The sequence below is a fragment of the Phacochoerus africanus genome, chromosome 1 (assembly GCF_016906955.1).
Source record: "Phacochoerus africanus isolate WHEZ1 chromosome 1, ROS_Pafr_v1, whole genome shotgun sequence".
Classification (NCBI taxonomy): domain Eukaryota; kingdom Metazoa; phylum Chordata; class Mammalia; order Artiodactyla; family Suidae; genus Phacochoerus; species Phacochoerus africanus.
This window is the reverse complement of record NC_062544.1, coordinates 279,453,601-279,525,689: the sequence shown is the minus strand read 5'-3', so window position 1 is coordinate 279,525,689 and position 72,089 is coordinate 279,453,601. Positions and strand designations below refer to the sequence as shown.

General features: G+C 40.7%; 1 long non-coding RNA gene across 1 annotated transcript; it reads left to right on the top strand.

Moving 5' to 3' along the window:
* The first annotated feature begins 20,518 nt into the window (after positions 1-20,518).
* Positions 20,519-69,120, top strand: LOC125113692 (uncharacterized). Its single transcript, XR_007131559.1, has 3 exons — positions 20,519-20,861; positions 26,111-26,182; positions 68,787-69,120. It is a non-coding gene; the product is annotated as an uncharacterized LOC125113692 (long non-coding RNA).
* Positions 69,121-72,089: the final 2,969 nt, after the last annotated feature.

The following is a 72,089-nucleotide window of genomic DNA, read 5'->3' as shown; positions in this document are numbered from 1 at the left end:
TTATTTATTTATCTTTTTATGGCCATACCTGTAGCATATGCAAGTTCCCAGGTCAGGGGTCAAATCAGAGCTGCATCAGTGGCCTATGCTGCGGCCACAGGCAACAACTGGATTCTTAACCCATTGAGTGAGGCCGGGACTGAACCTGCATCCTCACAGAGGCAATGGTGGGTCCTTAACCCACTGAGCCACAACAGGAACTTCAATTATTTATTTATTCCCTGCAACGTGGCTCTTCCCAATGAAGCTCTGGGAGAAGGAAGGAAAGAGGGCGGAGCATGAAGAGAAACTGGGAAGTGGTCTCTTTAAAAGTCAACTGCTGGCTGCTCCTTGGCATCTGTGTCCATAGGACATTTATTACCCGGGCCCGAGGCAGTGGCCCTCTCTGCTTGGGTGTGACTTTCTATGCCACGACAAAGTCCCCATCTGCTTCCTGCTCTTCCTCCCCAGATTTCTCCAAATTCTGCCCTTGCTTGGGCTGATTCCTTTGCTCTCTTCAAAGGAGAAGGGAGGGGAGCTCCCTGTGGCACCGGTAGTACTGTGGTTCTCGCCCCTTTTTGATATCAGCGTCTTGTTCAATATGTCTTAGATGCAGAAATCTCTGATGTCTAAGTTGTCTCCTAAGGGAATCAATATAGGTATAATCTAGCATTCTATTTACAAGGAGGGTTTATTACATCTGCTGTTTCCACCATGTCCTGTATTTGAAAGCCTCTGGTCAATGTTCAGCATGGAGACCTGGCCTGGGGTAGACCCAACATTTCTAATGAGGTCAGGGTCTGTAGCCTGAACTTGGCACAAGCCAGGAAGCAGTGCAGGCTCCCTCTGCATTCCAGGTTGTATAAAGACAGATTGCAAATAAAGAAAAAGTGTGTTTGTAGTTGGTAATTTGGAATTTGGAATGCCAAGACACTACCCAGACAAGGCAGCCACAATATCCATGGATCTGAAAGGGCTTGACTCCACTCAATGAGAAAATGCAAATTAAAGACCTGGGTTCATACTTCCACCCACAGAGCAAGAAGCCAAGTGGTCCCACCCCCCAAGGAGAAAGGCTCCAAGTTCACTGTGACCTAAGCTGAGAGGCTGACTGAGCCCAGGTCAGACCTCAGGTAGCCTTGGTATTAAAGTCTGTTCTCTTCTGTCTGTTCCTCCTGCTGCAGCGCCCCCTTGTGCTTTGAGCTGGAAACACTCCTCCTAGCCCAGCATCAAGAAGTTTCTCTACCTAGCAAAAGCCCCTGGCCAGCCTCTTCCCCTGGAACACCTATGTCTCCCTCACATTATAACATTCTTTTTTTGGGGAGGGAGGTGGACTCACCTGTGGCATATGGAAGTTCCCAGGCGAGGGGTTGAATTGAAGCTGCAGCTGGCTACACTATCGGGAGACATGTTTCTACAATATTTTCTTAGCCTCTTTGCTTCTATTTTCTATGCTGAAAACTCCATCTTGTCCTGATTTCCTTTACCCCATATTCCTGCTTGAAAAACAGTCGCAGTGTTGGCAAATGACTTAAGCTTAAGAACACAGGCATAGTTATTCATATGGTCAGCTGAATGAGGACATAATGCATTGGTCTAGGCATGCCGGACCTACGCAGATTGGCATGCCGTTTGCACAGCATGATATGTCCTGTTAAAATAAGAGAAAGAGGAACCTCATGGCCCCAAGTGGTTTATGAGTGGTCCTTAGCAGAATACGCATCAGCAAGGACAAGGAAGTGCAAACTAGTCACCCTGGGTTGCCACAGATAGGCATGCTGGTTTGCAGAAGCACAGTGATGATTCTCTAGATGCTATGCATAGACGGCTAAAGCCAAGCTTCTTCAAATGCTAATGATTGTTTAATGCCTAAAGGTCAGAATAAAAGCTCAGCCATCTACCAGCTATGTGACTTTTAAAATAATAATAATAATAATAATAATAATAATAATAATAATAAACTATATCCTGCACGTACAACCCCCTTCTCACTTGATGTAATCCTAAAGAGCACAATAAAAGCAGTGTGGTTTTTTGAGGTGGGGGTCTGGGTCCCTGAGACCTTGAGTCCCCCAGTTCCCACCTTTAATTGAGATAAATGTCTCTGTGTCTTGTTTTATGTTAACTTTTTTTGTGAAATTATATATATATATTTTTTTACAGAATAAAATACATATATTTAAACACAATTACATTCACATGGATTATTATATCATGGATCTTAAGAAAGACATATATGACTCCCTCTGGAGAAGTGGAATGGAAAATATGCTGAGACAAATAGGAAATTTATTCTATACTTTATCCCATTTTGTATGGCTTTCATCTTTACTATTTAGTATTATCTATTACATTTCAATTTTTCTTTAAAAATTAGCATTATATTTAAAATTGTGTCTATTATGCAACTAAAATTTATAAAGAAGAAAGCCTTCTATACCATTAAATATTTTATATAGCATAATAAAAAGAATAACTTAACTGGTAAGAATAACAAAAATAATACACCCTCTGAAAATAAATAAAATATAAAATGCATACATTGGTTAAAAAACAGTGTAACTATATAAATATGTCCTCACAATTTGTTACATCTTAGTGATTCTTCAATATAGGCATTAAACTATTCTAGGTGATGTGATAAACAAGACATTATAGACTTTACCTTGTAACATGGAGAGAAATGGTTATTAATAATACAATTGTAGAACTGTATTATTTAATTGTACAGTGGCATTATTTAATTATAATTATCATAAATTCTTTGATGGAGAGGAAATCAGAATCAGATCTAAGAAGACTTCAGCATTCCAAGAATGATGTCAGATGACCCCTTCATGGTGGATTATGCACTTATTTACTATGAGATATATTTCTTCTCCAGAGATTCCTTGTTTGTGTATGAATTGTAGATTTTTGGTTTGCAGTTATTCTGAAGTTTTGATATGAGTCTATATGCATATGAGATTGTTTTAAGTTGTTGTTCTCTTAATTGCAAGTTCATCTCCAGTGTCCTGCATTTGTACTCACCTCTTCTCATGATTTCTGATTTTGGTGGTATAATTGTGCATGGATGATTTCGTATCTTTACTGTACCTTTACTGGTAAGCCTTGTCATTTGTGGTATTTTTGTTTCTGATTGTGGCCTTTTCTTTTCTGCCTAGAGAAGTTCCTTTAGTATTCATTGTAAAGCTGGTTTAGTGTTGCTGAAGTCTCTCAGCTTTTGCTTATCTGCAAAGGTTTTGATTTCTCTTTCAAATTTGAATGAGAGCCTTGCTGGGTAGAGTAATCTTGGTTGGAGGTTTTTTCCTTTCATCATGTTAAGTATATCATGCCACTCCCTTCTGGCCTGCAGAGTTTCTGCTGAAAAATCTGCCAATAACCTTATTGGGGTTCCCTTGTATGTTACTTGTTTCTTTTCCCTAGCTGATTTCAAGATTTTCTCTTTGTCTTTAACTTTGGTCAGTTTGATTAATATGTGTCTTGGTGTATTCCTCCTTGGGTTCATTTTATATGGTACTTGTTGTGCTTCCTGGACTTGAGTGAGTGGTTCCTTTCCCATGTTAGGGAAGTTTTCAGCTATTATCTCTTGGAACATTTTTTTCTGTCCCCTTCTCTCTCTCTTCTCTTTCTGGCACCCCTATAATACACATGTTGGTGAGTTTCATGTTGTCCCAGAGTTCTCTGAGACTCTCATCATTTCTTTTCAATATTTTTTCTCTTTTCTGTTCTGCATCCATAATTTCCACTAATCTGTCCTCCACCTCATTTATTTGTTCTTCTGCCTCCTGTATTCTGCTGTTAGCTGCTTCTAGTGAGTTTTTTATTTCAGTTATTGTATTTTGTATCTCTTCTTAAGTTTTATATCTTGTATCTCTTTGCTCAGTGTTTCCTGTAAGTTATCCATCTTTGCCTCCAGTTTATTTCCAATGTCTTGCATCATCTTCAGCATCAACAGTCTAAAGTCTTTTTCCTGGAGGCTAAGAATTTCCTCATCACTTAGCTGATTTTCTGGGGTTTTTCCTTTCTCCCTCATCTGAGTTATAGTTCTCTGTCTTTTCATTTTTATAGGTTTTTGGTGTGGTGGCATTTTTATAGATACTAGAGTTGTAGCCTCTCGTACTTCTGGTGTCTGCCCCCCTTGTGGCTGAAGTCAGTATGGGGGCTTGCTGTAGGCTTCCTGATGGGAGGGGCTGATGCCTGCCCCCTGGTAGGTGGAGCCGATTCTATTCCCTCTGGTGGGTGGGGCTTAGTCTCTGGATGGAATTAGAGGCAGCTGTGTGCCTGAGGGGTCTTTAGGTAGCCTGTTTACTGAGGGGCAGGGCTGTGATCCCACCTGGATTGTTGTTTGCCCTGGGGCTTCTCAGCACTGACTGATGGGTGGGGCCAGATTTTCCCAAAATGGCCACCTCCAGAGAAAGGCGTGCTGCTGAATATTCCTGAGAGCTTTGCCTTCAGTGTCCGTCCCTCACAACAAGCCACATTCACCCCTGTTTTCCCAGATGTCCTCCAAGAACTGCAGTCAAGTTTGACCCAGATTCCTATGGAGACCTCGTTCTGCCCTGGGACCCAGTGCACGTGAAAGTCCATGTGTGCCTTTTAAGAATGGGGTCTCCGTTTCCCCAGTCCTGTGGAGCTCCTCCACACAAGCCCCACTGGCCTTCAATGCCAGATGCTCCAGGGGCTCTTTCTCCCAGTGCCAGATCCCCGCACGTGAGGGTTTGATGTGGTGCTCAGAACTCTCACTCCTGTAGGTGAGTCTCGGTGAACCAGTTAGTTTTCAGTCTGTGGAGCTTCCCACCTGGGAGGAATGGGGTTGTTTATATCACAAAATCACCCCTCCTATCTCTTGATGTGGCCTCCTATTTTTCTTCTGGAGTAGGGTATATTTTTTAAGGTTTCTGGTCCATTTGGGTGAAGAGTTCTCAGCCTTTAGTTGTGAACTTTGTTGTTTTTAGGAGAGAAGTTGGGCTCCAGTCCTTCTATTCTGCCATCTTAATCCCATCTCCTTATGTTAACTTTTTCTGAAGTTCCACAGCACCTGCTCTTCAGCCCTCACCTGCTGAGCTGGCCTCGGCACTACACCACAGCCAAGGCAACACCAGATCTGAGCCACATCTGTGACCTATGCTGTGGCTTGTGGCAAAGCTGGATCTTAACCCAATGAGTGAGACCCATGTTCGAACCTGCATCCTCATGGACACGAGTTGGGTTCTTAATCTGCTGAGCCACAATGGGAACTCATAGAACTTTCCTTCAGGGAAGACTGCCAATGGGTTATTCAATAGTCTGCAATCTCACAGCAGTCTTCATTTAATCATTCTTTTTTTTTTCCATGCTATCTCATCCTGCCTCAATTAGATCATGTGCCTGGGCACCCACCCTGTTAGCTGCTGGGAGTTCTTCTTAGGAGCTAGAGATGATCTGTGCTTCCCATGCTTACATTTGAAAACTACAAAAAGCCTCAGCCCTGGGCAGAGACAGGCACAGCAGGCCAGGCAGAGTGGACAGGGAAGGCTTTGGAGAAATGAGGACTCCAGGGAAGCAGCATTTCATGCCAGGCCCATGCCAGGCTGCCATCTGTATGGCTATTTCCTGTTGTTCCAGGGCTGCCTGGGCTCTGTCTGGTCATCCTAGTCTGGGGAGGGAAACACTGGCTGATTCTATTGTACATTTATCATTTTTGGGCTTTGTAACTAACCGCAAAGCTGGATAGAACCTTCGCTTTAGAAATGGAAGCATCCACTGTGAGATCAAAAGGAATCACTCTGCAGCTATTTGTAATTTGGAGGCTGTGCCGAGAGCTGCTGGGCCTTGGCCGAGGGTGTGGTGGCTCTCTTTGCCCAGCACTGAAATTCTCTGCATTGTTTGCTCAGCTGGTGGCTGTTTAGAGAACTATTTAGATTCTCCCATAGAAAGACAAACTTTCCATTCTTGGAGAAACCACAGGGATTAAGTACATATAAGAGAAAAGCATTACGATGACTAATCAGAACAAAATCAATGATTCTCTTTTTGCATAATAAATGATGAGGTTTATAGTCCACAGCTTTTAGCAAGAGTGCCGGGGTGACTTTGGGGTGGGAGAGGAGGGGCCAGAACCACACAAATGCTGGTGAGCACAGGACGGGCCAGTTGGGAAAAGGACTGGGAAAGTTAATGATCCAATTAGGTGCCCTTTTAAAATCTGACCTGCATAGTTCTTAACCTTTATGATAGGGAAAATAGTATCTGAGGGAGCAAGAATTTTTGGTTCGCTTCTATGCAGTCCTTTGAGGCCACTCAACCTAACCTCTCAGTCCTAAGGGAGGCTTTCTACAAAACCTGACTTGAAGCTCGAAGAAGTTCACATCCCTCTAAATCTCCGCGCAGCCAAAAAAGTGGAAAGACACCTTTGCACGAAAACTTCATTGCTGGGATGCCTGTCATCTCACAAGAAGGGGAGGAAAATTTCCAGTTTTTGAACAGTCTTCATTGTTGGAAAACTCTCTCTCACATTTGGCTGAAAATGAAGTCTTTTGGTCTCCGTGTTGCCCTTTGGAATTATCTGAAAAAAATCCAGCTCTCTTCGTACTGAGGTCCTGGCAACATTTAAAGATGACAGTAGTGTTTGCACGCTCTGATTGTCCTCTAAGTGTCCTCACTGCTTTATGATGTGAAGGGGGAACAGTGCCACTTCCTGCAGGAGCTGCCCAGCCCCAATATGGACCCCACACATTGTTCATGTACAGAGAGCTGTCACCTCCTTTGTTTATGATGCTATACTTCTATTAATTCATCTGTCCTGAAATCTCATTTGTTTTTTTCGGCAGCTGTGTCACACGATTGGCTTATGTTTACCTTAAAGTCTGAAGAGTGATCCACCTGCTATCCCTTACATTTCCACGTAGCCAGAGGGGTTGGAAAGAAGAAGAAAAGAAAATTTTGACCTAGTCCTTACTGACTCATTTTGCTTTTATCTTGGGATTTTAAAATTTATTTTATTTTATTTACTATTTTTGAGGGTTTTTTAATTACAGTATAGTTGATTTAAAATTTTGTGCCAATTTCTGCTGTACAGCAAAGTGACTCAGTCATATATATTCCTTTTCTTATATTATCTTCAGTCATGGTCTATCTATCTTGGATTTTTTAAAAATTGAAGTATAGTTGACTTATAATGTGTTAATTTCTGCTATACAGCAAGGTGATTCAGTTATAAATATACATACATTCTTTTTCATATTCTTTTCCATTATTGTTTATCACAGGTTATTGAATATAGTTCCCTCTGCTATAGAGTAGGACCTTGTTGGCTATCCATTCTACATATAATAGATTTCATCTATTAACCCCCAATTCCCAGTCCATCTCTCCTCCCTCTCCCTCCCCCTTGGCAACCACAAGTCTGTTATCTATGTCTGAGTATGTTTCTGATTCATAGATAGGTTCATTTGTGTCATATTTTAGATTCCTATATAAGTGATATCACATGGTATTTGTCTTTCTCTTTCTGACTTTATTCACTTAGTATGAGAATCTTTAGGTCTATCCATGTTGCCATAAATGGCATTATTTCATTCTTTTTTATGACTGAATAGTATTCCATTGTGTATATGTACCACATCTTCTTTATCCATTCATCTGTCAATAAACATTTAGGTTGTTTTCATGTGTTGGCTACTGTGAATTATCTTAGCCTTTGAATGTGCCATTTGATGTGAGAATCTCCAGCCAGTGTATATATTATACTGCTGTGCAACATTGCATATTTTTGCATTCTTAAAGTGATAAGATCACACAAAAATTCATGTTCTCCTTTGGGAATGGTGGCTGGAGTTTCGTTAGATATTTATTGAGAAATAGTTAGCACACATCACTGTATAAATTTAAGGTGTAGAGCGTGATGGTTTGATTTACATATATTGTGAAATGAAGACCACAATAGGTTTAGTTAACACCTATCATCTTGTATAGATACAATAAAAAGAAAAGAAAAAAAGTTTTTAAGTTTATCAATGTTGTAAGAGATGAAGATTTACTACCTCCACCTCTGCATCTTCATTCTCCCCCTAGATTTTTTTCATACTTTTAATCATGTTAATAATTAGTCTTTGCAATGTCATAATAATGTAAATATTGTTCACTGTATATGGGACAGTATTAGAATACTGTGATTATATCCTTTCTTTTCTCTCTCTTTTTTCCAAAAAATTGAAGTAAATGATTGACCTCCACCACTATGTTAGTTCCAGGTGCACACTACAGTGATTTGATATTTCTTTTTTCTTTTTTGTCCGTGTCCTTGGCATGTGGTAGTTCCCAGGACAGGGACTAAACCTGCATCACAACAGTGACAACCTTGGATTCTCAACCTGCTGAGCCACCGAGGCACCTGTCAAAATTTCTTTTCATTGTGAAATGATCACCACCTTTGTGAGATTTTGAAAGGAACTGTGTGTCCAGGCCATAAGCACAGGTGCAGCTGAGTGAGCCGATGGTGTTATGCCCAGTAAGGCTGCTGACTCTGCTCATTTGGAAGTTTGAGGACATTTGCAGGCAGTATTTTCAGAGCCCTGGGAACCTCTTAGGAGAGTCTGTAAATAACCTTTGGGTGCATGCTGCTGGTATTAATTCTGGCTTAGCAAGTGTACCCAACACAGTTCCAGCCCTTGATAGTTATGTAGAATCTTTAGAGTAACCTCCTGTGGACCTTACACAGAGCAGACCTTACACAGAGCAGACCCTCCAAAATCACTTGGAGAGTGGGCACATTCATTCAAAAGTTTACTTGTTATACCTTCCTGAGTCAATAGATAGTACCTAGAGCTGTATCTGCTCTGAGTGGACAGAGCCTGTCTGGAAATCCCTCTCCATCTCCGTTATCATTGGGAGAACTATTGATTTGAAGACCATTTTACACTAGAAAGAATGGCAGACTCAGTGATGGGAGACCCTGTCTTTGGCAAAGAAGGAGCTGGCCCCCCTCCCTGGGCCAGGGCTGAATCCCCGCCCTCAGTCCCAGCAGCCTAAGCATGGTTCTCCTTCCTTTGGATTTCGTTAGTGCTCATGGCTTATATGAAACACTTGGGCACCTACACATTTAATTAATAAGCCTATTAACTTTTCCACATGAGTACGCCTTGCCTCCCCTGCTAGATTGTCTGATCATTTGTATCCTCCACAGATTTAAGTAGGTGGTTTTGCCCATCAAAAGAGTCACATAAACAGATGTAGGATTAAACCGTGGGGATCAGAGAGGAGTCAGTTTCTCTCCTCAGGAGAAAGGGCAACAGCAAAAGGGAAAGAGACTGTAGGAAGTTCGTATTCTGTGCCAGACACTCCGCTGGGAACTCTACATCTCTTATTCCCCGCAAGTCTCCCCAGCAAGTATCACTATCATCATTGTGCAGGCAGTGAAGTTAAGGAACTCTCCAAGTTCACACAAAGAGGAGACGAGGCTGCATTTGAATTGGGGTCCGCTGTGCCTGCAGGAGCAGCAGTGCTAAGGAGTCTGTCCTCTCTCTGTGGAGGTACAGTGGGGCTGGAAGTAAAGATCTTGCTGGTGCCCGCAGCTGCCCCGTGGCCACCTCTGAGTTATCAACTAGGATCATCTCACTGCTGGAAAAAAAAAAAAGGAAAAAAGGGTAGGACTGAAAGAACAAACAGACATAAGAAAGGAAAGTGGAACAAGGGAGTAGGAACAAGAGAGTGGGAAATTGTGAATTACTTAGTTCTCTTCGCAGGAAGCACCTCACGGCGGCTCCATAGAGAGAAGTGTCTGGCAGTGATGTCACCTGTAAACCCTGAGAAGGCACAGAGGCACTGTTTATATTACTCCCTTCCTCCCCCATAAAGCCTCTATTCTCAGTTTCTGAAGACAAATATTTTCAATGGTGTGGTGGAGCTTTGGAGAACTGGATCTCCAGGCATCAGATCGTACTTGGACATTTTATTACTCAAGTTAGCACTAGGCTGTCCCATAGCAGTAAATAAACCTTGAATACCCTGTGGCTTACCCCAAAATGACTTCTTTCTCGCCTGTGGAAATTCCAGTGTGGGTTGGATGAGTCTTCAGGGCAGCTGTCCTTCACGTGCGGACCCAGGCTGGTTCCATCTTGGAAGCCAGCATCTCAGTATGTGGCTCCCAGGTTGCTGTGGCAACCAGGATGGATGGGTCAGTTTGTGAGTGCTTCCACTTCTGCTCACAGCCCATTGGCTGAAACTGGTCCATGGCACTACCTCCCATGAGCTACATTTTGCTGGGAAGGTGGAGGATGCTTGGATCCTCTGTGACTATTCAGTGTCTCCGACTCATTTCTGTCACTCTCTTCCTCTCAAAACCCTTTTCAGGTGGCTTGTTGTTCTTGAGAAAGAACATAGACACTTTCATCTGGCTTGTTAGGCCCCTGGCCTTGGCCAGCATGTTCCACTCACATTAGACATTTCAGGTCTTCTGGCTCCAGATGACTTCTTTTCCCCACTGCTCTGCTCTTGTGTCTCCCTGAGATATTCTCTTCCTTCTGCTTTTCCTGGCTAACTCCTATGATTTTTTTATGACAAGATTTAGATATCACCTCTTGCGGAAACCTATCTGAATCTCTAAATCTGTGTTAGTGACCCTTCTTTCAGCATCCGGGTCATCCTTTATTTCCCCCACCACATTACACTGTGAAATGTTATTAGTCTGTAACACGGGAGCTTGTGGGCCCTCTAATGCTTGGGGTCATGGCGAAATTGGTCCTTAAATACAATGACCAGCATACAGAAGAGGCCTAAGTGGTGTACTTTGGATGGAGAATGAGAGACAGAATGTATATGCTTGTACCAGGGCAGATTTGATTCTAAAGTTAACCTGGAAAAGCAAAGGCTCTAAAAGAGCCAAGAAACTTTTGAAAAAGAATGAGAGAGTCTTACTTTCCTGGATGTGAACATGAACAATAAAGTTACAGTAATTAGAAGATGCTGGCCCAGGATTAGACCGGGAGATGAACAGGATAATGAACCAATGTGGCTGCCTTGAGTCCAGATCCTGCAGGGCAGGCCAGGCAGGCTGGAGACGCAGCCAAGTTTTCTGTGTTGTAGTCTTGGGGCAAAATTGCTTCTTCTTCTGAAAACTTCGGTCTTTGCTTGTAAAACCTTCAACTGTATGTAGAGAATTGATATATGATAAAGGAGGCATTTTACCTCTGAGAAGAAAGGCTAAATTATTAAACAAATTATGTTTACACATCTGGCTGTAATTTGGTAAAATTAAAAAAAGAATAAAGCTAAGATTTAAGAAGTTAAAACTTTTAAAAAGAGAGTTATATCTCTAACTTGTACCTCATTCAAAAGTAAATGTGAAATGAGGGTTATAGTTATAGCTCTATAGTTGTTGTAGATCTCAACATAAAGAAATCTTTAAAATACAAGAAAACCCATAGGCAATATTTTCATTATGTTGGAGTTAGCGGAGCATTTTAAAAAATGACCCATGGCCCAGAAGTCAAATGGTTTAGAATGATGTATTTGATAACACTGAAACAAAACACTTCTATGAAACTAAAAGGCTGATTTAAAAAACGAATTCTGATTTAAATAAGCTTATCACGGTGGGAAAAATATTCTCCATATATAATTTAAAAAGGTTAATGTAAGTGCTTACAAATCATTAAGAAAGCAGTTAAAAATCCAATTTAAAATGTGAAAATGATAAGAAGAGGCAATTCATAGAAGAAAAACTGTAAATAGCTTATAAGCAAAAGAGTTGCCTACCCTTACCCATAATCAAATTACACAAATTAAAACAATGAAATAACATTTCCTTCATGAGATCATATGTATTAAGAAAATTGGTGATACTTAGTATTAATGATGATAGTATAACATTTTAGAGACAAGTGTGACAATATCTACTTAAAAACAAGTGCCTATATTTTTGAACTTATAGTTTTACTGTTTCATCTATAGGAGATTAGTTAAGTTACTTATGGAATATTATTCAATATTTAAAGAAGTGAGATACAGTTACTATATATTCTGGCATGGAAAATTTCTGGAATAGACTTAGATTTAAAAAAGTGACTTACAGGAAATTCACTTTGTGGCTCAGGGGTAATGAGCCCGACTGGCACCTGTGAGAAGGCAGGTTCGATCCCTGGCCTCACTCAGTGGGTTAAGGATCCAGCATTGCCATGAGCTGTGGCGTATGTCACAGATGCAGCTTGGATTCCTCATTGCTGTGGCTGTGGCGTAGGCTGGCAGTTGCAGCTCCGATTTGACCCCCTAGGCATATGCGGCAGATGCGGCCCTAAAAAATAAAAAAGTGACTTACAGAATAGTATGCAATTTATGACCTCCATTTGTTAAAAATATGTATGTATATTTTATGTACTCATGGGAATAAAGCCTGGAAGAATTTGCAGCAAATCATTAACAGAGATCACTTTTAAGGACTAGGACTTTGGAACTCCTGTTTATCTTCCATAGTTTAGTATCATTGTTTTCAAAATAAGTGTGGTAATTGTTTATATTATTTAGAAAAAGAGACTAAGAAAACACTGCTTAGTTTATCTCACCAAAGCTTTGACTGCATAGGATCTTAAGTACAGAAAAATGCTTATGCTATATCATATGCAGACATGTTCATTCACTCTTTCCTTCCTTTTTTTCCTCCTCCCTCCCTTCCTTCCTTCCTTCCTTCCTTCCTTCCTTCCTTCCTTCCGCTCTCCCTCCCTCCCTCCCTCCTTCCTTCCTCAAGCATTTAGTGGATACATTTGTTGTGTGAGGTCTTTTTTCCTGCGGCTCTAAACTATGTAATTTTCTTTCTCATTTCGTTTCAGGAAATGAATAAATTGAAAAATAGTTAAGCGTCTGCAGCAAAGTCTGCTTGTGGGGGATCCTCTTGGATACCCAGAAGGGGGCGCTGTGGCTGGAAAACAAGTGCGACCTTTGTTAGCTTGAATGTCTAAGAAAGTCCCTTTCTTTTTTTTTTTTTTATTTTCCCACTGTACAGCAAGGGGGTCAGGTTATCCTTACATGTATACATTACAATTACATTTTTTCCCCCACCCTTTGTTCTGTTGCAACATGAGTATCTAGACAAAGTTCTCAATGCTATTCAGCAGGATCTCCTTGTAAATCTATTCTAAGTTGAGGACATTTTTATTGAAAGAACAACAACAACAACAACAACAACAAAAAAAACCAAACCCAATCCACTCCATATTCCTCTGTGGGTTCTGTGGCCCATTATGTGGGCCGTTTTTACTTCAGAGCTCTCAATCTTGTTCCTCTGTGGGCCTGTGGCCATATAGGGGGCCGGTGGAGGTGGGAACATTCAGAAATCCTGTAGTCTAAAGGTAGCTGCATACCTGTCTCATCTCATGATGATGGAAGATGAAAATGAAAGATTACTATCTAAATTTTGTCCTTTCTTTGAATCCAAATGCCATGTGAGTGTTGGTTTACTGAATGCAAAACCAGAATAATATGGTGTCAGCTCATGTCTTGGGTAGGCTGTAACAGGAGATTTGTAGGCAAGGTAAATTTGCCCTCATGCAATTGAGTGCATTTTTTTTTTTGCACCTGCTTTTGATCATAGTTTATTGAATAGTATTATTCATTTAATACAAAAGTAAAGCATGTTCTGGATACCGTGTCCTAAATTCAAATATGTGAAATACAGGTATATTCTCTTGACAAATTTTTGGATGTACTTGAACATATACAACAGATAAGATAAGATTTCATATCACAAAATGACACAATAATAAAAACATTTACTATGGTATCCTTTTAAAATCGAAGCAAAGGGGAGTTCCTGTCACGGCGCTGTGGAAACGAATCTGACTAGGAACCATGAGGTTTCGGGTTCAATCTCTGGCCTCGCTCAGTGGGTTAAGGATCCTGCGTTGCCATGAGCTGTGGTGTAGGTCGCAGAAGCAGCTCAGATCTGATGTTGCTGTGGCTGTGGTTTAGGCTGGTGGCTACAGCTTCGATTTGACCTTTAGCCTGGAAACCTCCATATGCCATGGGTGCAGCCCTAAAAAATCCAAAAAATAAAAAAATAAAGATAAAATTGAAGCATAGTTGATTTACAGCATTGTGTTAGTTTCAGATGTATTGATCTTTTGCAGATTATATTCCATTATAGGTTATTACAAACTATGGGGAATTCCTTGTGCTCTACAGGAGGTCCTTGTTGCTTATCTATTTTATGTATAGTAGTTTGTTTATCCCCTACACCTTAGCACTGCGGTATAGTTCAAGAGCAATTACTCTAATCCAGATAAAAGATGATGTGGTTGATTTTGATGCCCTTTTAAGAACAGAATCTGTAAAGAAGTCAGATATAATTTCCTTTATAGTGAAAATACACGAGTCCTTCAAATTCAACTTGGGTCATGGTTAGTGTAAATGGGAGGCTTTCTTATTTTTTCCTTTCTCTCTGGCCCTTTGAAATTGTAGTTTCAGGCAAGTCAGCTTCTCTGCCCAGCACACAGGTAGAGCTGCCCTGCAGTCAGAGACACCCTTAAGCTGGAGAGAGGATGAGGCTGTAAGAAGCTGAAGGAATTTTGGTTACAAGGTTAAAGTAGAAGTGGAAAATTTGGAGTTCCTGTCATGGCTCAGCAGTAACAAAACCAACTAGGATCCATGAGGATGTGGGTTCAATCCCAGGCCTCGCTCAGTGAGTTAAGGAGCTGATGTTGCTGTGAGCTGTGGTGTAGGATGGTAGACATGGCTCAGATCAGGGGTGTTGCTGTGGATGTGGTGTAGGCCAGCAGCTGTAGCTCTGATTTGACCCCTAGCCTGGGAAATTCCATATGCCACACCTGTGGCTCTAAAAAGCCAAAAAAAAAAAAAAAAAAGAGAGAGAGAGAGAGAGAGAGAGAGAGAGGGAGAAGTGGAGAACTTATTTCATTTGACTAATTAAAGCAGAAAATACCCAGGGCAGAGTAGCAGTAGTGAGCTGTAAGACTGTGCCCAATGGCATAGAATTTATAATTTAAAACATTTCTGGTTCTGTACATTAACATTTTGATTCAACAGATAGAATTCCCTGACAATCTGTGGTTAGTTTCTCAAGTTCATTGAATGTTTTAAGCAAATGTCAACATCTTAGCTGCTAGAAAGCTTTCTTTCTTTAAAAAAAAATTGAAGGAACTGACTTTGGAATGGATAAGGAAAGATTTTTGCAGGATTTTGCAAGTCATTGTATCTTGTGCCTGGACTGAAATGACTTCCTTTATACCCAACTCATTGCTCTTATTTACATCCAAATGTGAGGCTAGTTTTGTGGGCTTCTGCCAATCTCAGCTCCTGTACCAGCTCAGATTGGCACACCCCTCTTGCCTACTGGCTGGAGCTGCCTCAGCAGTGACTTGCACTCTTCCTGCAGGCACCAAGTCAGGTTACTGCAGCTGCTACTCTCCATGCATCCTGACCAGCAAGAAGAGGCCACTGTCCCAGAAGAAGCTGGAAGACATCTGGAAATTGTAGAGAGATTAAAACCCCATGGGGTCAACCTTGCCCAGTGGGAGGTGGTGGTCAATGACTTCTTTTTCCTTCCTTCTTCATCCCAGAAACTCTTCTCAGATGCAACATTCCTACAACCTTCCTGAAGACATCAAGTGAGGCCACACAATCAGCCAGGCTGTCACAAAGTTTTGGCTAACTCAGTACCCAGCACCTGTGCTTTTTGACTCCCTTTGCCCTGCCTCCCTGCTCCTTCCCTTCCAGCCCTGCTTTTCTAGTATCACACCTTTCAGTGAAGTGTTAGCACATAAAGGTATGTCCCAGGGGATCTGAAATGCCACATTCTTGTCCCACAGTTAGGTTAGCAGCTTTGGAGGCCAGGTAACAAATTAAGTCTTATTCAAAGTCCATTTTACAAGGGGTCCATTGGGCCCTCAAAACTACCCTGTGGTTATTTCTCAGATTTCCACATGGAGTAGATATATTTAATGGTTGGCTGAACTCCTAATAGATTTCCTAACTTGTGGGGTTTAGGACATTATGGTAGGAAGGCCAAATAAAACTGCCTGAAATGGTTCTTCCCCCATTATCCAAGATAATAAGTCAGAAATAATATTGCCTCCTATGGGAGAATTGTAGATATTCACCACAAAAGACATAAAGGATGCATTTTGTGGTTCCTATAATGTCTCATTCAATTTACCCATTGTGTTCCTATAATCATTAGATGAACTATGACAGGTGTTAGTTACTAGGCGACCTTAAACTTATTCAAGTGATACTCCCTTTTGAAGCTGTTGTACTGGATGAAAATCAACACACATGCTCGAAGTTGGTGTGAGACTGAGTGATCTAGCAAATACTTTCTTCCCAATCCCCATCAACCGAGAGAATTTACAGTGGTTGGCCTTTGCATGGCAAGGGCAGCAATATACTTTCACTTTCTGCATGTCTGCTGGGGCCTTGCTCATCCTGACACTCTAAAGAACATCTGCCTCCCCTCCCCCACCAATGACATCATGCTACTTGGACTTTCTGATCAGGGAGCAGCAAGTATCATAGACACCCTAATACAGGGGCTCTTCATCGGGGGATTTTAACTCCCAAGATTACATCTGAGAATGTCTGGAGACATTTTTACTTGTTAAAAATGGGGAGTTGTAAAGTATTTCATGTGTAGAGTCCAAGAATGCTGCTGTACATCCTACAATGCTTGGGACAACCCCCACCCTCTAACAACGAATCGTCTGTCCTCAAATTTTAATAATTCCAATATTGAGAAATAACAACCTTAGTAAAGCACCCTTGTATCAGAGGTGGGATATAAACCTTACAAAAATTCAGGGATGTGTTGCATCAGTGAAGTTTCTAGGGGTTCAGTGTCTGGGGCATGTTGGACATCCCCCTCCCTTTTTCTTTTGCTTTTTAGAGCCACATCCTCAGCATGTAGAAGTTCCCAGGCTAGGTATCAAATTGGATCTACAGCTGCCAGCCTATGCCACAGCCACAGCAACCCAGGATCCATGCTGCTTCTGTGATCTACACCACAGCTCATGGCAACACTGGATCCTTAACCCATTGAGCGAGTGCAAGAGATCGAACCTGCATTGTTTTGGATCCTAGTCAAGCTCATTAATCACTGACCCATGAAGGAAACACCCCCCCCTTTTCTAAAATTAAAGGATAATGTCACATTTTGGCCATTCAGAAATATTTGCTGAATGAATGAAAAACATATTGAAGTGTTCTCTGTGCAAAAAGAAATCTGCATGAGTGAGATAATTTCCAAGAGGAAGTTTGCTGTAGCCAGAGGCCAGGAGGGGGCAGGAGGTGAAGCTGGGAGAAGGCTGTGGTTTATATGGTTTACATGCTCTTTATTTAGACACTTGCCCACAGCAGGTGGAGGACAAACAAGTACCTTTCATCAAGGGAGAGACAAGACCAGTTTGTATTCTAGAATGACTATTTTATGGCTGTTACAGAGATTGTCCTGAAAGGCTATGAGACCAGAATCAGGCATAGTCCACTTGGAAAGCTATGAACCCTTGAACCGAGATGGGATGGAAATAGAATAAAGGAAGAAACAGATTTCAGAAAGTTTTGGGAGGAAAAAAGGTCAGGATTTTGTGACCAGTTTGGGAATGTGGGTAAAAGGAGAAAGAACGGAAGAAAACTCACAGGTCTTATCACTTTGGATGACTGAAGAATACAAGAATTGAATCCAGGTTTCTTAAAAAAAATGTATGGCCTCATCCATGGCATTTGGAACTCCTGGGGTCAGGGATCGAATCAAAGCTGTGGCTGCAACCTATAGTGCAGTACCAGATCCTTTAACCCACTGAGATGGACCATGGATTGAACCTAAGCCTCCACAGCGACCTGAGCCACTGCTGTTCTTAACCTATGGTGCCACAGCAGGAACTCCCTAATTTTAAGGGCTAGATCATGAGTTTTGCTTTGGATATTTTCAATTTAAGGATGTGGGTCAAATTAGAAGGTGTCCAGTTTGCAACTGTAAAAGTGAGGAGCATCTCGGCTGAAGATGGAGGCTTGGGAGCTGTTTGAAGCCACAAAACTGAGGCTAACAGAAGTCACTTAACCATGTTGACAGAGTTGGTAAATAATAGATTGAAGGTTCAAGCCCACACAGACTGGAAAGAGGGGGAGAGGGAGGAGGAGAGGAAGAGTTAAAAAAATGGACTATCATTCACCTATGCAGAAGAGCAAGGTGCTCTCAGTGAGCTGATGGTATGTATGGTTTGCTCTCTTTTGTGTAAGAGAAAGTGAAACTAAGAATATGTATTTGTATTTGCTTGCATCTGCATAAAGAAAACAAAGAAAACAAAAGATGCTAGTTGAAGTAGGGTGGCAAAGACTGGAATGAAGGATACAGGGTAGGAACAAACCTTCTCAATGGACATCTTTTAGATTTGAAACATGTAAATGTATTACCTATTCAAAACCATTAAATCATTGAAAGTGTGGTGTACTTATTAGCATTTGTCTACATTTTAGGTATATTTCTGCCTTTGGTAAGATGTATGGCTTATGGATTTGTAATGTTTTGGTACTTAGTCATCCATCCATCCATCCTTCCATCCATCCATCCATCCATCCATCCATCCATCCATCCATCCATCCTTCCATCCATCCATCCATCCATCCTTCCTTCCATCCATCCATCCATCCATCCATCCATCCATCCATCCATCCATCCTTCCTTCCTTCCTTCCTTCCATCCATCCATCCATCCTTCCAACTATCCACCCATCCATCCATCCTTCCTTCCATCCATCCATCCTTCCTTCCATCCATCCATCCTTCCTTCCATCCATCCATCCTTCCTTCCTTCCTTCCTTCCTTCCTTCCTTCCTTCCTTCCTTCCTTCCTTCCTTCCTTCTTCCTTCCTTCCTTCCTTCCTTCCATCCATCCATCCAACACAATTATTCATCAATGTGCTGCTGGGCTATCCACAAGGGAAATAATTGAGAAAAACAGACATAGTTCCTGTCCTCACTATAGATTAGTCCTATCAGCTCATGAGTACACTAAAATGGCCCACATGCTTCAAAAAGTGTGAAAAGGACCTCAGTTGTTCTGGGATGGGGTTGTTTAGGATGTGTCAGGGAAGGCTTTTCTGAGGGTAATCCTTCTGAACTTCATGAAAGGCAGGAGGGAAGAGTGAAGGAGAGGAAACAAAGGCAGAGGGCACAGCATTTGCAAAGGCTCTGAGACAACACAGAGTAGTAGTTGAATAACTCAAAGGAGGCACAGTTGTTGTTGTGTAGGGGGCTGAGGAGATGGGCTGGATATGTTAGTGATTTGAGGGTCCACACACGAGCACCTCGCCCGGCACGTTGAGGATGTTGGTCTTTGCAATGAAAGCACAGTGGGGAGCCACTGGAGAGGTGGACACTACCGAGGAACAAGATGACCCATTTATGTCTTGGGGAGATCACCTGCTGCTCTTTGGAGAGTGACAGGGATGTGGAGAAAGTGGAATCAAGGGGACCAGTGGGGCAGTTGTCTCTGGAGGGTAGGCAGAATGACTTTGTTCAGTCCTGGGTGGAGGTTAGGATTAAGAGGAGAGGAGGGATTCCAGAGAAAGTGAAATGGGGGGGGGCTTGATGATGAATTGTATGAGGGTGAAGGAGAGGCACTTTGCAACATGGATAGGTTTCCAGGGAGTGCAACTGAATAGAGGGGGCTGCGCTCTTCTGAAAGAAAACAGGGCAGGGCAGGGTGTTTGTGGGGGACATGTGGGATTTGAGGATGCTCATATATCCTAGTGGATGACCAATGACCTGGAAGGGCAGCACACATACCATGTCATGATTTCCATTTTTAGAGTATGTAGAGCAACCCCACACTTAGTTAACACTATCAGGAAAATGTTGCTCATGCCTGTCTCATGCATTTTATCCTTCTCTATCTCCACATTAGTTCTTTTTAAAATTTTTTAATTACTTGTTTTTTATTTTTTCCATTTTTTATTAAAGTACAGATGAGTTACAATGTTGTACCCATTTTTTCTGTACAGCCCACATTGATTCTTGACCAAGAATTTCTCCACTTATCTCTTTCCAAAGACATACCATGTATTTTAGGGACTTTGGATCCTTTAGAGAAAGAATATTTAATTTTTTAAAAAAATTATTTCTTTATTAAGGCATAAAGTATTGACTTACAATGTTGTGCCTACTTCTGCTGGACAGCAAAGTGGCCCAGTCATTACGTGCATACATATATGTATATATTCCCTTAGAGAAAGGCTCTTGAAGAAGAAAACCATGGGTTCCCTGTCCCCCCGATGAGTCCCTTGCAGTCAGCCTACCCAGGCGGCGTCTTGAACATGTCAACAACGCAGTTGTCTTCTGGGTCCCCCTGTGAATGAAGGCTTAGCTCTTAATCTTCCTCTGTGTTTCATATTTCATTTGTGTTTTTAAAAGGACGCCCTTGTATTGTTGTTCTCTTCACTGGTTCCGTCTTTACAGGGAGCTTTCTTTTTATTTTCTTTCAAGCTTCAGCTGAATGATTTTTGGTAACTTGAGGCCCCTGGGGGAATACAGCCATTGCACTTTCAGTCCTGCTGTGTGGCAACACGGCTGCTAATATTTTCACAGGCCCTGGGTCTGCTAGTGCTAAGGGTTTTTTCTTCCCAGCTTTTAAAATGTAACACTGACTTTCTTTCTCTATCTATGGGAGGGACTCTAGGATCACTGGGAATTTCCCAAGGGGAACACTTTTCTGTATAAAAAAGGAGCAGATGAGAGACGTTTGATGTTTGATGTTTCAAAAACTGGTATAAAACTAATTAGTTTAAAAAAGTGCGGTTTGTTCCTGCATTTATCTCACCATGGAACCACACTCAGCAAAGGGCACTGTGACCTCTGCGGGGGAAATGGGAACAACCTGACACCTGATCTGAATTTTCTGGCCTGAAGGTAAGTCCGATGACTGTCTTCCAGCAGAGCTAGAACGACAGCTGGTTTTGAAAACGTGTTTGCTCTTAGCAGAGCAAGTTCTTGTTTTTCAGCTGATGAATCCTTTCAAAGTCCTGGAATCGGGTGGTAGAGAACTAAACTCTCCTTGTGGCTGAAGATACAGGAAGACAACGGTGGTTCACCAAGGAAGAGATGTAGAGAGAATGAAGAAGACAACTTTAACTTGGGCCCAGGCAGTATCTCAAACTGCTGTTTTTTTTTTTTTTTTTTTTTTTTTTTTTTTTTTTTTTTGCTTTTTAGGGCTGCACCCGTGGCATATGGACGTTCCCGGGCTAGGAGTCGAATTGGAGCTGCAGCTACCAGCCTATGCCACAGTCATGGCAACACCAGATTTGAGTCGCATCTGTGATCTACACCACAGCTCATGGCAACACCAGATCCTTAACCCACCGAGTGAGGCCAGGGAATGAACCCACATCCTCATGGGTACTAGGCAGGTTCTTAACCTGCTGAGCTATGAAGGGAACTCCACAAACTGCTGGTCTTTGGGTGTATTTTGTGCCATGGGGGCTAGGAGAAAGACCTTTGATGGCAGGGGTCATACCTAACCTCCACCCCCAGCCTCTGAGCTCTGAAATCCATCACTGTTTGGGGATGAGACCCTGCCTCCCATGACTGAGCAAGGCAGGATATTGAGGCAAGTGTGTTTCTCTCTGACTGTGGCTTGAGGTCTTCCCCAGGGGCCTTGCTGAACTTGGTGTAGAGCTGGAGGGCTGCCCCGGAGGCCTCTGCATAAGCTCCCTTCCTTTGCTGTCTCCCTCATGCAGGTCTGATCTGCATCATGGTCCAGTATGTCTCAGAGCCTGACCTTTTTCCCTGTTCTTTCATAGATATGTATCTTAACAAATTATTGTGCGTCTGCTCCTTGCTTTGTGTTTGCTTTTCAGAAGACTCCAACTAACCCAGACCCCCTTCAAAACAAGCAAAACAAGACAAATTGCCTCTTTATAAAGGACACATACAGTTCTTACTGTCCCATGCCCTCCGTTGTATCCAATCTGACTCACATATTTGTGTTACATGTCTGGTCTCTACAGGTACAGAGATTTTACTTCCCAAGTCTTGTGTCTCCTTTTACTGTGTCGTGGAAATACAGACATAGGGAAGGACTGGCTCATCAGGGATACATACTCAGGGGGAATAGGAGGTTAAACTATTTTATTTTTTGAAAATTACCAAAGTTGGGTGTAAGGATAACTTAATTTCTTTCTTTTTCTTTTCTTTTTTGTCTTTTTGCCTTTTCTAGGGCCGCTCCTGTGGCACATGGAGGTTCCCAGGCTAGGGGTCCAATTGGAGCTGTAGTCACTGGCCTATGCCAGAGCCACAGTAATGCCAGATCTGAGCCACGTCTTCAACCTACACCACAGCTCACTGCAACACCGGATCCTTAACCCACTGAGCAAGGCCAGGTATTGAACCTGCAACCTCATGGTTCCTAGTCAGATTCGTTAACCACTGAGCCATGATGGGAACTCCAGGATAATTTAATTTCTGAGTGACCCATCTAACTTTTTAAATAGCAGCTCATTTCAGTTTCGTCTTATTTGAATTTAACCTGTGAGTCTATAAAGTTTTCTCAAAGTAAAAAGTTGTGGAAATAGAAGTTCCCATTTGTGGCTCTGCAGTAATGAACCCAACTAGTATCCATGAGGATGCAGGTTTGATCCTGGCCTTGCTTAGTGGGTTAAGGATCTGGCATTGCTATGAGCTGCCGTGTGGGTCGCAGACATGGCTTGGATCTAGTGTTGCCCTCTCGTTGCTGAGGTTGTGGTGTAGGCTGGCAATTATGGCTCCAATTGGACTCCCTAACCTGGAAACTTCCATATGCTGTGGGTACATCTCTAAAAAGACCAAAAGAAAAAAAAGAAAGTTGCACTTTTTCTTTTATTTATTTGCATAGTTGTTGAATGGCCAAACCCTCTCTAGTATTTGAGAAGCCTTGGGGTTATGTCCGAGAATTTCTACACTTCTCTCAAGGGAGGGATAGATTAAAATACTCTCTTTTAGTACTTGGTGCCCTTGTATTAGATACTGTCATATGATTTCAATAAATAACGTTTTGAAAATTTCCAAACAACAAAAAGAATTTCCAAGCTACTATTATTAGCCTTATTCGTAATTATTTTTATAAAAGAATTTTCTCTCTTTTTTCCTTTCTTTCCAAAATCAACTCATTGCTTCAACTGCTCTCCTTAATTTCTGGCTTAATGGAATCTAAGCTTGGTGGTGGGTGGTGTTAGCCAAAAGATGACCGCATCTTCCTCAACTTGGAAGAACAGATCATATTCGACAGAATAGAACGCTTTTTGTGGTCCTCCAGAAGTAGCATGGATACAACTGGAACTAACCAACTACATAATTTTGGGGGTCTGGTGCAAAGTGAAAATGGGGCTGCTTGTTGAAAAGTAGGGACAAAGTACCAAACCATGGAGATATTCCCTTTGGTGAATCTCTTCTGCTCAGATGCATGCTCCATTGTCCCACTGAACTTCACGTACAAAAGACAAATTCAAGGGTATAATGATTAAGAACTTCAAGATATCAACAGCAGAACATGAAACCAAACATGGGGTCCCTTTGGAGTGTAGGGCCCTGTGGGAAGGAGCAGTTTGCACCCCCCAAAAGTTGGCCCTGAATGCAGCTCACCAGTGAGTCTATAAGCAAGCTGGAAGCCAGAGGGAACATTTTCCTCTTCTCTTTAGAGTGTCTCAGGTGGAGGTGTGCACAGGGATTGCGGCTATTGTTGGAGATGGGGCTCCAAGGTGAAATGGAAGGCATGAGGCTTTGGATTGGATGTACCAGGGCATGAGCGATATTTCTTCTCCTGTTTTGTCCTTGGTTCCCTTCATGGAAAGAAAGTGCTTTCTTGTCCATAGAGGGTAATTTCATTTTGACTTCCCATTGTAAACATTTTATATCCTTTTCTCCCCTTTTTCTTTTTAGGGTTGCACCTGCAGCATATGGAAGTTCACAGGCTAGGGGCCACATCAGAGCTGCAGCTTCCAGTCTATGGCACAGCCACAGCTACAGCTACTCAGGATCCAAGCCCCATATTCGTCATATACCACAGATCACAGAAACACCGGATCCTTAACCTGCTCATTGAGGCCAGGGATCAAAGTGCATTCTCATGGATACTAGTCAGGTTTGTAACCTGCTGAGTCACAGTGGGAACTCACCATTTTATATCATCATATTTACTGAGTGCCTGCCCTAATAATTTCTGTTTAGGGGTTGCTGTATGCTCCTGGTTCTCGTGGATCTTCCTTCCTACCGAGGGGAGACAAGCAACAGGCAAAATAAAGGAATTCACAAAGTGTAAAGAATGTCAAATAAAGAAGCACCATAAAGGAAAATCGAATAGAGAAAGCAGACAGGCCTGCTGGGCAGAGGCTTTACAATTGTCAACAGGTGGTTGAGGAAGACCTGGCCTAGAAGGTGGCATTTGAATAAAGGCTTGGACAAGACAAAGGAGGCAGCCAAGCTGACCTCTGGGGAAGATCTGGGCGGTCACGCCAGGGCAAAAAGTCTGCCATAGGAGCAGAAAATTTTGTTATTCATCAACCTTGCACAAGCTTTTGGTGCAAGTTTAGCTTGTGTAGATCTACATGAAAGCATTCTTTCCTTCCTTTTTTGTTGGTAGAAAAATAGTACTTCTCTGTCAGTTCAGTTAAAAATGAATAAGAGTTTCTGTGCTTTGATTGGATGGGGCCACATCTCCTTGGGAAGTGGCACAGCTGGGTTCTAATGTGGAGTAACTTCTACAGACAGACTTTTCTTATTAAAGGACATCTCTTCTTAATGGCTGAGTTCAAAGCAAACTTTAAAAATCCAATCGATTTCTCATTTATTACATTTTGTTTTGTCAAAGATTTTATGTCAGTGATTGCAGAATGAATGTGCCAATAGTAAAATAATTGGTTTATTAATAGAAAGTTAATCAGCCATTCCCCTTTATGTCGTCCTCTCCAAGGTCAGGGCATGGCTGACATGCGAAGAAAATGCACTTGTACAGTAGGTGGATGACAGGCTTACGTGGAAGGTTGTTAACCTCAAGATTCCCTCCCGGAGGGCAGCGTTGAAGCAAAGGGCTTTGTGAGCTTCAGAGGAATGTGACATGATTGTACTTGGGACTAGGAGAATGGTGTCTGCAGTTCCATTAATTGGGGTAACAATTATGAAAGCTTGGGAAGCCTCAAGTTTCAGAGCCCACACTAATCCCCAGGAAGACTTTCCCCCTGGTGGATATAATATTGCTTTTTTCAGGTGCATTCCTAGGATGTATTACATTTCTCAGACTCACTTTGTGTAGGCTGCTGTCAGGGGCAGGATTTGGGGGTTGCCAGAAGATTCTTTGGTTTCATCCAGGCGACTCTCTGCTTTCCTGGTGTGTCACTGAACTTGGAAGTGAGGGTCAAAACAGAGCTGACTTTTGTCTGGAAATTCGAGTTCTGTGTCCTGGTTTTGATGAAATACAAGGCAGGAATGTAAAGGCCTTCTTCCTGAAATTGCTCATGTTTACACACTGATAATGTGTTTCTTCACGATGTTGACACAGATGTAGCCATGTCTTACCGGTGACAGGGTATGCCTCCTTGATGAACCGCTTTGGGATTTAATGAGCTTCTGTTGAACATGGACTATGTTTTCTTGGAGAGTGGAATATGAAAAGAACTGACAATTCTCCCATAAGATGAGCTGAATTCCAAGAACAACATGTAGGTAATCCTACCTGATTCACCTTCGGAGCTCTACTTTGAATTTCTGTTGGTGGCAACAAAGACGACATAAAGAACAGCAAGCATACTCACCTTCAAAAAGGAAAAAAAAAACTTCCATTAAAAAAAGGCAGATAGGTTTTAAAAAGTTGTCATCGAAGGCTCTTGCCTGATCCTTACCTAAGCATGAAAAACTCTTCAAAGTAGCAAAAATATCTACTATAAAGTAGTCATTGGTTTACATGACTTATTCCAAAATCCTTGTAGGAAACATAGCATTTGGAGCATTAATGTGATAGCATATTGTGTATAACCAATAGAAGCACAGTTATCCCAATTAGTGATGTGTCTGTATTCACACTGGGGTTGACTTTTGAAGCCTTTAGATAAGTAAGAATTGGTACACATTAGAAACTGAAAGTTTTGCAAGATGAATATACCCCTTGTCCCCTTTTCTGTACTCCTTTACAGGAAATGTTGTTATGAAGATCACTGGTGTTTCCTGAAATGATATCACTATTTCCTGTCTGAAGAGCCATGGGGGTGAGTCTCTAGAAAAACTTTTCCTTGGAGTATTCACTTAATGATTCCACTGCTTATGTTTTCCAGAATATTTCACTCTTTCTTTTCTATTAGGCAGAGACCCAGGGGAAGGTTAGGTCTGAAATGAAATTCAAAACATGCACAGCCCTCTCCCTGGGCCCTTCCTACTAGTAAGTTGCTTGCTTCCCTCCAGAAAACACGGCCACTTTTGACAATCTCTCATCAATGTCTGGCAACACAGGGGACTGGAAGGAAATGGGAAAGAAATGTGCTGGGGCTCCTTGCCTCTGCATTTCCACTTGGTTGGCCCAACTTGATGAGGGCCTTGGCAGATACAGCATTTAGGCTGATTTTTAGTACAGAAAACCAGGGATGCCAGACAGAATACTCAGTATAGACCCACTACTTCATACATAAAGAAAAGCATAATTTTAACCTAACTTCAGAAGCATAACCCAGGATGGCTTCAATTAGAACACTAAGTTCCCAGTCGCTAGCTCTGGTTCCACAAACCTGCCCTTGCTCCATCTTTTCATATCAGGTCCTTCTTCCCTGTTGCAGTGTCTGTGGTCTGGCAATAAGCACATGCTCAATCAGAGAATTTCTACTGTTGCCAGAATCTCAGAGATAAAAGCATCCAGAAGCTTTTTATCACTCAGCGGAAATGTCTTTCTGACACATAGTGTCCTTGTGACACTTAAGATCTTAGTTGATCATCCTTTTCCTATCATAGAGAATACTTCTGATCAATGGAAAACTACCAGCTTCTCCACGAAGCCAGATCCTTTGGAAATCATTGAAAAACACCCACAGCAACAACAAAACCAGTAGCACAAAACAAGTTAAACAAATAGTCTCTGCAGATCTAGTTCTATTGGCGTTTTAGATTGTGGCCAAGAGAGAGCTTTGAAAGTACAGTGTTTGTTGGTGTATAGCATAACCTGTTAGAGGAAGTGAGGTTGCATGTCAAATTCCAGTGTCGGAGGTCTGTGCTTCTCAGACATGGCTTCCTGGCTCCGAGTCACACTTGTGTTTGGACAATGGGCGTTGCGTCTGATGTGGTTCATTAGAGCTCGGGATGGTCTCTCCCTCTTCTGCCATCCTGACTGGCATGAGTCAGCACAGGACAGGGTAGAAGGATCTGGATGGACTACTGGCTCCCAAAGGATCTCTGCCTTGCTCAGATATAGGGGAGGGTTGGTCATTTGCAGCAAGGTAAACAGGCAGTCTCTCCAGGAGCGTCCCTGGATGGGTCACCTTAGGAAAAGTACCTTCATTTCCCAGACTTGGATTTGGCTCCAGGGTGGCAGGCTCAGAAATGGTGTTGGGCCAACACACTAAAAGATGGGCCCTTCTCTCTATAGCACAGATACACAATTACTTCACTCATGAAACTCAAGTGTGTAACCAGAATTCCAATCCATTGGTTTTCCACAAGAAAAATAATTGCAGAGAGGCTGATGTCTCAAGAACTCCAGAGAGGTCATGCTACCTGGGAGTGAAATCACAATTGAAGGAAGTATGGTCAGCCAGGATTCAGAACTTGGAATGTTAGGGATAAGGTTTCAATCAGAGTGATGCATGCTCTCTGTAGTGTGTGGGATGGTGGTGTCCCTAAAGGTACATTCTCCTGGGACCTGTGAATGTGACTTTATTGGGAAGAAGGATCCTTGCAGGTGTATTTGATTGAGGTAGGCTGCTGAGTAAATAGAAATTCATTCTGAGCCTCAGGGCTCTTTACACAGGTAATTCTGACCTCCAGCTGCATACGTAATATTGGTAACTTGACCTCGGTTTGATTTCCACATAAGCTGTCATTTTATACACCTAGAGAAAGCAGGGAGGACACAGATGAAGAGGATATATTTCTTGTGGCAAATGGAAACAGAATCAGTTACCAAAAGCTATTCTTGCTCAAGTGATAACAACGTCTGTATTTTCTTTGTTATTTACAGATGTGTATAGTGGGCTTCTAAGCTTTCCCGTACACAACCTAGAATGATTTATAGTGTTGGCTATAAGTTTTTACCTAATGGGCTAATATTGCTTTATGTGAAAAGTAATCAGGCATTCATACACTTTGTAAAGTCTATGTATTATTAATAAATAGTATAAAATATAATGTTTTCCTCTGATTAAAAAGTAATGTAAATTTCTTTTAGTAAATCTGAAAAATACATAAAAGTGCAGAAAGCACCTGGAATCTGTCACTCAGCTGTAATTACCATTGTTTGAAGCATTTCCTTTTTTCTCTTTTCTATGAATGTGAAGAATCATTGTGTATGATTATCTATGTTACAAATATATAATTCAGAATTCTACTTTTTCCCTTTTACCATTGATGTACCAATAGTTCACCCATGTTATTGAATAGTCTTTGACTCTGCTAGGAATGATTAAGGATTTAATTGGTTAATTATAGTTAATTTTACCTTTGGCATGGCTAGATATTTGGTGTTTCTAAGACCACATTGCATAAAGGATCCCTTTCCCCTTTGTTTATTGAAAATAAAATTATCTCTATTTCATCTGCAGGCAAGAGATGTTTGAAGGGAATTAAGATGGGTATGTTTTATATTACAAAACATGTAGTCATATATCTGGAATTTTTTATTCTTTTTCTTATTTATATTCTGTACTTTGTATATTTTCCTAGTGGACACAAATTATAGAAGTAATTAAATTTCAGTAAGAGAGGTGATTCCTCTAAATCTAGAGGGTTCAGCTCGAGCTGGTGTTGAATGCAAATGTGACATGTTACAGAGCTCAAACCATCCTTGCTACCCTTGTGCGTACTTCACATGGTACCTGACCTGGAACAGTAATCACTGAAGATGAGGAGGAGTTAGGATTGAAAAGGGTAGAGTGACATGTTCATCAAGCAAGTGATCAGAGGCAGCACAGAGGTGTTGGGGTGTACAGGCCAGTCAGTTCCTTGTTAAGCAAGCCTTGAAGTCAAGGGCAAAGGTAAGGGTAAGTGGGGAAGGACTTCTGCTTTTACAGGGAGCACCTTCAGGTTCAACTGGCTTCATTTGCTATACTTCTGCCAGTTAGGTGAAGGGTTGTTCTAAGGAACCCACACTGACATGTGCCGCCCCATCTTTCTAGGTGTGGAAGATGTCCCAGATCGTAGTCAAGTAGGCATCAAAAGACACACAGGCCAGTCAAGAAGACTCTGAACATGAAGGAGACACAGAGAGAGGGCAGACATGGAGAGGTCAGAACCAGGGGATGGCTTGCCCCCAGCTGGGATGGCTGGGGCACTGAACTGGATGGGGACAGTAAGGGCTGCCTCTGGCTACACTGTGCAGGTGACCCTCAGTGCTCAGAGCACATGGACCAACCCCGCCCCCTCCAATTATGGCCAAGCCTAAGAGTCTGCTGGTCATCTGGGGGCAGGTTGCCCTGCTTGCCCACTGTCTAAGTCACGTCAGCTCACTGTTTATCTCATGCCTCTCAGTTCTTTGCCAGTTAGGTTTCTGAGTTAACGCCACTCCCTCCTGATACCAAGGTCTGTATTAGTTTCCTATGGCTGCTGTAACAAAGTATCACAAGCTGGGTGGCTTAAACAATGGAAACACATTTTTTTTTGATTTTTTGCTTTTTGTAGCACATATGGAATTTCCCAGGCTAGGGGTTGAACTGGAGCTACAGCTGCAGGGCTACACCACAGCTCACAGCAATGCCTGATCCTTTAACCCACTGAGCAAGGCCAGGGATCAAACCCGCATCCTCATGGATTCTAGTAGGGTTTGTTTCCAGTGAACCACAATGGGGAACTCCTAGAAATGCATTCTTTACCACTTTTGGTGGTGGGAAGTTCAAGGTCAAAGTGTCAGCAGTGCTGGCTCTATGGAGTGCGTGAGGGAAGCTTCTGTACCAGGCTCTCTTCCTGGTTTGTAGCTGGCCTTCTTCTCCTTTTCTCTCTTCACATCATCTTCCCTCTGAGTCTGCCTCTTTCTGTGTTCAAATATCCCCTTCTTTGAAGGGCACAGTTGCATTGCATTGGGGCCCACCCTAGTGACCTCATTTTAACATTATGACCTCTGTAAAGACCCCATCTCCAGATAAAGACACGCTCTGAGGTACTAAGGCCATGGAGCAAATGATAAGATGAAGCTTGGTTTTATACTCTGTCTTTTTTTTTCCAGACTCTCTCACTCCCATCACTATGTCTCACTATGTCTTCTCCTGAAATGTACATAATATAGACATAGGCTTATTTTCACTTATTGCACTTACAGAATAATGTAATGTTTCTTAGTCTTTGCTTTTAAAATAAATAACATAGCCTCTATTTTTCATTCACCAAAACCCCTCAGTAGAATAAACTCTAAGTTGAGTTGCTTTTACTTGCATGGACCTTATAAGATCTGGCGGTTTGGGCTGGCATCGTTCCTGCCTGGAAGAAAGGTACCAACTTTTCTTCCTTATAATTGTGCACAAACCTCTCTGGTGCTTAAAAGACAGAGTTTGAAGTATTTTCCTTCTCTTACAAAGAAAAGAAAATACGATGGTGTGCCATTTTATACATGCAATATGTTAGGACACAACTGAAGGTAAAATACAGCCTAGAATTTCCACATATTGATATTTCTTAGTGGTGGGAGGTAAGTCAAGGATGAAACATGCATGCACACACATGAACACACATGCACACGCATATACACAGAGAGATAGTTTCCCATTATTAGCACAGAAAAGTTTTTGTATGCTAATTATTGATGGACCTGAATTCAGAGTGTTAAAGTTTTATATTTGCCTTTGGTTAGTTTGTGAGCATAATGCTTGAACTGATTAACATAAAGGATGGTATAAAATTAATTTCTATAACAATCAGAACAAGATTTATATAAAGTCACTTTAAAAGTACTATTTCTAGAGTTCCTGATGTGGTGCCATGGGCTAAGAATCCTACTGCAGTGGCTCTGGTTGCTGAAGAGACGTGGGTTCAATCCCCAGCCTGAATGGCACAGCCTTGGCTTGGATTCAATCCCTGGCCTGGAAACTTCCTGCAGCCGTGGCCATTAAAAAAAAAAAAAAAGCACTATTTCCATAATACTCAGTCTTCTGGGTTGGAAGAGGGAACATGGGTGAACTTGTTATAAAAATCAAAGAAAGAAAACAATCTTGCAAGTATCTCAAATTTGGAATTATTGATATAGCATTTGCTTTTATTTTCTAGAACTTTTTGAAAATCATTGTCTTACCATTGGATAACAAATATTTTGGTCTTGCTTTGAGAGATGTTCTGTTTTGAATGTGGGATTTTGTTTTGTCGTTCATAAATAGAGATGACAGAAGAAAGACATTTTCAAATATATTTACATATTTATACATTATGGAAAATTCTGATACAAATGTCATGCAAATTATTGAAAATTCTGTTTTTTATCTTGTTTGCTGTATCCCTTCAAACTTAGCTTAGTGCCTGGATACATTAGATATTTAATAATAATTTATCAGATAGAATACAATTGTAAATGAAGGACGCCTTGCTTTCTCTCTGTAGTCTGTATGTTGCCCTGTTTTTCACCCAACTGGCCGCTAGATGTCTCTCGGTATCCGTGCTAGATCTACATTAATACGCAGACGCGTTCCTGCCTGCAGATAATGCCTGAAGCTAAGGCTTGGAAATCCTGTTGAAAGAAGGGCTCAGTTCTCCCTTTTTGCTGGGCACCAGTTTCAAGTGCTCTAGACGACTTGTGTATACAGACGCGTCAGACAAAGCTGGTGATGTTCGTGTCAAGTTGGAAGAAGGAACAGAGGGGCTATTCTCCTTGAATCGGGCTTAGAAATGTGTTCTACCCTATCCTGGAGATGCTAGGAACATTTTCGAGTCAGCGAATTTTTAAATTAGCCAAGCACAGACTTGAGTCACTGGTGTGAACACTCTCTCCCTTTCTCCCCTCCCTTCCCCCCCTCCCTCCTCCTCCTTCTCTCCCTCTCTTTCTTGCCCACAGGCCAACTTGCACACACAGCTTTGATGGCATTTTCTGTGTCAACACACGAGCACTGGAGCCCTGACGGTGTTTAGGGAGATAGTGCATTTGTGGAACTGTTTATCTGTGATTCTTGGGGGGCGGAATCATCTGTTGTTGAAGAGACAGAACCTACTCTACTGGTACTGCTTTGTGGTCAAACTTTGAATCATCAGAGTAACTGAAAAGTTATAGTTGAGCCTGTTTCCCGGACTGTCTGTAAGTCTTTCCCCTTGGGGTGCAGACTAGTCAGACTAGGAGATGCCTTGCGGGGCCTGGGGAGGAACAGCCCAGAGGGGTTGTGGTCATTGCAGCCTTCACTGTAGGCACTACTAACATCCATGTAAAAACAGGAACACTGAAAAGGGAGTCTTCTGGGATAAGTCCATTTCTTTGAATAGCACGTATTCCCCACTCCCTTCCAGATTATGGAACTGATACATTTCCACTGTAGAAAATTTTGAAAAAACAGAGTATCATGAAAATAATAATTCTTAGCGTTTTAGAGACAAAATTGACATCAGGTTATATTTATAATTATACATCCTCCTGTGCATTTTATATTATATCATGAACATACTCCCCTTATAATGATACTCCCATATTATTACTCTTTAAAAACCCAATTTTCAACAGCAGCGTAGTAGCCCATCTTTTGCCCGTGCTTCACTTTGTTTAATCATTTTCCTATTGGCAGAGATTGAGGTTGCTCCAAATTTACTTCAGAAATGATGCTGGAGAGATATTTTTACATATGCATTTTCCACCTCTCTGATTGATTCTTTAAAATAAATATCTGTAATTGGGATTAAAGGAAGGACACATGTATTCTTTTTTAAAGTTTTATTGAGGTATAAATAATTTAGTTCATGTATTCTTGATATGGAAGCAAAATGCAAACGTTCTCAGAGAAGAACTCTCTATCCTTTTGGTTACATGTTTTATTTGTTATATCCTTTCAAATGATATTCCTTTTTGTTATAAAGTCAGGGCGGATCAGGGGATTCTGAAACTAGAATTGTGTCTAAATTTTGGAAAGTATTTCTCATGCAGCATCGCTTCACAGAAGACAACATTAGGGGTAGGAAACTCAGATTGTTCTGTTTTGCAAATAAGCTGTTTTTCTCCTTGCCTTACACAGTATTTCCTGAAAGCTTAACTCTAGTTTCTGTCAGAAAAGATTGCTTTTTTAACACGGCTGCTTGGGTTCAATTACCCAGCTTCATAGCGTTTAGAGGGTCTTTTTTGTCACTAGGAGAGAATCGTGAGCAGCTACCTGTACACAATTGTTATTATTATTATTATTATTATTATTAGCCAAACTCAAGGCACTTGGAAATTCCTGGGCCAGGGATCAAACACACACCACAGCAGTGACCTGAGCTGAATGAGCTGCTGCAGTGACTATAACGGATCCTTAGCCTGCTTTGCCGCAAGGAAACTCTCACCTGTGCATTATCAAGGATGCCCATCACTCAAAGAAACCCTTTGTTCCAAACGTGGTGGGCTTAATGTAGAGGACATTAAGATCCAGAAGACGTAGAAGACGTAGAAGATGACATTAAGATGTAGAAGCTGTTGAGACGCAAGGTTTGTCTCCATTTGGAATTTGGAATCTAAGGGGCAGCTTTTTCGGCATGGTTCTTGTAACACTCCACATTCTTTCACCAGATATTCCCCTTTTCAAAAAAATCCAAAATATGGGGGATTGAAATGTGACAATTACTATTGAGAAAAGCTTCTTTAATTTTTTTTTAAAGCTTGACGTTGAATTAAAAGGCTACTAACTTTTTAAAGCCTTTTTGAAATAAAAATAAATTCATTTCTAAAAGTCAGCTTTTGGTATACAAGAACACTTCTTAATGTTTTTCAAATGGCATTCCTTTTTAAAAAATTAAATTAGATTAAACATGTATTTCCTTTCTAAAATCTGGAATGGTTCTGTTTTAGTATTTTGGGTGAAAGGCAGAAAGTGTTTTAAACCTACGTATGCACAAATCTTTTATTTTATTTTTTTATTTTATTTTTATTTTTTACTTTTTAGGGCTGCATCTGTGGCATATGGAGGTCCCCAGGCTAGGGGTCGAATTGGCGCTATAGCTGCTGGCCTACGCCACAGCCACAGCAATGCCAGATCCAAGCCGCGTCTGCGACCTACCCCACAGCTCATGGCAACGCTGGATTCTTAATCCACTGAGTGAAGCCGGGGATTGAACCTGCAACCTCATCATTCCTAGTTGGATTTGTTTCCACTGTGCCATGATGGGAACTCCTGCACAAATCTTTTAACATTATCTTTCTGCTGTGGATCTCACAAATTATGGAAATCATGGCTCAGAAACAACAAAAAGAGGAAACAGGAGTTCTGTTCACTGTTCCTTTTGGGTCCTGTTCATGTCCTGTCAGATTTTCCACACCATTCCACATTCATTGGTGTGTCTAACAGTCTCAAAGCAAGTGGACCCCATGCCCTAGAGTCCATCCTGTCATGAGCCTCGGGCACTGTCAGGCAGGGCTGGACTGGGCAATGCGCTGGGGGAGGTTGGCCAGCAGAGCCCTTCTCCTCCATGGCAGGTGCTCTGTCAGCCTCAGTCCTTCTATGTTGAGGTCTTCATGGAGTCCTGGGCTGCTCATTGATGGATTTTATCCAACTCCATCCTCTCTGAGTCCAAGCCCCACATCCCCTCCTCCATCCAATGTCACTGTGTTCTGTTAACTCAAAAATCTGCTTCTGTATGAAAGCTGATGCTGTGTGGAAAATGACCTTGATGCAGTGGCAGCCATAAACAGGCAGCCTATCCCAGCTGTCATGGAACAGAAATGCTCAAAGACCATATAAGATGCTCAAATCACATAGCCATTCAAAATGTACCAGGAAAAGCAATGAGAAATTGATGAGGTAATGAACATGCTTTGGATCCAGTGCCTGTAGGGGTGGAAGGAACATGCTTCCAGGATTCTAGAACCCTGGGCTACATTTTGACTTTCTGTCGGTTGTGCCCACCTTTCCTGTCTATGATGTGGACAAGGACAAGAGTTGAGGTAAACAAGGCGTTTAGTGGATGGAAGGTGCCTGTAATAAGCATACCTTTGCTGTAGTGGAAAGATGTCCAGTCAACACCTGTAGGTCACCGATTAACCTGCTGACTGGCTGTGTTAGGCAGAATAAAGACTCCCAAAGATGGCCACATCTTAGTCCCTGGAACTGTGCGTATGTAACTTTACATGGAAAAGAGACTTTGCAAATGTGATAAAGGATCCTGAGATGGGGAGGTTATCCTGGATCCTAGATAACCCAATGCAAGAATCCTTTTAGGAAAGTAGGAAGCTGGAGAGTCAGAGTTGGAGGAGATGTGATGATGGAAGCAGAAGTCAGAGAGTTAGATGTCTGAAGATGCTATTCTTCTGGCTTTGAAGACACAGGAAGGGGCCACAAGCAGTGTCTAGAATTTGGAAAAGCCAAGTGTCAGGGGCTGAACTGTGTTTCCTCATCCCAGTTGAATTCTTATGTTGCAGTCCCCAGCATCAGTACCTCAGTGTGACTATGTTTGAAGAAAGGGTCTTTGCAGAGGGAATTGTTAAGATGACATCACTAGGGTAGGCCCTAATCCAATAAAATTGATAAGCTTGTAAGAAGAGGAATATTTTGAATACATCCTATATGGCTATACACACCTACCTCCTGGATTATGCTATACGTTTACTTATTATCTATGGTTAATGGATTTGTTTATTTAACATGCCAAGGAATTTCACTTGCACTGCACAAGCCACTAACTTACTTACTGTCTGAGTAATATGTCCTTTGAGTTTCAGCCACCCCATTTGTTTTTCTGGTCTTCTGTAACTGTACTAAATATTTCAATATTTCACAGCAAACAAATGATAGAGCTGCTGTATTCGCAGGATGCTACTGGAGGAAAAACATTTAAGTTTGGAATATTTGGAAATGAAAGGCTCTGTAAACAGTGTTACTCTCGCCATTATCCTGGCAATGGAATGGAGGGAATTGTGTGGGCTTTGAAAGTCATCAATCTCTTCTCCTTCTTCTTCTTCTCCAGCTAATCTCTTTTTTGAGACTCTGGCCAAACTTTCACATGCTGTCCATGGTTACTTTCAAACTACACTGACAGAGTTGAACAGCTCCGACCCAGACCATCTGACCCATAAAACCTAAAATATTTCTTATCTTAGCAAGGAAGTTTGTTGATCCCTACTCTAGACCCTGATAAATATTACTATTTCAGTTTCAAACTTGGAGAAGCCCAACTCTGGCAGGTTGTTTACCTTCCTAAATTCCCCGACCAACTGGAGATGAGCAGGGCTGGGATTCAACTTCAGAACACAGGTTGTTTCTAACACACTATGCTGCTGCAGGGGACCTTGTTTTAGTTTGTCTGGTCCACTTCCTCCACCTTGGAGAGGTGCTTTTGACCTGTCTGACTGACCTGGTCTTGTTTCTGGTCCCTGTTCCAGCTTGGCAAACGCCTACTCAATACATAGTATCTGTTTCTGGGTCTCAACTAGCCTCTAATTCATTTTGAAGCTGGTAAACAGTTCTCTGATGCTGTCATTTAAGGTTGTTGATGAAAGAGCAAAGGTTGAGTCAGGTCCAGTTGTATTCTTCTATGACATGACATGACACTAGATGTGGATCTGGAGGGAATCATTAAAATAAATTTATGTTGAGATATCTGGATTTACAGAAAATTTGGAAAGGTAGTACAGAGAATTCCTGTGTATTCTTCAGCCAGCTTTCCTTCATGTCAGCGTCTTATCTAACATGGTATGTTATCAAAGTTGAAACTTTAACATTAGTACAATCCCATTACTTAGACTACAGACTCTATTCTGACTTCACTAGCTTTTCCACTAATGTCCTGTCGAGAATTTCATCAGGAATAGATATTCCTAGCCTTGGAAACTGGATGGGTGGCAACCTCATTACCTGAGATGTGGAAGAGTGTGGCAGAGAAGGTTGAGAGGAGAGAGGAGATGAATATGAAAGAGGAAAAAGGGTGAAGAAAGGAAGGTACTGAGTGTTCAGTGCAGCAGGATGGGGAGGTGAGCAGAGGCCAGTCTGGCGGAGGCGTCGAGATCTGAGTGCACCCCACGTCTGCAACTGGCCCTGCCTTCCTAGGGAAGTGGACTCCACCCTCCAAATCCCAATATCTTGATTAGATTAAATCAAATCTTGAAAAAATAAAAGTGAAATGACACGTGTTTACTCTTCTGTAATATGGAGCCTGTGGCTTAGTCTGACAAATACGAGAATATGTGTGCTCTGCCAGCTCACACTGATTATTTCCCAGCTAGGTTTTCTACCTATGGGTTTTAAAAGTCTCACGATGCAACAGTTTGTTTCTAGTGAAGGAAATTAAGAGTAGAGACATAGACTTATAGAAGCCAAGCTCGTCCCCTTCTCCTACTCCACAACCCTCCTTTTTTAAATGCTTGTGTTTTCTGTGTATTTGTCTAAATTTCAGAAATAGCTTTTGGTCATCTTCTTCAAGTTGCACATTTCCAAGGCCTGCACACTTACAGTCTATTATTTGGGGTGGGGGGCTTTCATTGCAAGTCTGCTCTGGCTTCCTTACCTGAATTGCCTACTCATGGCATTTAGGCTTTTGTCTTAGGGCCCCTAAATCCAGAAGACGAGTCAACCCTCTTCTAGCAAGGTTTGGACCTAAGTTATCCATCCCTTTTTTTTTTTCTTTTTAGCATTTTAAGTTTTTTTTTAATTACTAAATTTCTATTATTCATTGAGGTATATTTGACAGACAACTTTATATTAGTTTCAGGTGTACAATGTGATGCTTCAATATTTATATATATAAGAAATGAAAAGAATGTATACATGTACGTGTAACTGGGTCACCTTGCTGTACAGTAGAAAATTGACAGAACACTATAAACCAGCTACAATGGAAAAAATAAAAATCATTATAAAACAAGAAATGATCACCACAATAATTCTAGTTGATACCCAACCATATACACTTAACAGAATTTTCCCCCCCTGTGATGACAACTTTTAAGCTCTACTCAGCAACCTTCAAATAGGCAATACAGTATTATGACCTGTAGTCACCATGTTGTTTATTACAGCCGCTTGAATTAATAATTAGTCATAACTTTTTTTTTTGGTCTTTTTGCTGTTTCTTGGGCCGCTCCCACAGCACATGGAGGTTCCCAGGCTAGGGGTCAAATCGGAGCTGTAGCCACCAGCCTACGCCAGAGCCACAGCAACTCGGGATCCGAGCCGCGTCTGCAACCTACACCACAGCTCACGCAACGCCGGATCGTTAACCCACTGACCAAGGGCAGGGACCGAACCTGCAACCTCATGGTTCCTAGTCGGATTCGTTAACCACTGCACCACGCCGGGAACTCCAGTCATAACATTTTAAGTTTGAGCAAACATCTATTCCAGTCCGGCAGCACCAAACCGGAAGTGTGTAAGAACCATCCCCCGACTCTCCCCATTTTTTTTTCTCGATTTCTTTCCTTCTTGAGCGATGTCTTTCAGCTGCCTTGGTCCCAAAGGGGTTGGTGCAGCCCCTCTCTCTTTTGCACTCTCTGGCTGGTGTGTGTGTGTGTGTGTGTGTGCGCGCGCGCGCGCGTTTCCATGACTCTCTCTCCACAGGCCACTGGCTGGAGTGAGCTGGTCCAGCCCCGCGCCCCCACCCCGGAGGAGGGTATCCTCCTCCCCTGCCAGGAGCAGAGCTGCTCTCGCTCAGTTAGGTTAACTGCCTCGTCAGATGCTCGTCTTCTTCTGTTCTTCACCCCCTTCCTGTTTCAATCGGAATGAGTCGCATTTGAAAATATATCTATCCTTTTAGTAACTACATCCAGTGACACATTTTTCATTTGTATTTACCGTCTTCAACATTAACCTGGCTCTCTTTTCTTTTTCTTTTTAAAATGAGCACGATTATGTTCTAGTATTATCTAGTTTCTTTCAGGCTCCGGACTTAACTTCGTTAAAATGGATTCCTGCTCAGACAAATGGAGAAATAGTCTTTTTTACTTTCTGGAGACTCAAAATTCATTAGTGGTCACAGAAAATAAACTTGTGGTTACCAAAGGGGAAAGAGGGAGGGGATAAATTAGTGTGGGATTAATAGACACACACTGCTATATATAAACTAGATAAACACAAGGACCTAATGTGTAGCACAGGGAACTGTATTCAATGTCTTGTAGTAACCTATAATAGAAAAGAATCTGATAAATCATATGTGTAGACACATACTTATATACACATATATGTACATATATATCTGAATCACTTTGCTGTATGCCTGAAACTAACATAGTGTTGTCAATCAACTTAGTTCAACGAAAACAAACAGCGGAATTTGGAAAAAAAAAATCTCCCAGTCTGGAAGTGGAAGGCTTCCAGACTAAATGTAGAGAAGAAAAAGAACTCATTAGTGGAAAAATGAAATCTATGGTGGAAAAGTTACATATTTAGCCAATACATTGCTCCAAACCGTTTTCAGTTGACTTCCTCCTCAACCCTCTCCCCCCAAATCATGCTACTTACAAAGAGGTTTCCAACACTGAGTTTTTAATTAGTACAAGTATTTTATAACATTTCTTTGAAATGGGAGAAATGACCCAGGCTCTTTGTGGAATTTTATAACTCCAAGAGACTATTACCGACTAAAACCCTACCCTCTCTGCCCTCACTCTCATACCCTTTTAATGGTTGAATGGAGAATCATTACCAAACAGTGGAATTTCGAGACAACTCCTTTCATGTTGTCTCGAAACTGGCTTTCTGAGTGGTTTGTGGCCACCTGCTGCTGAGAAACTGTTTAAAAGGGGAACTGGACTAACTTCCTTTTTGAGCAAGAGCTGCAGCATGAAAGCAGCATCAATCACAGTTGCTAACACAGTCCCATCTTCTTTATGAGCACGCTTCCTCAAAGACCTCTGGGCATACGCTGAATGCATCAAGCACATTTCAATTTCCAGATGTGTTTTCCAAACAAATGCCAGATTGCCTGGGACTACTGCTTCCAATCCCCTCGTCCCCATATATAGTGCATCTGAGATTGTCTGTCTGGATGATCTTCCCTTTTCAGTGTTTACTTAAAGTGGAAGTGATGTTATCCAGACCGCAGGTACCAATGAGATCATGTCATGAGGTTTCGTTCTGAGGTTGTTTCCTCTCAGTCCTGCAGTGACATCAGGATCGGAGGGCAGATGGATGGCTTCGATGACATTTGAAGGTCCCTGCCATTTCTAACCTTCTGTGATTATTGGGAAATCACTGTGGAGAGGACGCTGCCATGCAATCAGGTCAATCTGTCTAGTTCTTCACAGCCATGGGACGGTACCATGGAACTACTATCAGTGTGCTCTGAAAAGACTTCTCTTCTGTTGCTTTTTTAAAAAATAGATTTTATCTTTTAGGGAAGTTTGACTGCACAACAAAACTGAGCAGGATGTACAGGGACTTCCCATATACCAAGCCTCCATCCCCCTGCTACATGCATAGCCTCCTCCATTATCAACACTCCACACCTAAGGGCTACGCCTGTCACAATATATGAACCTCCATCATAATCACCCAAAGTCCATAGTCTATCTTGCAGTTTACTCTTGGTGTTGTACATACAATGGGTTTGGACAAGTGTATAATGACATGTGCCCACCATTACAGTGTCGTGCAGTAATTTCTCTATGTGTTGCTGCTCTAAAAATCTCTATATATTTTGTGTATGTGTAAACTGATTTCTTTAAGGTCTTACCTGAGAAGATGAATGGTTACATTCTATTTTTCTGCTAAGATTTTAGGCAGGAGATAATTTTTATGAATGTCTCATGACTTGTTAGTGGATATTCTCTAACAAAAGTGTTCCATGACCACATGCGTTTGGGAAATGCTGGGGAAAAATATGATGGAGTCATCAATGGGGTATTTATATTGCTATTCTGACTCTGACATACAAATGTACAATTTCTTTCTTTTTTTAAAAAATTAAATTATAGTTGATTTATAATGTTGTGCCAATTTCCACTGTACAGAAAAGTGACCCAGTCATATATATATATATATATATATTCCCTTTGTTACAGTATCTGCCATCATGGTCTATCCCAAGAGGCTGGCTATAGCTCCCCATGCTGTACAGTGGACCTCATTGCTTATCCAATCTAAACATAATAGTTTGCATCTACTAACTCCAAACTCCCAGGCTATACCGTCCCTCCCCTCTCCCCCTTGGCAACCACAAGTCTGTTCTCTATGTCTGTGGGTCTGTTTCTATTTTGTAGATAGGTTCATTTGTGCCATATTTTAGATTCCACAATATAAGTGATATCATATGGTATTTGTCTTTCCCTTTCTGACTTCACTTAGTCAAATATACAATTTCTACATCAACTTATTTATCTAGTTTAACTTAAATTTCACTTTTGAGAAATTGATGGGAAAAATGAACCATAAACATTCTAGCAATCTGTCCATATATATATATATATATATATACATATATATATATACATACACACACACACACACACATATATACATACATACATATTTTTGCTTTTTAGGGCTACATTTAGCATATGGACATTCCCAGGCTAGGAGTCAAATTGCAGCTACAGCTGCAAACCTATGCCACAACCATAGCAATGCAGGATCTGAGCCGAGTCTGTGGCCTACCCCACAGCTCACGACAATGCTAGATCCCTGCCCCACTGAATGAGGCCAGGGATCGCATTGGTATCCTCATGGATACTAGTCAGATTCATTTCCACTGTGCCACAACAGGAACTCCCCCGTATCTGTTCCTAAATTAGCATTCTTTTAAGGATTTCATCCATTCATTTGTTTATTTGTTCGTTTAACGGTTAGGTATTTTGTTCCTTCTCTGTGCCAATACTTAAGGAGCAACCGCACCGTCACAAAAGGGGGAGTGTGGTAGAGGTGACCAGTCACTGCCCTCCTTTTCCAGTATTGTTGAATGCACAGCAGCCCAGGAGGAAGACTCTCCTGTATTCTCTTGTGTGGAAGAGTGCCATGTAACTAAGTTCTGGACCATGGAATCTGACCTTGAGTGCTGCGGCTTCTCTGCACTGGCCTAGGTATACATGTATCAAGAGCTGGCAAAATGTACGAAACCCAAATGCAAACTATTACATTTAGAATGGATAAGCAGGAGTTCCTGTTGTGGCTCAGGGGAAACAAACCTACTGGTATCCATGAGGACGCAGGTTTGATCCCTGGCTTTGCTCAGTGGGTTAAGGATCTGGAGTTTCTGTGAGCTGTGGTGTAGGTTGAAAACTTGGCTTGAATCCCGAGTTGCTATGGCTGTGGTGTAGGCCAGTGGCTACAGCTCTGATTTGATCCCTGGCCTGGAAACCTTCATATGCAGTGGCTACGGCCCTAAAAAGACAAAAAAAAAAAAATAGAATGGATAAGCAATGAAGTCCTACTGTACAACACAGGAAACTATATTCAATCACTTGTGATAGAACATGATGGAGGATAATATGAGAAAAAAATGTATATATATATGTATGATTGGGTCACTTTGCTATACAGCAGAAACTGACAGAACATTGTAAATCAACTATAACTCTAATAAAAAATTAAAAAAAAGAAAGCAGATGCAACAACAACAACAACACACACACAAAGAGCTGGCAAAATGGAAGCCATGCATTTTGAATAGCAGAGCAGGAAGACAGAATTGGGATTTTGGTGTTATGGAGTGATATAACAGCTTTTAAATACATATGATTAGACCCTTATTGGAAATAAAGGAGCTCCCATCCGATTCAGACACTCTTACTTTGGTCTTAGTTACAGCAGCCAACCCAGGAAGCTAACGTATCTGTCAAGGGCTTCCAGTGATCAGGCCTTGTCACTAGATTGGGTCGATGAGACAGTAGGATGTAAGTCAAACAGCATCTCATGACCATCTCAGTTTATGTCAAAGGTGTGAGCATTGTCAGGGGACATTTAGAGACTTAAATTTCTCATTCCCATATGTGGAAGGAGGAATAAAACCAAGGAACTGAAGTTCCCTTGAGTGACAGTGTACAGATTCTTTTAACTATTTTAGACAAAATTCTCAGAGAAATAAGCCCAGTTTCCACATGGCAGCTGAATTTTCCCAGTCAGCCCAGGTGTGCAGTCACTTGATACAGAATAAAGGTTTTGAAGTAATCAACACTTACTTTCCCAACTCTCTCTGTACATCTTTATAAAACCAGTCTTGGTATTACAAGCTTCCTTTTACCAACACACTACTTCTATCCACATTGTGGGCATGAGTAAACATACAAATATATATTTAGATATGGGTTAGGCATAAAATAGCTTTTTGCCCTAAGTAGGGAAAAAAAAAACCTTCCTCAATTTACTACTATGTGTGATATTTTAGATCTGAGTAGACAGAAAGGACCATGTGAAAACGTGCTAAGCTTCCACATAGTTAACAAGATGTCACTTTGAAAGAGAATTTTCATAATTAATGAACCAGTTCAATTTGCTCTGCCATTTGACTTTGATTAATATGTCGTGGAGTATTCCCCCCGGGCCTCTTTCCAGTTGGTTTGGGAAGCTCTTACATCTATATCCTGTGTGTATGCATGGATCAAACTGCTGGCATCCAATACCTGCCTTGTTAGGTCAGGGGATAGCCATGCAAACTCAGTGACAATGCCTGAGATCCTACAGCAGGCCAGCACATGAGCCGAATGGACAAACCCAAACCCAGCAAGCATAAAACCCAAACCAATGCTGTTTCAAGGAGAGATTGTACTCGTCACTGCCTATTTTACAGTCTTAGAAGGAGAATTTATAGAATTAAATCTTTATTCCTAATTCTGCCATGGATGTGACACACTGAATGAAATGACATTAGCATCACTTTTTTTTTTTCCACACCCACAGCATATGGAAGTTTCTGGGCCAGGGACTGAATCCGAGCCAGAGCTATGACCTACACCACAGCTGTGGCAGTGTGGATCCTTAACCTACTGCACCACAGGAGGGAACCCCTAACATCATTTTTTAAATGATCTGATTAAAATTTGCTTCATTGCAAGTGCCATTTATGAGGGTAATTTGTTTGTATGACAAGTTCCATGGATCAGTTTCCAGTCAGTGCAATTGCCTGTTTAGCAATCACTGTAAACTTCTCAAAGAAGGAGTACCGGCACACTTTGGAGATAAATACAGGCGTACGTTGGAGATTTTGATACAGGTATACTTTGGAGATATTGTGGGCCTTGTTCCAGAACACCGCAATTAGGTGAATATTGCAACAAAGTGAGTCACATGAATATTTTGGTTTTCCAGTGTATGTATAAAAGTTATGTTTACATTATGTTGTATTCTATTAGGTGTGCAGTAGCATTATGTCTAAAAGACAATGTGTATACCTTAATTAACAATACTTTTGGAGTTCCCACTGTGGCACAGTGGGTTAAGGATCTGGTGTTTCCACAGCTGCCCTGCAGGCTGCAGCTGCAGCTCGGATTTGATCCCTGGCCCAGAAACTTCCATATGCTACAGGCGCAGCCAAAAACAATACTTTGTTGCTAAAAAATGATCACTATCATCTAAGCCTTCCGTGAGTTGTAACAATAACATCAAAGATCACTGACCACAGATCCCCATAACAAATATAATAGTAAGGAGAAAATTTGAAATGGGAGAATTGCCCGAATGTGGCACAGAGACATGAAGGAGCAGATGATATTGGAAAAATTGTGCTGTTAGGCTTTATCTACACAGGGTTGGCACAAACCTCCAATTGTAAAAAATGCAATGTCTGTGAAGTGCCATAAAGTGAGGAACAACAAAGCAAGGTATATTTATACACCGAATTTCTTGTACATGATTTGAGAGAGATGAAGGAGAAAAAAATGGGGAGGCAAGGTTAACCAAAGATTGCTAAATGTAGGAAGCCACTATCCTTTTGGGCTTGAAGAAGCCACAGGAAACATGACAGGACTCTCAGCTTAGGTTTTCTGGGCCACAAAACTGTTGCTAATAAAACTGAGCTGACTGCATGGAAACTCAGAAGCCACACCAGCAGCCCTTGCTGCTGCCACCATCATTGCCAGAGGTACCGCTAGAAGGTGGAAAAATGGCATCTCCCTTCCCACTTTTCCAGTTTGCTGCTTTTGTGCCTCCCGTTGGTAGAATCCAACAGGGGGCTGATTGGCAAGGAAACTGGGAAACAAATGGGACTTAATTAAACTTAAAAGTTTCTGCACAGTAAAGGAAACCCTAAACAAAATGAAAAGACAACACACAGAATGGGAGAAAATCTTTGCAAATGAAGCAAATGACAAGGGATTAATCTCCAAAATTTAGAAACACCTCCTACAGCTCCATACCAAAAATATAATCGACCCCATCAAAAAATGGGCAGAAGATCAAAACAGACAGTTCTCCAAAGAAGACATACAGATGGCCAAAAAACACATGAAAAGATGTTCAATATAACTCATGCTTAGAGAAATGCAAATCAAAACCACTATGAGCTACCACCTTACACCAGTCAGAATGGCCATCATCAAAATGTCTACAAACAATAAGTGTTGGAGAGGGTGTGGAGAGAAAGGAACCCTAGTACACTGTTGGTCGGAATGTAAATTGGTGCAACCACTGAGGAAAACAGGATGGAGATTCCTTAGAAAACTAAAATTAGAACTACCATTTGACCCAGAAATCCCACTCCTGGGCATCTATCCAGAGAAAACCATGACTTGAAAAGACAGTTGTACTCCAATGTTCATTGCAGCACTAAATGCAATAGCCAAGACATGGAAAAAACCTAATTGTCCATCGACAGAGGAGTGGATCAAGAAGATGTGGTACGTATACACAATGGAATTTTACTCAGCCACTAAAATGAAACGAAATACCAGCATTTTTAGCAACATGGATGGACCTAGAAATTATCATGCTAAGTGAAGTCAGTCAGACAATGAGACACCAACATCAAATGCTATAACTGACATGTGGAATCTAAAAAAATGGACACAATGAACTTCTTTGCAGAACAGATACTGACTCACGACTTTGCAAAACTTATGGTTTCCAAATGAGACAGGTTGGGGGGTTGGGGGAGGCACTGAGGGTTTGGGATGTAAATGCTGTAATGTTTGGTTGTGATGATTGTTGTACACCTATAAATGTAATAAAATTCATTAAGTAATTAAAAAAAAAGAAACTGGGAAATGAGATTTTCAGGATTTCTGCTCCCAGTCAGAGGGGAGGATGAAAAAGGGAAAATGTGGAGCTGAGGAACAAGAGACTAGTCAGCACCCAAGTGTTTCCAAAGATATATCCTACATAAACTTAAAGTAGATACACATTACCTGACGAAATTAACGAATGAGATAAAGTTTATTACTTGCCAGGTTATCACCTCTTTAAACCCATCTCTGTGGAATCATACAAAATTATAATCTAGTTTATATACACAATTCTGAAGTTGAAGTTGTATAGATCTTAATGGATAATATATTTAAGATTTTTTTTTTTTTTTAGGGCCAGAGGTGCAGCATATGGAGGTTCACAGGTTAGGGGTCACATTGGAGCTACAGCTGCTGGCCTACGCCACAGGCACAACAACACCAGATCTGAGCTTTTGGTAACCCCAGTTCCTTAAATGACTGAGCAGGGCCAGGAATCGAACTCAAATCCTCATGGATACTAGTTGGGTTCATTTCCGCCGAACCACAGTGGAACTCCAAGATAGGAACTTCAAGATGCTCAAGTTAATATTTATTCAGACTAATTTTCCAACTGTCTTTATTAGGAAGAAACAAGACCAAAAGTATCTATTACCTCCTATGCCTTGACCATGCCAACCTTGTCTTTCTTCAATATCAAAAAAGGATGAAATTTAACGAGAAAATGTAGTGAAGAAATAGGATGAAACTCAGCTTAAATCTCAGGTATTTTCTATTTCAGATAAGAAGCCAGGTGGCCCCTTCCTGAATCAGAAGGCCTCCCAAAGGCTTCCCTAGCCCGACAGTACCTTGAGGAGTTGTGAAATGTTCAAGGACTTATTCTTCCCAGTGGGTTTCTGGCGGTCAAAGCAAGTCAAAGACATGGACACATGAGGGAGTAGACCTAAGACCGTTGTCCCACTTTGCGGCCCAGCAGTGTTTAATATTCCTATTAATAAAAAGGATAAAAAGCTGATGGTCTTAGTGGCATTGTAGAAAGAGAACTGGTTAATTTCCTTTTATTGAATTCATTCCTATCTCTTTATGTGGGCCTGAGAAGTATGTCTAGAGGGCATTTTCCTTCTTGGTTGGAGGTGACTTTATAGAACAGCAATTACTTCATTACAAGCCCAGTCACAGAGCTGGAAGACCTAGGCGGTTGCTGACTCCCAAGCAGCATGGGACAGATGGGAGAAGTTGAGACTACACTGAGAGGCCAGGGAGCTGTAGACAAGTAATCTGCGGGGGGAAGGGGCCCCTTTGATTTTGTACCAGACAGCAATTTCAGCAGAAGCAGAGTTGACGTGGTATTTTATTGCTGTGGAATGGGCACTACTGGCTTGTATGTGTAGGAATTGCCAAAAGGAAGTAAAGAAGATCCTTAGCTTACCTGCATCTTAAGCTGTGGAAAGAAAAAAAAAAGGTTGGTGTTTTTGTTAACTAGAAATGATTTAAACATTTAACCAAGGCAAGTCATTTGTTATTTGATGTTCTTAATCACATGGCTGATTTCGGCTCGGATGCTGGCCAGGCAACTTGAATCTGGTAGTGACTGTCTTTTTTGGAGCCTTGGGATAGGCTCCGAAAGTTGAATTATTATTATTATTTTTAGATTCAGTACAGTGCTTGCCTTCAGATTTCTCTGGAAGCATCTGCTGTCAGGAAGAGAAGAGATTTGTATCTGTTCCTTGGAAATACTTCTGGTTTACCATTATGCCCATTTGAAATATCAGAAAAGCTGTTTATAGAGAGAGTGGTCCAAGGAAGAAAGTGGAATTGGATGAAGGGCATCCGCTCATGTCCTTTGCCCTGCTTGTAAGACAAGCATCTGATCGCAAGCCCTTCTGACTTGGTCCAGATCTGCAGATACCTTGGTGCCTTCGGAAAAGGTTAACAGAAGCTTCAAGGACCTGCCTGTGAGTCGTCTTGGTTAAGTCCCTAATTCCACTCACCAGAATTTACTGGTTTCAGAACCACAACTTTTCTTGAACTAAATAAGTTATGGATCCTCTCACTGGGGGGGATGTAGGGTATTTATGAGAGCCCCTGGAAAGTGGTTTTTTTCAGCCTACACCAATAGGCTAGCAATCAGTCAGAGAGCGAATAGAGGAAATGAATTCTTTGCATCTGGCCATTGCTTTCCTGGTTGAATCCCCCTTTCTCTAGAGTCTACAGGAAATGTCTCCCTTCCTGGTTGTGTGTCTGCCAGGCTTGCCAGTTTTCAGTCAGCCGTGGGAGGGGCTGTGTGCAGAGGCACACACCATGTGACATGTCAGGCAGATCAAAGCAGGGATTTTAGGGCTGACTACAAGGGGAAATGCTTAGTAATTAATAAAAGGATGTGGAATTGGTCATGTTGACTGAAAGAACCCAGAACCTTGGCAAAAGGCTCCCGGAGACTGCCAAGATAAAAAAGTGGGCTTGCTGACTTATTTTGGGTGCAGCTGGCAGGTGTTAAGGCTTCTGGGGCTAGCGGATATGAGTAAGAGGCTTACCCTCACCCAGGCCATAGGTTCATCTATTAGAAGAGCCTCTTTGACTCCAGCTGTAGTTTGGGTTTGTTTCTAAATGGAGCTTTTAGGGGCAATGAGGGCCATACACAAATTTGAGTATGACGTTTAGTTCTGAGAGTCAGGGTGTGGTTTCTCATTTGCCACTTCTGGCTTTTCACAACTCCCTGTCAGTATGTTTAGTTTCCAGACAGAAGATCAAAGAAACTTTCCCGTTGTGCTTGCTCACTTTTCTCCCCTGGGTGTGGTCTAATGCACCGATGAAACCAAAGACATCCCCTGGGAACGCTGGTGTCCACTGGTCTCTCCACCGTGGCTGTGGCCACTGCACACTTTTCGGTAGCTCGGGGGTGAGGTGTAGAATGTGGGAAGGGGAGGTGACATGGGTAATGGATCTTAGGAAAAATTATATTAGAGGTGAGTCCCATCTTAGCAAGGGGACCCAGCAAGCCTCACCTAAACGGCTTAAGATCTGTGAGCTGTGGAAGGTCTGGATGCAGCTGTGTGTGTGTGTGTGTGTGTGTATGTATGTTCTTGAGAGTTGGCAGACAAAATGTGGAACCTCCAAAGAAATTTTCCATGGGTTGCTTGGGAAACTTGTGAGCTTATAAATTGAATGGATTTTTAAGCTGTTTTCCCAAGGGAGTGATGACTGTTGACCCCTTTGCAATCTTCATAAACCTCAGGACATGATGTCCTGTAAGGAGTTGATTCCACTGGTCCCAACCAGGGGACAGTGCAGTTTCTTAAACTCTGAATGAGTTTTGCCCCTTATTCTTTGCCCTCCTTCAGTCATCCTCAGCTCCTGCCAGCCTCCTTCAGATAGACCAGTGCTCTGGACAACACAGCCAGCTGGGAAGGTGTGAAGGGAAGTGTTGGGCTCTGCTGGTTTATTTTCGGAGGTTTAGGGTGGAGACCCTGGCCTTGGAGCCGACGTCAGCTATATGGGCAATCTGGTACATTAACAATGATTGGAGGTAAATATGAGGGATGTTAAAATATTAAGTGTTGGGGACACAGGTGTTTGTTAATTTCTCTGTACTCATTTGTAATTTCGAAACACGAAAGTGTCTGTTGAGGGATTGGAGTTCTATGTGGAGAGCAGTTAAGAAAGGACGAACTGACATCAGGTCTTTAGAAGAAATACCCACATCTCCTGTGTATCAGTTATCATCTTCCATGTAACACCACACAGTAGCACCCCAAAACACAGTGACTGAGAACTATAATTAATCTTGATTGCTCTTGTGTTTGTGGGTGTGGTTGGGATGGTCCTGTTCCAGGTATTTCTCCTCTGGGGTTGGAAGGTTAACCACCGGCTAAGCTGAGGAATGTTCTTTTCCTGGATTTTGGCAGAGGTACAGAAGGAAAATGGAAACAAGGGAAGCGTCTTAGGCTTTGTAGTGGCACACTTTTCTTCCACCTGAATGTCATGGTCAAGGCAAGTCCTTGGGTGGAGTTCAAAGTCAACATGCAAGAAAATAGTATCTGGTCAAGGGTATAGAAGCAGAGAGGGGTTAAGAGTTGACCTATCATAACATACATACATACATATATATATATATATATATATATATATATATATATAGAGAGAGAGAGAGAGAGAGAGAGAGACTACATTCTATGTATGAAATCATTTCTCTATACATACAATTAAAGTATAATACTATGTGTTTTATTATATTATGTACTATGTATATTACTTATAGTTAAGAATATAGTAGTATATGTGATTCCATATTTTATCTGATTCTAGTTCATGTATCAATGAGATTTCAGTGAGAATGCTCACATCTGACTTTCTCAGAGTTCTTTTCGGCTTGATATGAAGTTCAGGAGTTTATAGCTGCCTTGTTAGATGATGATCTCTTTAGAAAAGAAACAATAGTCTAAACTTTGCGTCTATGATTTTTTTTTTTTGATTCACTGGCCCCTGGCCCATTCCTACCAGATTCCTGGGTCAGGAGCCTCAGAGGGTTTCATGTGCTATCTTCCTAGCTTGGCTGGAGGAGACAGGATTGCATTTAAACCAGAGATGAGACTCTGTCATGGACACTCTTAGGAGTAAGGACACCTTGTTTCTGGCCAGGACACAGCACTCCATTTGGGTCAGCCGTGGCTGTCCCCACCTCCTCCTTAAGACCTTCCCAGCAGTGACAGGGTTCCCCGGGTTTCTTCCTCCTTAGATGTCCACATGGTAACACACCCCTGAAAACACCATGAAAACAGCATATGGCAGCCAGCTGGTCTGTCTTCCTCTGTATCAGCTGGGCTCATCCTTATAATGTAGGTGGACACCCCACTTTAGCATTGCTTGGCTCTCAATAAATATCATGGAATGAAGAAACCCTTTCTAAGCATGGGGAGAACTTTCACTCAGAGGACATAGACAAAGAACTACTATACCTGAGAAGAACCGGGGTGCAGTGATGGAAAGGGGCCATGTGTTGTGACCCCAAGAGAGTGGAGGTTATTTCAGGTGGGGTGATGAGGGAAGGAGGGACAGTTTTCTGAGGAGATGACATTTAAATTGAATTCAGGGGACAGAGAGGAATCAGTCATGCAAAAACCTGGGGGAAGAGATATTCAGGTAGGAAGATAAGCAGGTATAACTATCTCAAGGGAGTAACAATCTGTTCTGACTCCAGCTTCCAAGGCAACCTTCTCTGATGCACTCATCCTCTCTTGTGTTTCTAAAGGAAGCATTCTTTCAAAGTGCTTTCAGAGCCCATGAGTGCATTCAGGAAGGTCTCCTCTCAACAGGATTGGTAATTTATTTTGTTGGACTTTTTAGAGCAGTTTTAGATTCACAGCAAAGTTGAGCGGAAGGTTGAGAGTTTTTCCATACACCACTTGCCCAGACACATGCACGGTCTCCCCACCAACACCCACCAGCAGAGCGATGCACTCGTTACAGTTGATGAACCTACATGACACGTCATCATCATGTAGCATCCATGGTTTATGTTAGGGTTCGCTCTTGGTGCTGGACATTCTGTGGCCTTGGACCAGTTTATAATGACATGTATCCCCATTATAGTGGATACAGAGTAGTTTCACTGCTCTAAAAATTCTCTGGTTGGTTATTTTCAAGTACAATGAAAGTTCACAAATGTCCTTTACACAGCAAAAGAACAGCTAGTGCAGTCTTTTTCTTTTTTTTCTTCAAGATCGCAAAAGTCTCTGACGTGTGGAAGGCAGGCTTTCATTAACTCAGCATTTGTATCATAAACATAATTCCCAGACTAGAAGGAAAGTCCCAGAATTCTGAGTCATTGATGTTTGAATAGCTGTTTTGTAAGGGCAAGCATTTGCTTTCACAAATAAAGCATTGATGAGTCGAACAGTTGCTTGAAATGAACCGGGAAAGTTTTATAATGTGCACTTGGCCTTCAGAAGACAGTGCTGTGATTTATAACAATCTTCCTTCTTTAATATGTATTCAAATTAATAAGAAGATTTCTCTGCTTGGCCATCCATCTTAGTCAATGCCCATTGTGAGGGAGACCCATATTTGACAGTAGGAAAACAATTAAACAAGTTCATGTGCAAACACAAGATATTCACCTGATATATGCTAGATACCCGCCCTTGGTGTGTGGAATATAGGGCTGCAGTGGTGTCTTCTCTCATATGGAAGGTATAAGGAAATAAGGAAAGATTTCGTTTGTGAAATACAACTTTGGCAAAAATGTAATCAAAATGGTTATTTCTTTTTTTTTTTTACATTTTTAATGGTTATTTCTTATTCCAGTCTACTGGTAACACAGCTGGAATGTTAATACACGAGTGCACTTCATTAATAGAAAAGTCTAGAAATGGAATTGGAGAGCTCAGAAAGGGGCAGAGAATTAGGTATTTGAGGCTCAGATTCTGACTTATAAGAACGAAATACATCATGAGGATTTTGCCTTATCAACAGCTAATGGTGGGCAACACGCGCTATCCACATTGAAAGGAATGTAATTAAAAAAAAAGAGTTCAGCTTGATGTAAAGAGCTGGAGTTGGGGAGTTCCCTTGTGGCTCAGTGGGTTAAGGATCTGGCATTGTCACTGCTGTGGCTCTGGATACAGCTGTGGTTTGTGTTTAATCCCTGGCCTGGGAACCTCCATGTGCCATGGGCATGGCTAACAAAATAAAGAACTGGAGTTGAGTTGGGGGGCTCCAAGGTTAGAAGTTGAGGAGGTTTGACAACTGTCCACATTCAGAACAGAACAAGCACTTGCTGATTGGCTGCATATAGAAGCATGGGGCCCTCTCTGATGGGCTGACTTTCAGGAGAGTTTCTCACTGGCTGACTTTTAGGACTGAACATTTGTCATCCAGGGATAATTTGTTTATCCTTTCTCCAGTGTTCCTGGAGAAGTGGAATTCCTGGATCACAGGTACTATATACAGTTAAACCTTCTTAAATACAAATAGTTTTCCAAAGGTGTTGAATCATTTACACTTCCATCAACAGTACCTAAAGAATTACCTTAGTTTTTTCTCTAAAAAAGAGGAGTTAGGTAGATAAGAGAGCCACTGTGGGAATAAAGTCATAGAATTCAAATACCACAGTCATAGGCTTATGACTTTTCCTCTCTCTTCTCTAAACTTTCTTTTTTTCTTAACCATTCCAAAGAGGCTATTCCCTGACTCATACTGTCCATTTGGGCAAGGGATTCTGCTCCGAGAGACCCTCATTGTCAAGAGGAAGAGATCCCTGTCTGTCCCAGAAGTCTGGAGAGGAAAAAAATGAACATGTGGGCACAGCTCCCTCAGTAATGAGGAATCTCTGAGCCCTCTGTTGTCTGATGGGATGGATTCATTCTTCACCCTTGAACGTGTGGGTCCTGGAGAGCGTACATCTCATTTGCTCTCTCCCTTGGTGTAGAACCTCTCTGTAGACACAGTACTGACTATGGTTTGAACCCCCTACAGTGATGGGTATATCAGTTCCTTGTGTGTCTGCTCACTCAGTTAGGCCAATGCAACATACACCATCATGGCAGGACCATGTGACCTGGTAAATTTTATCAAATCTTTACTGCCAGGAGCCCACTCTCAGTGACTCTAACAGAAGTGTTCTGGGGAGGATGCTGGCATCAGAATTCTATGAAACTCTTCACATGATGCTGATAAACAACTGAGATTGAGAGCAATGGCTGTGGTGTTTCTTGCCCTGATGGAAGTCAGCTTTCCTGGTGCCACCATCCACCCATGTTAATTTTGTCCTCTGGAGCCAAATCCATCTCTTTCTTTATGTGACAGCCTTTCAGACATATGAAGTTGATAACCTTCCCCTAAGTTTATATCACTTCCTTGAGGCTTTTTCTTCTCTAGACGAAGTCACTCATTTTCTCAAAAGTTACTCCTATGATGTGGTTTTACTTCCCTCACCATCCTGATCATAAGCTACATTGTCAGGATGCTGCTTAGAGTGTGTGTCTCTTCATGCTTTTGTTTCATGGTGAGCCTGCTGTCAACTAAATCCCCTCAATTTTCTCCCAGAAAAAGCTTATAGCTTAGTGGGGGAAACAGGCATGCCAGCAAACCAAAGCTTCCCCATCCTGTAATTATGAAATTGATTTTTAAAGTCTAAATGCAGGAGTTTTATTTACCTTTACTAAATTTCATCTTGTTGGGCTTACCTACTTACTTCTGTCCTGTGAAAGTACTGGTAAGTATTGCCTCTTTGGTAGGGCATCTTTATATCTTTACTCATGCTATTCATAATGGTAATGGTAATAGCCTCTATTTATTGACTATAAATGCTTATTGATGGGAAGCATCACCAGATTGGAATGAAGTGACAGAAATAGAGTTCCCACTTCCACGGCAGGAATAGGTTAAGAAGGCTACTTAATCATTAACTAAATATTCTGCAGAAAAAGAAGGGTGCTCAGAGGAAGAAACAAGAGCCCAGAGGGTACAGCCAAGAGCTGCTGGGGAGTCCTAGGCCCTAGCAAGAAACTTACACCATCTATGCAGCTGGAATGAAGAACTGCTTTGGACCAGATTAATTTTCCTCCTTTTTTTTCTTTCTTTTTTACAGCCACACCTGTGACATAGGGAAGTGCAAGGGGTCTAATTGGAGTTACAGCTGCTGACCTAGGCCACAGCCACGGCAATGCCAGATCTGAGTCGGATTTGCAAATTGTGCTGAAGCTCGTGGCAACACCAGATCCTTAACCCACTGAGTGAGGCCAGGGATTGAACCTGTGTCCTCATGGATACTAGTTGGGTTTGTTACCGCTGAGCCATGTTGGGAACTCCCTTGATTATTCTGTTTTTATACCATCGTTGTGGAGTATGTGTCTGTATGTAGGGATGAAGATAACTATTGTTCGTGGTACTTGAATGGTGATGAACAGACCTCAATGAGTTCTTTAAGAAGAGCCACACTCAAGGAGCTTCTTTTATACTTGGTCATGACTTACAGGGGTGAGACTCACTCTTCTTGGGTGTGAGTGTATTTTGCATGTAATATGCGCCAGAGGTAGATTGAATCTGGAATCCGTTAATTACTTAACCAATAGAATATAAGGAAGTGACACTACTAGTTTTTATGCATAGACCAGAAGAAACTGGGAGCTTTTACCTCCTATCTCTTGAGATGGTTATTCTTGGAATCCAGCCACCATGTTGAGAGGAAGCTCAAGCTGCTTATGGACAGACTTTCATGGGAGAGGAACCAACAGCCAGGACAATTGCCAGCCAAGCAAGAAAGCCACCTTGGAAGTGACAGTTTAGCTCCAGTAGAGCTGATCCAGCTTATTCCAGGTGGAGCAGAGAGAAGCTGTCCAAACTGAACCCTGTTCAAGATCAGATTCATGTGCTCAGTAAACTGCTTTTATTTTATTTTATTTTATTTTATTTTATTTTATTTTATTTTATTTTATTTTATTTTTAGGGCTTCACCTGTAACATATGACCATGGGTCAAATTGGAGCTACAGCTGCCAGTCTAACCACAGCCACAGCAATGAATGATCCGAGTGTGTCTGTGACCTACACCACTGCTCACAGCAGCACCAGATTCCCAATACACTGAGAAAGGCCAGGGATTGAACCTGCGTCCTCATGGATGCTAGTCAGATTTGTTTTCTGTGGGCCACCATGGGAACTCCAAACTGTTGTTGTTTTAAGTGGCTATTGGAGTGACTTGTTTTACAGCATTTAGAAGAGTGCACTGCTGACTTTTATATATTCTCTTTATTTTCCTTCTAACAATGCCATGACATCCTGATAGAGAAGAAAATTGGGGCTCAATGATTTAGAAACATGCCCAAAGTCATACAAGTAGTAAATGGCAATTTTGGGATTGAAACTGAACAATATTGGATTGTGTCATCCTTTTAACCACCAAAATGCTGAGTAGGACAAGGCTGAGGTTAGAGAGCCATGCAGCCGTTTAAGAGATACCTACAGAGTGCTTTCTGAGGAGAGAAAGATAAATAAAACACAGTGCAAGAAAGTGATAGCTTGGAGAGGAGACAGGAAAACCAATACAATTGGATGTGATGTGATGTGCTCTGATAGCTAAGGTGAAGGAATACAACCACGTTTCCAGTTCTTTGTAGATTTTCTACCTGCATAGATATACATATGTTTTAATAAAAAATGTGATAATGCACTAGAGACTCTCATACTAAATGTAGTAGTAAGTCAGAAAGAGAAAGACAAAGGCCATATGTATCACTTACATCTGGAATCTAATATACAGCACAAACAACCTATCTACAGAAAAGAAACAAACTCATGGACTTGGAGAACAGACTCGTGACTGCCAAGGTGGAGGGGGAGGGAGTGGGATGGACTGGGAGTTTGGGGATTGTAGATGCAAACTATTGCATTTGGAGTGGATAAGCAATGAGATCCTGCTATATAGCATAGGGAATTTTATCTAGTCACTTGTGATGCAACGAGTTGGAGGACAATGTGAGAAAAAGAATGCGTGTGTATATAAATATGACAGGGTCACTTTGCTGTACAGCAGAAATTGACAGAACATTGTAAATCAATATAATACAGAAAATAAAAATCTTAAAAAGTGATAATGCTCTGTAAATATTCTATGACTTTTTTCTACTGCTTTTTTCATATCTTTGTCTATCCTGTATACAAGCCCACTATTTTAATTTGATCACTAAACTGCCCCATAGGTGTTTCTTTTTTTTTTTTTTCTGTTGCATGCAATACTGTATCAGATATCTTTATATGTGTAGCACATATGTGAGTGTTTCCTTAGGAATTGTTGCATCGAATGTATGATTGTGCTTTTGAAAATTATTACCAGAAAAGCGTTATCAGTTTGTACTTTTACCAAGAATGTATGAAAGGGCCAATATCTCCCCTACCTTATCCTTATAAATATTGCTTTTATCAGTCTGTTGTTTTTGGTCTGCTGATGGGAAAATAAAGTGTTCTTGCTTTAAATTGAAGTTTTCAGATTATCGGAGCATTTCATTTTCTTTTGGATCCTTGTACATGTATTTTTTTTAAATTTCTTGTTTATGTCTTTTCTTCCTTTCCTTTTTTAAAAAAAACCTCTTTCTTATGGATTTGCATGAGTTCTCTAAATATTCTCAATCTTACCCTTATTAACTTTTACAAAGATTTTCTCCAAGACTGTTTCTTATATTTTAATTTAGTTTAAGTAGTCTTTAAAATTTTTAAAAATTATTTTAAGTTTTTTATTTATTTGAAGTATAGTTTATTTAGAGTGTTGTGTTAGTTTCAGGTTAATGGCATAGTGAGATTTTATATATATATGTGTGTGTATGCACACACACACAAATGTATACTTTTTCAGATTCTTTTCCATTATAGGTTATTACAAGATATTGAATATAGTTTCCTGTGCCATATAGTATTCCTTGTTGTTTTAAGGAGTCTTTTCTTTTTTTAAAATTTATTTATTTATTTTTATTTTTATGGCCATATCTGCAGCATATGGAAGTTCCTGGGCTAGGGGTTGAATCATAGTTGCAGCTGAGGCCTAAGCCACAGCTGACAGCAATGTCGGATACAAAGTGAATCTATGACTAATGCCACAACTTGCAGCAATGCCAGATCCTTAATCCACTGGAACCTGCATTCTCATGGATGCTATGTTGGGTTCTTTACCCACTGATCCAAAACAGAAACTCCACGGAGTCCTTTCTTATGAAGGCATTAAATGTTCATGAGAGCAGATTTTCCAATTTTTGTTTTTGAAGATTCTGGTTGTCTTGGTTAGGAATGACTTGCTCCAATGTAATAAATTCTCTATATTTTCTTCTAATATTTATAGTTTTTTCTTTTAATGTTTAGCTCTCCATTCATCTGGACTTTGTTTTGAAGTGTTTATAAAGAAGGAAAGTGTAGCTTGATTTTTCTTAATAAATATCTACTTGTCCCAACACCATCTATTTGTTTATCCATCTTTTCCCTATTGAACTGAAGCTTTATAAAAAATGTAGTATATCTGGGACTCTTCTGGACTTTGTTGTTTTATTTATTTATATTTATATTCTTGTGCCAATAACACACTCTTTTCATTAACTCAGATTTGAAGTATGTTTTGATATTTAATAGTAGTTCCCTTTAATCTTTTCAAAGCAAAGCTCTTATATTTTCTCTTTATGATGAACTTTGAAATCAACTTGCCAGTTCCAAAAAAAATTCTGTTGAACATTGATTCAGTTTGCGTTGAATTTCTAGGTTAATTTTGGGGAGAACTGACATTTTTACAACTTTTAATTTCCCATCCATAATGACTGCATTTACCTTATTAGAAAACCATCATTACACAGACAATGTAATGTAATGTAATGTAATGTAATGTAATGTAATAGAGAATTTTAATCCCGGGTCTCACCCCTACAAACTTTGATTTAATTAGTTTTGTCATGATTCCAATATACACCTAGGGGGCAAAACCATTTTTGTCTTTTTTTAAAAAAAATACTTTCTATATATTTTTCATTAGGCTTATTTCTAGGTCTATTGTGTTTATGTTTGTTGCTATTTTAATTTCTAAAACATATTATAAGTTTGAGTTAGAGGTTTACTTTATACCTTATGCTAGGATGAATTACATATGGCTTAAATAACTAAATAGAAAAGCTAAACTATAAAAGTATTGGAAGAAAATATCAGAGGCTTTCAATTTGTTATTGCTTATATACAAGAAAGCTATTGATTCAAATCTGATATTATTTTTAGTAGTGTTTCTGTCAATTCTCTTGGGATAACAATTTGTCTACACGTAGGAAAATTTTATTCTTTGGTCCATATTTCTACCTTTCATTTCTTTTATTTCTCTCTCATTTAAAATAGGACCTATAATATGGAACAATGACGGATGGATGGCTGTGATGGATGTCTTGTTCTTGACTTTAATAGAAACTTTCTAATCTTTCATTGTTTTTGGCCACACCCATGACAAATGGAAGTTCCTGGTCCAGGGATTGAACTTGAGACACAGCAGTGATAACGTAGGATTTTAACTGCTAGGTCATGTGGGAACTCCTAATTGCTCATTATTAAGTATGATATTTTCTGTGAGTTTTTTCCCTGGGCTGCATGGTTTTATATATTTTCTTAGTGTAATTTGAGTTTTTTTTTTTTTTTTTTTTTTTTTTTTTTTACATCTGGTAAGGGTGTAGAATTTTTTAAATGAATTTGATGAGCAGAGGTGAACATAATGCTTTGTCTTTGTATATGTTGATGTAGTTACCACATTATAAATTTCCTAATATTGATGCACTTTTGCATTTCTAGGTAAATGGTTAAAAATAATATATTACTGAATTTTATTTGCTACATGTTTTTTAGTATTTTACATCTGTGTTCATGTAGTTGTAGATTACTTTGACCCATGTCTTCACTTTTTTTTTTTTTTGGTCTTGTGCTAATCTTGTTGTCTGGTTTTGGAATCAAAGTGATGTTAGCTGTGTAGAATGGGCTGGAATCTCTTTACTATTGTGTACTTTCAGATGTGTAATTTAAGGATAATCACTTTCTTAAAGGAATAGAAATCCCTATAAAAGTGTTTTGTCTTTGTGGATTTTTTTTTAATGGCTCAGGCTTTAACTAACTATTAAATGTTTAAAAGGGTTTTCATCTCACATTTTCTCTCTTCTTAGATCAATTTTGATTAATTCATGTTTTTATGGAAAAATTATGCGCTTGAGATTGGAAAACTTTTAATATAGTATTAATTGCTTTTATTTAATAAAATTTCATCTCTAGAGTTATGCCCATTTTCCCATTGTTAGTTTAACTCATATTTGAAATATTAATTCCAAATTAATTATTTGTAATTAACTAATCTAGTTCTCTTTCACACCTCAAACAAAACTAGAACTTTAGGCTCTTCCCTTTACTCCCCAATCCTGCAACCTCCCATGTTGAGTTCTTCTAGGATTTCTTTTATTTTTTTCATCTTAGGCCCACTCTTATGGCATATGGAAGTTCCCTGGCTAGGGGTCCAATTGGAGCAATAGCTGCCAGCCTACACCACAGCCACAGCAATGTGGGATCTGAGGCACATCTGTAACCTATACCACAGTCCACAGCAATGCCAGATGCTTAACCCAGAGTGAGGCCAGGGATCTAACCTGCATCCTCATGGATACTAGTCTGATTTGTTTCCACTGTGCCCCAATGGGAACTCCCATGCCAGCCTTTAAAATTGATGATATTCTACAAATATCCCTAGTAATCCTTCACAGACCTTTTGGATGCATCATTTATAGATTTATTGGGACACACTTTGGAACCAGTTTTCAATACTAAGGCAACAAGTTTCATCAGGCCCCCTCCTCCTGCTTCTGCTGCCTCTTCCCTCTCCTTGCCATGGCAACTCCTATGTGTTGGGGACATACTACACACCACACTGTGGTTGGCAAAATAATGGGCCCAAGAGATGTACACATCCTAATGCCCAGAGCCTGTAAACTTGTCACTTTGCCTGGAAAAATGGACTTTGTGGATGTGATTAATTTAGAGATTTTGAGGTGGGGAGATTTTCCTGGATTAGTCAAGTGGATTACAATGTAATCTCACAAGCATGCTTAAAGAAATGGGAAGAGCAGAGTCAGAGGGAGATTGGAGGATGCTCCCCTATTGGCTCCATTCCCCTATGGAGGGAGGGACCGCCAGCCAAGGGCTGCAGGCTGCCTCCAGAGTTTGAGAAAGGTAAGGAAGCAGATTCTTCCCCTGAACCTCTAGAGGGAATGCAGCCCGGATGTCACCTTGATTTTAGCCCAGTGAGACCCATTTTGGACTTTGATCTCCAGAATCATAAGATAATAGTTTTACGTTTTTTTTAAGGCACTAAGTTTGTGGTAATTTGTTACAACAGTCATAGAAAGCAAATACGCAAGTATTGTGTTGAGTTTTTAATACACATTATCCACAGTTAATCCCCTCCAGTCTTTTGAGCTAGGCATAGTTATCTTCACTTGCAGAAGAAGAGAAATCCCAGTAGGGCAGGGAATTTTCCAGTATATCTGGACCTAATGCAATGTCCTTCTCTTCACTCTATGTTCAGCCTTTGTAGATTTGGTACCATCAAAACTCATCTCTCTTTGTGCCTTTCCAGATTGGAAGTTTATGTTTCTCTTCATTCCCCCATGGGATCCTCTTCATTCTCCTCTTGAGCATTTTTCCTATCCATTGAATATTTGCTAACATTCTGTAACTCATTACATATTCCTTGGAAGCCTAGAACCACTTTAAGCTCTTTTCAAATTAATCTTTGCATGTACATTTAGTGTAAGTTTGTAAGTAAACTGAGGAGGAAAGAAAGAAGGGCACATAGGTTCACAGAACACCCCTTATGCCAGGGGATTCCCATATGTGATCTTGTTTTAGCTTCATAGGAACCCTATGTGGTGGGTACTGTAAGTCCATTTTGTAGACAAGAAAGTTGAGGCTCAGATGTTGGATAATTGGCTCACATCCACAGAGTTTTTCAATATTGGAGTTAGGAGCCCAGGGCTATCCCATCATAAGTGCCACGATGCTTCTGATATCATTGGGGAGGAGATTCCCATGGAGGAAATCAGCAGAGGGGACTGAGGAAGACAGCGGGGGAAGGGAGAGGTCAGGTTATACATTTCACTAGTGGAGTAACCCTACATTGGTAAAGCCAGAAGAGCTGTGGCTTGCTGGGTCCTTTCCCTGATGATTGTCTTCGGTCCTCCTGGGCCTTTGGGCAGGTGAGATGCTGAGAGGCAGTGAAGCCAAGAGGAGAAATGGAGAGGGTGATTCCTGATTTATATTAATGTGTGAGTTATAAACAATGAAAATGGATTATTTTCTTTCTGTTTCAAAATTGCCTCTTGATGAGATTTATCAAGAACTCAAATGTTCCCCAGTAGCTAAACGATGTTTTCAAACTTCACCTGTATTGATTTAAGAAAGGAGAACCTTATTATCTCCTAAGTCTTGGATGCCTGTAATGTGTTGTTGAATCCTAAATGTAAACAAATACATTTACTGAGTGTAAAAACACAAAACAGAAAACAAAAAAGCCCCCCAAAAAACCTACTTTCAGGCATCTCATACATGATATAAAAGGGGAAAAAGAGAATTAAAAAAAATACATATACCAAAGTCCCAGGAGCTTCACGTTTGAATTGTTTTTACTGGAATTTGCAAATGACCCATGTTCTGTATTTTACTGGATTTAAAAATAAACCACAGTTTGGAACCAATTTTGTCCTCACTTATTCCTGCCACATTCCTGATATGTGGACCAGAGGTTTTTGAGTCCAAATGTCCTCCTCATTTCTTTACTGAGAACTTTTATTAAGGTCAGCCTGATTACCTGGGGGACATTTATGATTTAATCCCTTGAAAGAAACCAGAGCCTGCAAGATACTAGTTCCTTATCCTCTGAGAGTTCTGTCTGGATTATTCCTCAGCAACCCCCAGCTTCCTGGATTCAGTAGCTGAGGTATCAAAATGTTTTATTCTTTTGGTTAAGATATTAGTGGAATTTGGGGCTAATAGATGCAAACTATTGCCTTTGGAATGGATAAGCAATGGGATCCTGCTGTATAGCCCTGGGAACTATATCTAGTCACTTATGATGGAGCATGATAATGTGAGAAAAAAAATGTATACATGTATGCATGACTGGGTAACCTTTCTGTACAGTAGAAAATTGACAAAACACTGTAAATCAGCTATAATGGAAAAAATAAAGATCATTATTAAGAAAAAAAATTAATTAAAAAAGGTATTAATGCAAAGGTGTAGGTTCTTCATCTGAAGCTGACAAAAGCAAATCCAAAATATTCTCCCCTTAAAGGAAAACCAAGCATATAATTTTCAAAAAATTTAAAGTATAGTTGATTTACAAAGATTCGGGTGTATAGCAAAGTGATTCAGTTATACATATACACACAGAAACGTATATCCTCTTTTTCAGATTTTTTCTATTATAGGATATTGAATATAGTTCCCTATGCTATACAGTAGGTCCTTGTTGTTTATCTATTTTATTTTATTTTATTTTTATCTTTTCTAGGGCCATACCCATGGCATATGGAGGTTCCCAGGCTAGGGGTCTTATCAGAGCAGTAGACGCTGGTCTACACCACAGCCTCAGCAACCTGGTATCTCAGCCGCGTCTTTGACCTACATCACAACTCACTGCAACACCGGATACTTAACCCACTGAGCAAGGCCAGGGATAGAACCCGCAACCTCATGGTTCCTAGTTGGATTCGTTAACCACTGAGCCACGACGGGAACTCCTGTTTATCTATTTTATGTGTAGCAGTGTGTATCTGTTAATTTCAAATTCCCAATTTATCCCTCCCTCTCTTATCCCATTTGGTAAGCATAAGATTGTTTTCTATGTCTGTGAGTCTCTTTCTGTTTTGTAAATAGGTTAACTTGTACCACTTTTTTAAGATTCCACATATAAGTGATATCACTGATATTTGTCTTTGACTTTTCTCTTATCAAGCATATAATTTTTCTCACAATGCTGTGTTACTTTCAGGTGTTCAGCAAAGTGATTCAGTTATACATATATTCATTCTTTTTCAGATACTTTTTCCATGTAGATTATTAAGAATATTGAGTAGAGTCCCCTGTGCTATAAAGTAAGTCCTTGTTGGTTATCTATTTTATATATAGTAATGTGTATATGTTAATCCCAAACTTTTAATTTACCCCCCTCATTTCCCCTTTGGTAACCATAAGTTTGTTTTCAAAGTCTATTTGTTTTTAAAATCTGTGAGTCTATTCTGTTTTGTAAATGAGTTCATTTATATCATTTTAATTAAAAAAATTAGATTTCACATGTAAGTGATAGCATATGTTAATTGTCTTTCTTTTCTTACTTCTCTTAGTATGACAATCTCCAGATCCATCCCTGTTGCCACAAATAGTATTATTTCATTCTTTTTATGGCTGAGTAATATTTCATTGTATGTATGCATCACATCTTTACCCAGTCCTCTGTAGATGGACATTTAGGTTGCTTCTATGTCTTGGCTATTTTAAATAATGCTGCTATGAACATTGGGGTGCATGTATATATATATATATATATATATATATATATATATATATATATATATATATATATATATTGTCTTTTTGCCATTTCTTGGGCCGCTCCCACAGCATGTGGAGGTTCCCAGGCAGGGGGTCAAATTGGAGCTGTAGCCACTGGCCTACACCAGAGCCATAGCAACCCGGGATCCGAGTCGTATCTGTGACCTACACCACAGCTCATGGCAATGCCCAATCCTTAATCCACTGAGCAAGGCCAGGGATTGAACCTACAACCTCATGGTTCCTAGTCGGATTCGTTAACCACTGTGCCACGACGGGAACTCTAGGGTGCATGTATCTTTTCAAACTAATTTTTTTTTCCAGATATATGCCCAAGCGTGGGATTGCAGGGTTATGTGGTAGTTCTACTTTTAGTTTTTTAAGGAACCTCCATAATATTCTTCACAGTGGTTATACCAGTGTACATTCCCACCAACAGGGTAGGAGGGTTCCCCTTTATCCGCTCCATCTCCAGTATGTATCGACAATAATCTTTTCGATGATGGACGTCCTAACCAGCACGAGGTGATACCTCATTAGAGTTTTGATTTGCACTTCTCTAATAATTAGTGATGTTGAGCACCTTTTCTTGTGCTTATCGGCCATCTGAATATCTTCTTTGTTGAAATGTCTATTTAGATCTTCTGTCAATTTTTTTATTGGGTTTTTTTTTTGATATAGAGCTGCATGAGCTGTTTGTGTATTTTGGAGATTAATCCATTGTCGGTTGCTTCATTTGCAAATATTTTCTCCCATTTTTTGTTCTGTTTATGGTTTCCTTTGCTGCACAAAAGATTTTAAGTTTAATTAGGGACCATTTTTAAATTTTTTGTTTTTATTATCATTACTCTGAGAGGTGGATCATGAAAGATATTTCTGTGGTTTTTGTCAAAGTGTTCTGCCTGTGTTTTCCTCCAAGGATTTTAATTTTTTTTGTCTTTTTTGCTATTTCTTGGGCCGCTCCCACGGCATATGGAGGTTCCCAGTCTAGGGGCCAAATCGGAGCTGTAGCCACTGGCCTACGCCAGAGCCACAGCAACGCGGGATCCGAGCCGCGTCTGCAACCTACACCACAGCTCACGGCAATGCCGCATCCCCAACCCACTGAGCAAGGGCAGGGATCGAACCCTCAACCTCATGGTTCCTAGTCGGATTCGTTAACCACTGCGCCACGACAGGAACTCCCCTCCAAGGGTTTTTTAGTGTCCAGTCTTACTTTTAAGTCTTAATCCATTTTGATTTTATTTTTGTGTATGGTTTTAGAGAATGTTCTAATTTCATTCTTTTATACATAGCCATCCAGTTTTCCTAGCACCACTTACTGAAGGGACTGTCTTTTTTTCATTGTATATTCTTGTCTCCTTTGTGATAGATTAGTTGATCATAGGGCATGAGCTTATTTCTGGGCTTTCAGTCCTGTTGTGTTGATCTATAGTTCTGTTTTTTCTCCAGTATCATACTGTTTTGACGATTGTAGATTTGTAGTTTGAAGCCAGGGAGCCTGATTCCTCTAGCTCTGTTTTTTGTTCTTAGGATTGCTTGAGCTATTCAGGGTCTTTCGTGTTTCCACACAAACTATTTTTTTTTTGTTCTAGTTCTGTGAAAAATGCCATTGGTAAATTGATACGGATTGCATTGAGTCCATAGATTGCCTTGGGTAGTATAGTCATTTTGACAATACTGATTCTTCCAATCCAAGAAGATGATGTATCTTTCCATTCGTTTGTGTCATCTTCGATTTCTTTCAACATCACCTTATAGTTTTCACAGCCCTGGTCTTTCGCTTTCTTAGATAGGTTTATTCCTAGGTGTTTTAACCTTTTTTGATGGTATGGTAAATGGACTTGTTTCCTTAATTTCTCTTTCTGATATTTCATTGTTACTATATAGAAATGCAATCCATTTCTGTTATTAATTTTATATCCTGCAACTTTACCAAATTCACTGATGAGCTCTAGCAGTTTTCTGGTAGCATCTTTAAGGTTTTCTATATATAGCATCATGACATCTACAAACAGTGATAGTTTTGTTCTTTCCAGTTTGGATTCCTTTTATTTATTTATGTTTCTTCTCCGATTGCTATGACTAGGACTTTCAAAACTACGGTGAAGAAAAACGGTGAGTGGATGTTCTTTTCTCCTTCCTGATCTTAGAGGAAATGCTTTTAGCTTTTCACCATAGAGGATGATGTTAGCTGTGGGTTGTCATACATGAGCTTTACTATGTTGAGGTAGATTCCCTCTTTTTTCAATTTCTAGAAGTGTTTTTTTAAATCATAAATGGATGCTGAATTTTGTCAAAAGCTTTTTCTGCATCTGTTGAGATAATCATGTGGATTTTACTCTTCAGTTTGTTAATGTGGTGTATTACACTGATTGATTTGCATCCCTGTGATAAATCCCACTTGGTCATTTTGTATGATCCTTTTAATATATATTTGTATTCAATTTGATAATATTTGGTTGAGGATTTTTGCATCTATGTTCATCAGTGATACAGGCCTATAATTTTCTTTTTTAATGGTATCTGTCTTGTTTTGGTATCAGGGTGATGGTGACCTCATAGAGTGATCTTGGGAGTGTTCCTTCCTCTGGAATTCTTTGGAAGAGTTTCAGAAGGATAAGTGTTAACTTGTCTCTAAATATTTGACAGAATTCGACTGTGAAGCCATCTGGTCCTGGTCTTTTGTTTTTTGAAACTTTTAAAATCAGTGTTTCAATTTCAATACTTCTGATTGGTCCTTCATATTTTCTATTTCTTCCTCATTCAGCTTGGGACTGTTGTAACTTTATAAGTTAATAAGTTTATAATATAATATAATAAAAGTTAATAACTTTATAAGTTTGTCCATTTCTTCTAGGTTGTGCATTTTATTGGCATACAGTTGTTTGTAGTAGTCTCATGATTCTGTAGTGTCAATTGAAATTTCTCCTTTTTCATTTTGGATTTTGTCAGTTTGAGCCATCTCCCTTTTTTCTCTTGATGAGGCTGGAAAATGTTTATCAATTCTGTTCATCTTTTCAAAGAACCTCCTTTTATCTTCATTGATCTTTACTATTGTTTTCTTCGTCTCTATTTCATTTATTATTTTACTATTTTTATTTTTATTTTTTGTCTTTTTAAAGCCGCACCTGCAGCATATGGAGGTTCCCAGGCTAGGGGTCCAATCAGAGCTATAGCCACCGTCCTATGCCACAGCCACAGCAAAGCCAGATCTGAGGTGCATCTGTGGCCTACACCACAGCTCATGGCAATGCCAGATCCTTGACCCACTGAGCGAGATCAGGGATCGAACCCATAACCTCATGGTTCCTAGTCAGATTTGCTTCTGTTGCACTGCAATGGGAACTCCTCTATTTCATTTATTTTCACTCTCATCTTTATGATTTCTTTTCTTCTACCAACTTGGGGTTTTGTTTGTTTATCTTTCTCTAATTGCTTTAGGTGTACGTTTTATATTGTTTATTTGATATTTTTCTTGTTTCCTGAGGTAAGCTTGTATTGCTACAAAATTCCCTCTTAGAACTGTTTTTGCTGCATCCCATAGATTTTGGATCATTGTGTTTTCATCCTCTAGGTGAGTTTTGATTTCCTCAGTGATCCATTCATTGTTTAGTAGCATATTGTTACATGCGTTTGTGGGTTTTTTTTTAACAGTTTTTTTCTTATAATTGATTTCAAATCTCATAGCATTGTGATCATAAAATATGCTGAAAATAGTTTCAATTTTCTTAAATTTACTGAATCTTGATTCATGTCCCAAGCTGTGGCTACTTTGTTGACAAACTATTGGCTGCATCTTAGTTCTTTTTGTCTCTTCCTAATCTCTTTCTAACATCTGTGACAGTGACAACCCATTCTTTCTTAAAGCACATTCTTGCTTTGCCTTTGATGGGAATTTGTTCTCCTCATCCTCTCTTTGGCACCTATAGTTGTGACTAACTTTGCTAAATTTTCCTGAGCCTTCCTTCTCTCTCTCCCATCCTGGGACTCCTCGCTGTGTCTTCTGGGACCTCTGCTTTTACTCTCATGGTGAAGTCACATGCATCTTGAAGCATGTGACTCACAAACCTATAGTTCTTGTGTCAATGGCACTCCAGTTTTGTATTTCCAACTTTAGAATGGGGGGGCGGAGATGTGAGAGTTTTCTGGAGCCAACAGTGCTTTCATTATTATTATTATTATTATTGTTATTGTTATTTTACTATTACATTCCCCTTGTTATTCCTTTAACCCCTTAGACATGGAACCTGGGACTCTTTCATTTAATTTCCTTTTCTCTTTAAACAACAACATTCTAACTATACATCCCTGATTCCTGCCATCTCCCCTGTTCTTTTCTTGTAGGAAAACAAAGAACACCTATGCATGGAATTTTTGCTCTGCAGCAAGAAGTCAACCCACTGGGCTCTGAGTCATTGGTGATTCAGTTTGCTTGAGAAAATCTGAGAGAACACATGCACATGTGCATACACACACCAGTATGTACATGGGGAAATATACCAAATGAGAACAGAGGTATGGGTCCCTGGTTCTTCTGGAGTTTCCACTATACTTGCTTCTGTCCATTTTGGTGCTTATCCCTGGGCCGCAAGCTGTTGTTCACTGTGGTGAGCTATCACCTAAGGTGTCAGACACATTTCCACAAGCAGGTGTGCCAGAGCTAGTGATGGTGTGGCTGGAAGGCACTGTGGTCTCCACACTCATAAAGAAAATATTTAACTTTAAAAAGAAGTTCCTGCTGTGGCACAGTGGGTTAAGGATCTGGTGTTGCTGCAGCCATGGTGTAGGTCACAGCTGTGACTCAGATCCCATCCCTCACCCAGGAACTTCCATATGCTGTGACTGTGGCCAGAAAAAAAAAGAAGTGATCTGGCTGTAATCTCTTAAATTAAACAAAAAGTCGTACTTCTTGGTTAGTTTGCTTTTACCAATGAAAGGAACTCTGAAACTTTGAATGCTGTCTCATATTAATCAATCATATAAACCCTTTTGCCTAAATCACTATAACAAAGCAGATGACTGGAAAATATGAATGATGATTTGTTTAAAGATCCACACGACACACCTGTGTAGAGATTAGTACTCCCCATTCCCTCCGTTTGCAGATAAAAAGGTTGAAGAGTGAAGACTTCAAAATGTTTACTAACAACAGACCGTTCCTAGGCCAGTGCTCTTTCTACTATGCTCTTTTCACCATTATGGTTTGCTGTGCTTAGTCTCTATATTTAGTCTATTGGAGACAGCTGAAATATCAGATGCATCCAAGCAAAGAAGCTTGAATAAAATGACCGGAAATGCCAAGCCTTGTTGGTTGAACTGGTTTGTGAAGGCTCATGACATCGACGTTAAAGTTAAAAAGCATCAACCTGGAGAACAGGCCAAGTAAGAGGAAACCTTTTCACAGTTTCTCAGTTATTCACACTGGACAGCTAGATTAAGGACTCAGAATCTGGGGGTAGATCTTTCTAGAATTATTGCTCCAAATTTTTTTTTTTTTGGTAGAGAATTTGTCTCTTTGATGAATGTGAAAGAAATATATTCCTTTTGCTATTCATTTCTAGATTCGTGAAAAGCTACATGACCTCTGAATGGACCGGAAGTAAAGGCTAGGAATGAGGAGGATGACCTCTGACACAGAGACCCTTGGAGGGTCCTCTAAAGCCATTTGACCTTTACAGATGCCACACAGGGCTCCAGAGGTCAGTGATAGTTATAGAAACGTAAAGAGAACTTCAGGTTGAAAAAAGAAGTGAATGTATTCCCCTGAGGATCATGGTGTACCGAATGGTTTCACACTTTTGAGCAGCATTACTTCCATACCTACAGGGCTTATTTTGGGCTGATGCTTTGGTTTTCCCCTTGTCACAGGGTGGCCCTTGAGGTGCCTCCTATGTCCTAAGAGCTGATGGTCCTGCAGCTCTTTCCTTCTCTGCATTCACTGACCTCACAAGGGTAGCTTGAAATTAACCAGGGTGGGAGTATATGCGCTACAGAAATTGGCAAATAAAACACATCAGGTCTCCTCTCATCTCCTCTTCAGACCGCCTTATTAAATATTTACCTGTACATTGCTGTCTGCTAGGGGTCCTGGGATCCTATATAGCAGAATTTGAAAGTGAAGTGAGTCAGATAGTGAAAGACAAACATCATATGACATCACTTATACGTGGAATCTAAAAAAGGATGCAAAAGAACTTATTTACAGCATGGAAACTGACTCACAGACTTTGAAAACAATGGTATGGTTACCAAAGGGGTCAGGGGGTGGTGGCAGGATAGACCAGGGATTTGGGATGTGTACACTGTGGTATACAGAATAACTGGCCAGTGGGGTCCTGCTGTGTGGCACGGGGACCTCCACCCAGTATTGTGTGATCATCTGTACAGGAAAAGAATCTGAAAAAGAATGAATGTGTGTTTATGTATACCTGAATCACTTTGCTGTACAGCAGAAAGTATCGTAATATGATAAATCAGGTACACTTCAATAAACTTTAAAAACCAACAACAAAAAGAAAATGACTAATATGGTGGCTTCGTCTATGGGACGTATTTGTTTTAGTTTACTACGGCTGCCTAGCAAGGTTAAAACTGGGTGGCTTAAACATCAGAGAGTTAATGAACTTCCATCAATGGGCTCAATCTCTGATTTGTTTTTTATACGTCAGGTATAAGGATGCTGTTTAGAATTGGCTTGTTAATAAAGTAGCTACTTTTTTTTTTTTAAAAAGCAACTCTTACATGCCAGGCATTCCATTGAGGGCTTTATAAATTTTATTTAACCCTCAAAAAGAGTCATGAGAGACATTTGTTAGAACCCCCCTTTGATGGTTGAGGTATCCAAGGTGTAGAGAGGTCACCTAGGTTTTTAGAATTCTCACCATTAGAAAGTGGCAGAGCTGCGACTTGAACCCACATCTTTATGAACCTGGAGTCAAATGCTCTCCTACTTCCTTCGTGAAGATGACCATCCTCTAGACAGGTGGAACCCACAGCCCTGACCCCTTCGGCACTGGGTTCTCATGACAGCTAATGACCTTTGTTCTGCCTCCCACTTCCTCACCTGAGTGGTCTTATCTTTATGTTCTGTTAAGCTTCAGATGAAACCAGGTAAATTGCCTAAATCGAAAGGGATACCAGAGCAGAAGAGATCCCTCAGCTGTCCTTTGGAGGAACCCACAGCCTTTCTGTGTGTCTACAGCGTTTGCATCCCAGAAGAGATTTGAATTTTTAAACTGTGGTTAAGACCAGACAACTTGGAATTCCCGCTATGGTGCAGTGGGTTAAGAATCCAACTGCTGTGGCTTAGGTTGCTACAGAGCCATGGGTTTGATCCCCAGCCTGGTGCAGTGGGTTAAAAGATCTGGTGTTGTTGCAGCTGAATCATAGGTCAGCATCAATCTCTGGTATAGGAATTTCCATGTGCTGTGGGTGCAGCCATAAAAATGAAGCAAACAAATAAAAACTCATGGCATTTAAAAAATGTTCACTTTAGGATAGAAACCCCCCCCATTTTTTTTTTTTTTTTGCTTTAATGGGGGCCTTGGTCCTCAGAAACCTTTCTCCTAATTACTCACAGGCTATTTTATGCCTCTGATGCTGGGTAACTGCCTGCAACCAAGTCACCCAAGTCTCCTGGGAGAGGGG